We start from the raw sequence: 54,083 nt of genomic DNA on the forward strand, positions 1-54,083 counted from the left end.
ATGAGAAACCCCCTCTCTGTTGTAGTTTAGACTAGGGGTGGGCATCTTAAACCGAAATACTGAAACCGTACCATACCATACCGATTTCATACCGTTTCATTTGGTATGGGGAGATATTCGGTACCGTACCGTACCGTACCAATAAAGTATGGTATGGTAGTGGTATCAAGATTTTGGTACCGGTCAATACTGTACCGTACCAAATAGTACTAATATAATTTTGATTGCCTTTGTGTGTATGTTTATAGAGCCTTTTTCTTTGATTCATTTGACAATTAAAAGCTTTTTCTTTGATTTATTTGGCAAAAGTCATCTTTCTTCAAACAACTCAATTAGTAATTTTTGATTTATAGGTGAAAAGGTTTTCATGATGAGAATATAATAAATAAAATAATTGTAAAATATTCAACCAAGACCCTTTGAGTGAAAGAAAAGAAAGAAACAGTATGTACTTTTATCTCTTAATAAAATTAGTGTCTATCACCGCTTGATTTTAGGATTATCCTTGGACTCTTTACTTTTTGTTTGTAGAAAAGTCACTTAGAATCTTGATTACGATGGAGGCTTTTTTTTCTATTGGTTAAATGGCAGGCCTAAGCCGACAACAAAATAAACTAACAAGGAATGACCTTGGGCTGAGCCTGCCTAAAATATCAGTACCTAAAATATCTTTGAATTTGTAACTTAGACATCACTTATTTTGGTGAATGAATATGTTGAATATTCAATTGGTTCATTTTTTAGTTGTGTCATTTTGGTACTGAAATGGTACCGATACCGTACCGATATCGATTTGGCACGGTATGGTACGGTACCAATTTTGGCAAACCATAATCCCATACCGTACCATACCGATTTAAATTTTCATTATTGGTAGCGGTACGAGCTCAATACCATACCATACCGTACTGTACCCACCCCTAGTTTAGACTATCACTTATAATATAAATAAAAAATAAGTATTTTTGTATTTTATTAAAGTTTAAAGTAAGTAATTTATGAGCTTATTATGTAGATAGTTAGGTTTTAGTCTTTACATATCTTGAGTAATACCCAATATGGTTTCCACTCGTTTAGTAATTCGAACCTTTGTGGCATCGAGTGTGTGTAATGTGTGTGACACACAATCATTGTTGTCAGGACCCGACTCCACTAACAAGAAATATAAATAACAAAAAGTAAACTAACTTACATGGATTCATTGATTCATTATTTCTTCATTTCAGATTTGATGGATAATTTCTTTTGTCATGTTGTATTATCTTTTTGTATAATGCACACTTTCTTTTCTTCTTGTTTTGAGCCAATTCAATACCACTTTTTATCCTTTTGGAACCGCCAATATTGTCCTTCTTTCTACCTTTAGTTTGTGAGATATTGGGGTCCAAAAGCAACAATTGAGAGGAATCAATATTAGTACTATATGGATCACCTGTTGTTGAGGAAGGAATTGTTGCATGCTGATTAGAATTTCTTGACAGTTTGGACAATTCATTTATAGTTTCCATGAAAGTTGTGTATGCCTCATTTGAAGATGCTGCAATGCAAGCCAACTTAGTTGCTTGATGACACATACGGCTAAGTCACAAAGCCTCTTATTCTTCTTTACCATTATTTGTCACCAAAATTTTAAAATCCACTATCCTAAATATGTTTGCTTCTTGTCTCCATCTTGGAAGAATAAAACGGTCAGGTAATGTATCTATATCAAGACGGACAAATAATTTCAATAAATGTCGACAAAGTATTCCAACAAACTTAAAATTTTGACATTCACACATACCTTTGTATGTTTGTAAATTTAACTTAACCACAAACTCTTCAGTCTCTCCAAGTTTTCTTTTCACTAGGTATGCATGTTATTCGTTGTCACATGGCATTTCTTCAATTTTATAGCGATTAACTTTACTACATCCATCCTTGACTTGTTGAAAAAAAATTTAGTATACAACTTAGATGCATGTTTCAAAATGACTTCTCCTTCATTCACAAAGCAATACTTGTGTTCTGATTCAAAATCATCATCACTTTCTCTATCCATGATCTTCTTCAATGCTTGTTCATATTTGACAATAAACTCTTTATGATGTGTTGTCGGTGTAACGAATCCATCAAAAAAATAATTAATGCCCTCACTCACTATGACTAGTAATGTTCATTCCTACAAAAAAAAAAAATATATGCCATGATTATAAACAGGAATCCAAGAAAAACGTATATCATATAAACTATTCAACCGGTCATCATTATCCAATTTACATTCTTACATCAATTCCTTCCACTTTTCTTTAAATTCCTCTATCTTGTATGCGACCAAATACATTTCTTCATCTAAATTTTGAGTTTGGACTCTTTGAATTCCTCTATCATGTGATAATGTTTCAGCAAACTTCTTCTTAATATGCCATAGACATAACCGATGACGAGTATTATTGAAAACAAAACAAATGCTTTTTTCTTGAATTTTTTTTTCGCATCATTCGCTGTTGTTGGTTAGCTCGAGCTTATTTAAGCTTCAAGCTACCATGGCAGAAACTTGAAGCTCTCTTGCTTCCTCTCTCTCTCCATCTCTCTCTCTCTCTTCATCCTTCTCTCTCATCGTTCATCTCTCTCTCTACCTCTCTCCTCCTCTCTCTCATCAAGTCAAACCCTAGAAATGGGGTATTCTTCCAATATCAAAGGTCAGTTTGCTTTTTCTATGCCTTTTCTCTGTTGGTTTCTGTAATTTTGTTGGATAACTGGGTTTTGTTTATTGGTAATGTGAGTTTCTGTTGTATTCTTCTAATATCAAAGGTCAGTTTGCTTTTTCTATGCCTTTTCTCTGTTGGTTTCTGGAATTTTGTTGGATAACTGGGTTTTGTTTGTTGGTAATGTGAGTTTTCGTTTAAATTTGATAATGGATTTCTTTTGTTTAGAACCACGTTGCCTTGCTTCTAGATACCAAGGGCTTTCAAGGTTGAGAGGTACAAAGACAAAGAAATCTCTGGGGTTGAAGCTAAGAGGAGAGACTCTAGAGGATCCAAAGATCCGAAAAGAAATCGTACAATGAGTTAGTGTTAGTTAGTCCTTCCCTTTTATCATTTAGAATTCAACTGTATTTGTGTCAGTTAATCCTGCCTCTTTATATTCAGAATTCAACTGCATTTGTGTTTCATTTATTAATTAGGGGTTAAACCAAAATTTCTCAACAACCAACCACAACAATGTTATGAGACAGAGATTATTGTCCTGTTAATTGATTTTAAGACTAATCATTCAATTAATCCTTTCGGTTTTCTTGAAATAAGGCATCAAGTTGTTGCTGTAAGGGTCACTCTTTATTTGATGTTGTGGCTTTCGTTTTTTTACTATTAAACTTCAGTTCAATTCCTATTGATTCTGTGATTGGCTTGTCTGTAGTTTTTACCAATCTGGGTCATCTTTTTTTGTTTTTTTGTTTTTTTTTTTCGCAGTTTGAGTATCTTGCATCTACTCTGTCATCTGTCTATGATTTCAAAATCATTACTTTGTACATCTTTGCATAATTCATACTGTAATGTAAATGGTCAATGAAACAACTCGGTTTTCTATTTTCACCATAACACGTGTTCTTCATTTGAATACAGATGGTTATGACACATGTCATTGATCTTTCTTATCTCGTTTGTTTCTCTTGAAATTCTAACCATGATCCAATGTTGTCAATGAAAAACAATTAAACCGAACAGAGGGAAACTTCTCTGTCTGGAGCTTATATGCTGATTAGAATATTAATCATGATCAAACAAAGGATAATATGATAGGCTTGTGAAAGTGAGAAGATAAAGTTATGTTAGATGAATGGTCTGGGTTTTTCCTGAATTTCATATGTGCTTAACTTCCTCCATCGTTTCTTCTACGTAGATTTCTTAAGGAGCTGGATCTTTTATTTAGTTCCTCAATTTTATAAACTTAGCAGTTTTTTTGTTTACTTATGTTTTCCTAGTAGTGATAATGGGTTTCTTTTGTTTGCTATTTTGTTTAGTTATGTTTTCCTAGTAGTATTAATGGGTTTATTTACATATTTGTCGTTTGATTTCAGTTGTTTAAATTGATTGTTGCTTTTTACATTGATTTAGTACATAGTAAAGAGAAGTCAAACAAGGACCTTGAAAATGAGCTTGATGATTAAGCTAATTGGCCAAAGCTTATTGAAGACCATTTTATTCATCTATTATTTGAAGAGGCAAAAAAAAGGCTTGCAAACCAATACTTTAGATAAGAATGAGTGGGTTGGGATAGAAAAGAAGTTGTTTGACAAGTTTGGGAAGAGATACAATTGTGACAAATTGAAGCCGAAATATAACTGATTGCACAAGATTCACCGGGAGCTTGGAAAGCTCATTTCTCATATCGGGGTGGGTTGGGACCCAAACATGAACACTGTTCAAGCATATGCAGAAGTTTGGGCATCATATGTCAAGGTATGCATCTTGTTGTATAACTTGTATTGTTTTGGTATCCTTCAATGTATGTGCATTTTCTAATGCCAAGACTGAAGTTTCATTGGCAAGGCTTAAACGTAAGAGTGAGAAGGAAGTGTCCTCTCCATTTAGAGAGTTGAGCACCATTGGGGATTGTATGGAAATATTGGAGGCCATGGAGGGAGTGAATGATGATGCTCATGTGAAAGCTTTCGATAAGTTTACTAATTTGGATTGGAGGAAGATGTTCTTGAAGATGTTGGATCCACAGGACCACAGAGAAGAATGTGGCTCAATAGCCTACTAAAATGAAAGAGAGTGAATGATTAATCGTAATTTATTTAGATTAAATGATTAATTGAGCTTGACACTTATATGTGATTAATTGTCCTGTTTTCAGCTTGTGGTTTGTAATTAATGAGAGATTGGATTGGAGCTGTGAAAACTTTTAAATAAGTTCAATGATTATGTGTGAAAACCTTGTGGATATGCTCTCTTTCTCTTGCTTACTAATAAATATTTGGAAGCACACAGTACCTCTTGATTTCTTGCCCATTTTCAAGTTCTTTCTCCTATGTGCCTTCTTTGTCTATCGTTGTATATTCTTCAATAAGTATGTCAATTGAACTTGTTGATCATATATGTATGGTACTAAAATATGGATGTTAAAATAGTATGTTTAAAATAATTTTAATAATGTTTATTAAAATATATTAATTATTAAAAAAAAGAAAAAAAAATTGTTTTCAAGAATTTAACCAAATAAGTTTTCAAATTTTAAAGATTTAAAAATAATTTTCAAGTTGCATACCAAATAACTTTTTGAATCTTTAAAAATGAATTAGAGAACTCCTTGTTTTTAAGAAAAATCACAGTTTTTGAATTCCCTACTTAGATAGGATATCAAACAGACCTTTACTTTGCTGAGATCATCATAAACAACACCCAGGCTGCCCTTCGTCCTATTTCTAAGACAGCTTCAACCTTGTGGGGTTTGTAGCTTATGCACCAAACAAAAAATTCTTTGTGGAATTTGTTACTACCACGTAAAATGGGTCTACCATGGTGTTTACTTCTGTACCAAATAGCTTAGCTCTGGCATTTACTTCCACGTCAAATGGATCAACAATGGCTCTTATATGTTCAATGAAATGGATCTACTATTGCATTTGTAGGTTTAGCTTATACTTTTGGATTATGATGTTTTGGTTGAAGCCCATGATATAATGACGACCAAAATAATCCATAGATAATTGACCATCAAAATAATGTGGATCATCCATACAAATGTGTTGCATATTTTCCATGCAGTTCTTGTGTTCTTGATTCTTGGGTACTTAGGGCTCGTTTGGTAACGTTTTCAGAGAATATTTCAAAAAATGAAAATAAGAAACTAATTTGCATTTTCAAGATATGAGAATACGTCTGGCAATTTAAGTAGAATACAGTTTCAGAAAACAAAAACAATGAAAGTGTGTTTGGTAACATAAACAAATAAAATAAAATAATGATGTTTTTTAAAGGCTAAAATTATCATAAATATAATTTAACAAATAAAAAAAAATTCGAATGTTTTTTTAAAGGATAAAATCATCTTATTATCTTATATTTATGTTATTTATGTTGCAAATCAATATAAGATAAAAACCTTCCGTCCTCCCTCCATGGCTGCATAGAAGGTCTAAAAAGAAACCATCCTCAACCCCAACTTGCATATATTCACTTTTTTCCCTGTGGAAAATACCCATCTCTCTCTACCCCCTTGATTTTGCACTTTGCTGGTTCTACGACATCAATCGACAATGTGGTAGACTAACATGAACTTAAGGGTCAATGGTAGCAGTCAATGGTTGTAGTCAACGGTGGCATTTGTGTGACACTCCCACCTTATTTTTATTGTCCAATTAAATTAATTAATTATGAAATTATAATTTTGCCCTAGGGGATATGGTTATTTTGGTCACTTTTTAATTCAGTAATATTTTTGAAAATTGAATGCCGCCATGACATAAGTCGCGTCGATATGAGTTAGTAGACACGTAGTGGGTTAAAATTGAAGTTGTAATGAAGAAGTTAGGATCAACGGAAGTGCAATGGCACAACCGTAAATATTTCGAAGATGAAATTTTAAAAACCCAGATTTTTTCTTCTCTCTCTCTGTCTCCCGACGTCTCTCTCCTCCTTCACGACCAAAACAGCTTCCGTCCTTTGACCGGCAACAACCACCACGTCCGGCCACTATTGGCCACGAGGCCGGTACCAAAACGGCCACCTCGACTTACTCTTCCCTACCTACTCCACCTCCGAAGAAACCAGCAGCCACCGTAGCCAGAAATCGTGAAAAATAGGCCAAATTTTACGTAAACTTTATGGCGTTCGTTCCGACGATTCCGGCTACCAAATTTGTCGATCCAAGTATGCTTTCTCATCCTTTCAAAGTCATCTACCTGTTGGTTGGGTTGGTTAGGATTGATTTTGAAGTTTTGAAACTCGTTTTATAAATCAAAGATTTGGCCAATTTTCAACTTGAGTTTCAATCAAGTTCCGGTCACCTTTTGGCCATGGTCCAAGAACAAAAATTGCTCCACTAGTTGTCCTGATCACGTAGGTACATGAATTGTTGGGTGTTTCGGAAGTTTCCGGTCGCAGGAATTTTCTCAAGACACCCACGTGTTGCCGTTAGGGCTGGGCACGGTTCGGTTTGGACCGGTTTTTGCCTCAAATTAGAACCGATCCGATACTATTCATCCGGTTTGGTTCGGTTTGGTTTTAATAAAAAAATTTCAAAAACTGTCCGGTTCGATTTGAACCGGTTTCGGTCCGGTTCCGGTTCCGGTTCGGTTTTGAACCGGATTATAAAAATTACTTTTTAAAATTATTTTTTAATACAATTCTCAACTAAGATATTATTTTTTTACTTAAAAATTAACAAATTATTCAATTTCATATAAAAAATAAATATTAAAGTTAGAAAAGAGAGATATTTTGACATTGAACTTGGATAAATATTAAGTTTTTTTTAGTGAAATTAAAAATATAGCATTAAATATAAATATATATTGAAATTATATATATTGTTAGTTTCACCGGTTCGGTTCGGCCCGGTTCGGTTTTTGAAGACATGGAACCGGATCCGGAACCGGTCCAAACCGGTCCGGTTCGGTTTTTGACCGGTTTTTGACTTTTTGGTCAACTCGGTTTTTTTCCGGTTTGGTTCGGTACGGTTCGGTTTGGATTTCCGGTTCGCCGGTTTGAGTGCCCACCCCTAGTTGCCGTCGTGTGTGGTGGTGCATGGGCCATGTTTGGGTGGCCCATTTGGTCATAAAATGATCCCCATGCTCGGATTTGTTTCGTTACTATTTGACTGTCGATCGGATTTACGCATATTAGGCGCTATCTAGGTTTGATATGTTCAAACCATTGGATCTACTCCATTTCAAAATATGTTAATCTAGATACCTCTAGGATCGTGCAGAAATTCGCGGATCGTGAATCGGAGTCCCAGATGCTTTGATTCAATAATTCAAGGATTAGGTTCAACGGTAACCTTCCGATCGTGCGATCGCAAGCAATCCAACCATTTGATTCGGACCAAACTTTCAGGATGTGTATATTAAATCTTGTTGAACCCATATGAACTTTTAGATCGGGAATCGGAGGTCGTGGGGCCCGTGGGCCTGGTTGACCAGATTTGGAAAGTTTGACCACTCAGTAGATCGAGTGTCTCCCGAGGCTATTCCACCATTCAAAACACATAGTTGGACCTTAGGAACCTCCCGTCGTCATACACACACTTGAATCCTGGGAAATTAGGAAATTATTTTAAAGTTCTCGTTCAAAGCCCTTTATTTTAATCTAGTCCCTATGTCTTTAAATAGATACTTCGACCTAGCGTACACAGTAGGCGGGACCTTTTCAAGGTCAAGCAGTGTGGGACTATATGTGAGTGGACTTTGTTTCAAACTATAATCATTATTTTCAAGGATGGAAAAATATGCATAATGATTTCTTGGATTATTGAATTATTATTTATTTACTAATGTTGAATACAATATTATTATGAAAGTATTGGAATTATATTCGAATAATTGGGGTTGTGAATATTTTGAATACATATGTACTATTTTTTAGAATGATTATTTATACGTGGATATGTGTTGAGTACATGGGGTTGTTGGGAAGAGTTTATGAAATGTGGATTGGGTTGTGGTTAAGTCAGTTTTGAGTGCTATAAGCACTACCCTATGAACCTCTCTGAGTTTGGAATTTGTAGATTGGTTACTTGGAATTATGGAATACCTGGATATGTCAGAACCCGGGCACCCTTTGACGAGGTGTTTGTAGACCCTTAGTGGGGTTTGTTTGCACACGTAGGACTTGTCACATGTGTATAGTATTGAATATTCTGTTGTATGTGCTGGTAAGCCCAGTTCCCCGGTTGGACAGCTCGTTCCCTAGCCACATGGTCAATTGAGGATCCTTCCATGTGGTCTAGTCAAACAATCCTCCGGTTGGATTTATCAATGGGGACACTTCCTCGCTCGCCGTGCTGACGGGCACGAGTTTTGAGAGAGTAGTTTGGGAAAGGTTTTGGAATGGGATTGGTGATAGTATACTATTACGCGATTACACATTTCATTATGGTTTTGACTAAACTATGTATACGTATATATAGTTACATCGGTTTGAATGCTACATGGTGGGGTTATTATATGTTGATTTCAAAGATAACAAATTTTGTTTTTGTCCACTCACACATTTTCTGTTTTGTGCCCCCCATGCAGTAGATAGTCTTAAATCGAGCGGCCATATCAAGTCATGAATTCCGAGCCCGAGCTTATGTAGGATATACTTTTGTTCCTTTCTCTTCTGTTGAACTTTACTTTCATTTGTAAATTGAAACTCTTTAGACTACTATGATGTAGCCCATACTAGGGTTGATTGTAAGGTGCGAAGGCCTATTATGTAAATTGCATGTTATTATCTTGTGCATGCTGCCAGAGAGATTTATAAATGTATTTGACAGGTTTAAAATTTTTGGGAATGTCCATTTTTTAGGGGAGACTCTGTCGAAATTTCGGCAAAAAGTCTTGTTTCTTTTTTTATAAGTGGGCCCGGCATCGGTATGATGTCGAAAATACTACAGAATTAGTCCCGGATTTCCAGGAATTCGGGGCAGGTCCGGTCAATTTGGCGGTGGTAGTCGATGATGATGGGTCAAAGGAGATGGGTTTCAAGAGTGATGTTCCTCAATTCCAGAGAGAGAGAGAGAGAGAGAGAGAGAGAGAGAGGGGGGGGGGGGGGACAAATGATTTCCCTTGTTTTATGAAAACATTGTTGTTTTCAAGTTTTGCTCATGAACTTGGATTTGTTTTTAGAAAAAAGATTCTGGATTTCTCAAAAATGCTCCACTGAACGTGTGTTCCAGAAAAACAAGAAAGGGAAAATGAAAACTGGCCTAAAAACGATACCGAACTTGCGTTTAGTTTCTCGATTTCTCTTTTTTTAATTTGTAGCTAAATTTGCAAATCCCAAACTGTTCCTTAATTTTTCAGAAAGAAACATTTTTCCATCGCATTGGTGTAGTTGGGTCATCGAGAACAGTAAGGAGTGAGTGACAACGTGGAGTGAACCTAGCAAACACCAAGAAACCCTTACCTCCTAGTTCATTTCGGAAACCCTCACTTTGACTCCAGATATTGTCACTCACTCCTCCCTCTTCTTGTGAGTTAAATAAATTTATATGCCACTCTAACATTATATATATGATGGTGAAGAATTTGTCCGTAATTCTGAAAAAATGGGTGTTTATAGTGTAAGTAATATATATAAAAGCTCAAGATAAGAGTAAAGTAAAGTATAAGTTGGTTTGTAAGGTTGTGCAAAGTGGAGATTGTAGGTTTGGCACAATTGCATTTTACTTTTTTTACTTCGTTTTTAATTTATTTTAATAAAGCAACACTTGAGGTTGCGGCCAATATTTCGAGAGTAGGGAGTAGCCATGTATGGGACCAAGTGTGGCATAAGTGAATTTTTGATATTCTTGCTTGTGATTTAAACCTTACTATTCAACTTTAATAAAGCATCTCTCTTTCATTGGCGAAAAAAAAAATTTATTTTAATAAAGGTGTTAACCCTTAAACACCAAGAAACCCTTTCCTTAAGATTTTCTTGGGTTAAACTTAAATTTTCTTAAATTAAAGTAGGACATGTGTCATTCGAATAAATAGGGGACGTGGAGGGTATAGACAAATTGGGTAACACAAGTACTTAGTAAGATTGTGAAGTATTCATTACTTATTGACTTAGAACACCGCCTGCCGTATGAAATACGGCAATATATATTTCATCACATTCATGTTGCATGCAAATCACAAACGTTCTCCCTGTCTTATTTTCCTCGATGAAAAATCCCCCCCTTGATTATTTCAACCAAGGATTGGTCCAGTAAAAGCTAATAAAAGTAAAAGATTGCCACACACATCCAAAAAACAAAAAATTTCATTTTCTCATTGTATATATGGTATATATCTAACAACATCGATTATTACTTTTGATTTGACTTTTGTACGTACACGCAAATCATTCATTTGTGTCAAATGTATTTACTTTTATAAAAAAAATTATTAGGGTTGCCAACCACTGCCACCTCTTACATCCCTCTACCATCCAAATCAGGGTCATTTCGCCTCTCTCTCTCTCTCTCTCTCTCTCTCTCTCTCTCTCTAAATTAAAATTTAGTAAATTTAGGTTTTACCCATAAAAAAACTTTCACTTTTAGAAAAAGCCAAAGCTTTTTCAAAAAAGACAGAATAACCTCTCAACTTTCAAACCAAAGACATGCAAATGTAAAGGATTTCTTAGGAAATCAAAAAATAAATAAGGGCAATTTTGTCCATTTTGGCTTCTTTTAAAAATTTTCTCTCTCCTTTGGGCTTTTCCAAAGTCTCCCTTAAAATTTTCAACCAAACTCGCACAAATAAATACAGAATTTGATTTAAGAATTGGGTATAAATGAAAATTATGCAAATACACAATTAGCTCACTCAAATTAAAATTGTCAACATCTTAATTCTTACTTACCATCTTTCAATATAGTCAAAGCAAAATCGATTTGTCTTACAATTGGAACAGTGAACAAGTACAAACTTGTTAGACTTGTCCTACAAAATGCAAACTTTTCATTTTCGTTCATTTCACAAAAAAACATAGTCAACAATCCATAAGAATTTAGAACAACACCAACATAGAGAGAGAGAGAGAGAGAGAGAGAGAGAGAGAGAGAGAGAGAGAGAGAGATCACCTCTTTCAATTCACAATTGTTCATGGGGAAGGCAAAAGGAGGATAAGTTAATTTTTTTCCTTCTAAAATGAGGAGTCGATAAATAGAATAAATTAAATTTTTTTAAAAGTATATAAAACCTGAAGGCACAAAAAAGTTTTTCGTGTCCTATGGAAAGTGACAGGACCCGACCCAATTTTCGCTTTGAAATTCGAGCCAAGTCCTGTGCGTGTCCGACACCTGGTGAATGTCGGGCACAAAAGAACTTTTTACCCTTTTTGTTTCAAAATTCTTTTAAAATGTCCCTTAGACTTCTGCCGAAAATTCGGCAGAGTTTCCCCTGAATTTTGACCAAACCCAAAGTTTTCCACCTGTTAAACAATCAATTAAATTCACACCAACTGCCAGAATATCTCAAATAACAGATCTCAACTCCAGTTTTTCAGTTTCAACTAGATATCAGAGCATTTTCTAAAGTTTACAGAGTTCCAAGGGCTTTTCTACAAAACTCTACCTGATTTGATGGCGCGGAAGCTAGGAATGGCCCGGTGGTGGATCCTGCGCACTTCTACGGCCTGGGGGCGAAAAACATGTTGAAAATGTGAGTGGACAAAAAGAATGTTCTCAAACTAGTTTATAAACATAATAACCCCCGTAGTCAAAATAATTATGTATGTAAATCTAAAGTTCATCGGCAATCAAATATATAAAGCATGTAAATCAACAGGTATATGTATATGTATATATATATATATAGATAATAAACGGCACGAATGTTAAGAAGACTGATATAAAATTTTCTGAAAACAATAATTTCATAAAACACTGAAATTCCTTTAAAAGTACCACCTAGAAGTACCCCTGTAAGTCCGTCAATTCCCCTGGCAGGTCTCGGGCGCTACGCAGTCTACCCGAGCCGCAAACTGGCGAAATCAGGGGACTATGATCAGCCTGATCTGTCGGCAGGTCTCGATGACACCAAGTCGACTTGAGCCGCTCTGGCAAGATACAGGGGACCGTAGTCAGCCTGATCCGCAATCCTGGCAGGTCTCGGGGACACAGAGTCAGCCGAGCCGCAATCCTGGCAGGTCTCGGGACACCAAGTCTGTCGAGCCGCAAATCCTGGCACTCATGGTCCGAGCGTCCCCGAAACTCGTGAGGCAAAGTCAAGTGCATTGACGTAACTGAAATCAGACTGGATGTCCGTAGACATCGGTCCGACTGTGGGTAATCACCAAAGATAAATGGGTACACGGTGGTTTTAAAATAAACTATTTTAAAAAAAATCTAATAACTCACTGCATCTCGGTAAATCTGAAGCTTTGCTGCTATCTCCTCTGGTAAAGTTCTCAAACTCTGCTTTTTATTTTACTAGAGCTTCAGAAATTAAGCATCACGTAGATCAAAGTACTAAACCGTACAAATCATGCTTAAAGGAAACAGTTCATAAAACTTATCCAAATAAACTCATTTATAAAAGCTTATTTATATAAAATCATTTAAGTAAACTTGTTTATATAAATCATTTATATAACTCATTTATATAAAATCATTCATGAAAGAAAGTTCACTCACTGATGGTCCGAGCTAACTGGACCCTTTGAAGGTCCCTCCTGCGGGTCGCTTGGACCTCTGGTGCCTGATTAACCATGAATAGTAAATCAATAAACTGCTGAATAAAAAGAATTTAAATTAAACACCCTGTCCCCGGCTCCTAGAAGTACGTGCAATCGTTTCAAGTTACTCCTATGTCTACATTAGCTTTTTAGGCTCTTAGATCAGTTTTGGAAGACCCGATGCTTAACTAAGCGATAAACCACCAGACCGGTCGATCCAGGACCCCGTGGGTCCACGGTCTCCGATGGCCAATCTGGGCTTCTCTAAAGGTTCCTCATAAAGAAGGAACCATGTTCCGCGAATTCGGTCCGAAACGGACGGTCGGATTGACCAGAATCGCGTTATCGCTTAAAATCCAAACCCAGCCCCAGGGTTCGCGATTTCGAAGTATCCGAGACTCCGATTCACAATCCGTCGAATCCTACACAATCCTGGAATCATGTAGACCGACATATCCAAAATTCAGTGCGATCCGACGATTAGACAACATTGCACCCAAGGATCGTGCGATATGGAAAATCCGTTCGGGGCTCAAACGGACTCCGAATCGAGATCCGCGAAATCCTACGCGCTCGTGACTACACGAGGATCTCAAAACTGTCCAGAGTTACTCCACACCCTCGCCCACGCGCCGCCACACGCGCGGGCAGATTGGGTGTCCAAAGCGATTATGGGTTGCCGGAAAAAAACTCGGAACCAAGACTCCAAACTCCTATCCTAAGTAAAAAACCCCATTTGGAGTCACTTTTGTTCTTGGACACACCCCAAAAAGTGGCCGAAAATGGCCGATCACGGCGGCCAAAGTTTGACCAATTTTCAAGTTGAAAATTGAGTGATCTAGAGGTGAAATCGATCAAAACCCAGCCAACCATCAGTTAGAGCACGAAAAATAGCTGAGAATCCATACCTTACTCGAACGATTTGGTTGAGAAACGAAGAAGAACGAAGGAGATGAAGTTCGGGTGAAAACCGCCGATTCTTGTCCAGTTTCCGGCGAGCTCCGGCTGGTGCAGGTGCGGCGACGGGTCGGGGCGTGACGGCGGCGAGAAGACGAAGTTGGTGGTACTAACATCGGAGATCGGCGTGCCCTGTGGTGGCGACGGGAGGCGCTGGAAGGGAGGAGGGCGCACGGCTTGCGCGCGACGGGAGGAGAGAGAGAGAGAGAGAGGAGAGAGAAATGAGGAGAGAGAAGGGAGAAAGAGATAAAAAATCTGACTTTTGTCCAAATTACCATTTTGCCCTTCGCGGTATTTTGACCGTATTTTTTTCGTTACAACTCCGATTCGAGTCTACTCCGTGTCTACGAACTCGTTTCGCCTTGCTCTACGCAACGGCATAAGCGGAATTACCAAATTCTTTCCCGATCAAAAAGTCAACTTTTTCTCTATTAAAAAAATGCGAGGGCAAAATTGTCTTTTTGCTAGAAGATATTAATCCTACTTTTTAGATATTATATTTCTTTTTAGACATTTTATTTTGAGTTATTACAATCTACCCCCCTTATAAAAATTTCGTCCTCGAAATTTACATCCCTGTCCTTCAAAGAGGGGGGGGGGGGGGGGGAAAGGACTGCTTCTGTATCTGCAATTCGGGTTGCTACACTGCATATATCACTGAAATCTAAACACTTCCCATTCAAAAATTTGAACTGCTAGTTTCCCACATCTTCTATAACTTCATTGGGTCCGTTATAGTTAAAATTTGGCTCCCTTGCTTCCTTAAATCTCACTACACCTTCCTTAGGCGAGAAATGTTGAAGAATACCCAACTGAAAATCCTTATTCTAGTATCTGCATAACTTCTTGCCAATCCTGGGTCGCTTGAGTCTTTCTTTGCCTAATCTAATTAAGTTCTTTATTTCCTTCAACACTTTCAGATTTAAATAAACCTTGCTTAATATTCCATCTTCATACTTGGGTGGTCCATACTATGTCTCGTATAGAGCATCAATTGGAAACATCTTAATTATAGATACCAATAGCAAACTTTAGATTTGTAATCCGAGGAAGTTCGACAACTGTTACTTAAGGCACACTCTCAAACCGGTATCTTTTCACCCAAATCAGTCTGAAACTGTAGTATACCATGTCTCAATAACCCTTCTACAATTTGCGTCATTTTCTTAAGCTGGTCATCTGTCTAGTGTGAATTGTGGTATTAAACTGTAATCAATTTCCAAAAGCTTCCTTTAGCTGAGTCCAACTGGAACATATCCTGGATTTCTTGATCTAAACCATAGGGACTGGTATTCCAAACGTCGCAAAATCTTATCTGTGAAAATCCTTGCCAGTTTGTTCGGACCAAACTTGACTCTCACCGGTAGAAATTAAACAAACTTGCTGAATCGACCCTCTAATTTCCTATACTCCATTCTGCTTTCTCTGTGTTTAGGGAGGTTGAATATAAACTCCATCATAAGTTACTCCTACTTCCCTTCAGAAATTGGAAATAGTTGCAAGATTCCTGACAATCTCTGTTGCTCAGCTAACATTTGCTGCAAACTCTGCTGTTTCTTTCATCATAAGAAGTCACTAGTAAAATCTCCATTTGACACTTCAATCTTCATATCATATAGTTCATCCTTTACTCGTAGGATTTAAATCAAGATCCTGTAATTGATATGCAAATATTCGAGTTCTTAGCACTGATCTTCCCTGAAGAGTGGCTAACGGTGTTTCCTGATTATCTATATCTAGCCTATTTTGAGTTTCCTCAGTCCTACCATCACTGATAAATATTTCCTTCGGAAATAAACTACTGCTCCTGAATATTTCATATTGAGTATATCTGTAACGGCATTAGTTTTGCCTGGGTGACATTTGGTGGTATAGTCCTGATCTTTTATCAACTCTGACCATTCTCTTTACCTCAACTTTAGTTCTTCCTATATGAATAAATATCGTAACCTTTGTGATCTGTAAAGATCTGGCATATCTCCTCACTACCGCCAATTTCTAAGACAAACACTATCGCGGCGGTTCATTATATGAATAGGATACTTCAATCCAGGCTTCTTCAGTTGCCTAGACGCATAATCGTTCACTCTACCATACAGTATCAGTGCAAACCCCAATTCTTATTGCAAACAGCACTGTAGCATGCCAAGTTCCCCACTAATCTCCTGAAGTACTAAAAGAAAACAGTGGTTGGTTTGTCCTTACGTTTAACATAACCCTCTTCACACTTATCTGATCACGCCAAATTAACTTCTTCCTTTACCAAAGAGATAAGCGATGTCGCCATGGTGGATAACCCTTCTACAGAGCGACAATAATAACCAGTTTACTTGGAAAACCCTGTACCTTAGTAGTACTGATCGGCCGTAGCCAAATTTACTACTGCTTCACTCCTTGAGGATCAATAAAATACTCTCAACCGAATCATGTGTTCCAAGGAACTCACTTTGTCCCTTCAACATGCACACTTACTGAGCTTGGCATAAAGTTATTGCCTTCTTAGAGTCCACCACCCAATGTTTAAATACTTCGCATGTGCTTTCTGTCTCTTAGAATACACCAAAAGATTATCTAGCTACACAATCATGAGGCGATTTCAAAACCGCCCAAACCTTCTGTTCAAGGGGGCCCAAAATACAACTGGCACATCTTTTAATTCTTCATATTATGACCAGGAACTCAAAGTACCCATACCTTATTCAACACGCTGTTTTTAAGTACATACTCCTTTCTAATTCATTACTGGAGCTATCCAAGCCTCAAATCATTTGTTAGAAATTCCCTTGGCACTCCTTAGCTTATTAAACAATTCCTTACCGTGAGACCATGAACATCTATCTTCGCACTATAATCTTATCCAGCTACCCTGAGTCCATGCATAACTTCATGATGATACCTCCTTCCTTAAATAACACTAGAACACTTCAATGAGGAAAACACTAAGTTGAATGACCCTCTTCGCTATCAATTCTGGCAATTTAGTCTTTAGCTTCTTCAACTTACTGGTGTCCTTTTGTACTTTACCCGAGAAATAGGCTCCATTCCTGGGGCGAGCTCAAGGATAAAGGTAGCTTTGAGATACAGTATCCGGCCAAATTAATCCAACCCTGGGATGACCTCCAGTCCACCATGCCGAAGGGGAATTCAATCTGTAACTGCAGTAAATAATACTCATGCTTCCTACTGAGTCATGTTATACTGTCTATCTACGGGCCTAAAACTGTCACTACCTCCCCTCGGCTGACTGCTTCCTCCACTAGCCATACTGATTTGGGCCCACCACTAAACAGAGCCTCCATAGACTGTGGTGCTTCCTGTGATTTACCTTGCTTACTTGTTTCGCTAAAGTAATGATCTTTTTATGCTGAGCGAACAGCGGCAACCCTTTTTGAAAATAATATCTTCCAGCAGTACTCCATTAGCAGTGCACGGAATGGTACCTACCACACCTGGCCCATTAGGGCAACGTCTCCAGTTAAAGTCTGACAACAACTGTCTTCCAATACTTCTGGCTATACCAGCCCCAGAACAATTTTCCAATATTACTATCTTGGCTGGTACCTTTACTGGAACTAAATCCAGGTCGGTAGCCTCCATATCTGCGGCCATTCGGTGATCGGAATCTGTAATCACCACTTTAATTACCTCTCTTAAATTCTTCCTGATTAGTATTACCTATATCCAAATACTGTGCACAGAGTGCACCCCATGGTCTGCCCATTATCTGGCCGGGGCAGATATCACCACGGCACCAAAGTTAACCAACTACTAACTGATCACAATATCTTGGATAAAGGCTTTTAACCTTATCACAACCAGGTACTACCTCTTACTTTCCGATCTCTGTAGTAGAAAACAGTACGTGAAATCTTTCTCTCGTGTACGAATCCAATCATTATTCCCTATCCATCTGCAAAATTCCTTCATCCACACATTCGGTAGACTTGTGAGTAATGCTGACTATCAAATGTGGCTCTAAAATGCTTATCCTGTACGAGTCAAAAGATTCTGTTATCGTTTCTTAACTAAATCCCACAAATACTCTACTCTTCTGTGAAGCAACCAGGACCTCCATGACCTGCTCTATTCCTTCAATTCTATCCTCTTTTACTACTAGGCACCACTATTATCCCAATTTATAGCTCTTAATCCTTTTTACTTGATCCTCCCATCTGACGGGTGGATCTTTGGCTGGCTAAAGTCTGAGTGAACAACTCCATGGTCTACTGAACATTTGGATCTCCCCGCCTACTCGGTACAGTAGGTACGACTCTTGACGAGCCTCTAACGAAGGATTACACTACTGGTTTCGATACCAGTGCAATTCATGTCCGACTTGAGAATTCCATCCCCTTACGTCGGAATATCAGTCTACTTTCCCTACGGACACCACCACCATTTGGGCCCAACTTGAAAAGAAAACTAGGATGCACAGAGTGCAAAGTCTACAGGAAGTAAAACCTATGCTCTAATACCAAATTGACAGGACCCGACCCAATTTTCGCTTTGAAATTCGAGCCAAGTCCTGTGCGTGTCCGACACCTGGTGAATGTCGGGCACAAAAGACCTTTTTACCCTTTTCGTTTCAAAATTCTTTTAAAATGTCCCTTAGACTTCTGCCGAAAATTCGGCAGAGTTTCCCCTGAATTTTGACCAAACCCAAAGTTTTCCACCTGTTAAACAATCAATTAAATCCACACCAACTGCCAGAATATCTCAAATAACAGATCTCAACTCCAGTTTTTCAGTTTCAACTAGATATCAGAGCATTTTCTAAAGTTTACAGAGTTCCAAGGGCTTTTCTACAAAACTCTACCTGATTTGATGGCGCGGAAGCTAGGAATGGCCCGGTGGTGGATCCTGCGCACTTCTACAGCCTGGGGGCGAAAAACATGTTGAAAATGTGAGTGGACAAAAAGAATGTTCTCAAACTAGTTTATAAACATAATAACCCCTGTAGTCAAAATAATTATGTATGTAAATCTAAAGTTCATCGGCAATCAAATATATAAAGCATGTAAATCAACAGGTATATGTATATGTATATATATATATATAGATAATAAACGGCACGAATGTTAAGAAGACTGATATAAAATTTTCTGAAAACAATAATTTCATAAAACACTGAAATTCCTTTAAAAGTACCACCTAGAAGTACCCCTGTAAGTCCGTCAATTCCCCTGGCAGGTCTCGGGCGCTACGCAGTCTACCCGAGCCGCAAACTGACGAAATCAGGAGACTATGATCAGCCTGATCCGCCGGCAGGTCTCGATGACACCAAGTCGACTCGAGCCGCTCTGGCAAGATACAGGGGACCGTAGTCAGCCTATCCTGGCAGGTTTCGGGGACACAGAGTCAGCCGAGCCGCAATCCTGGCAGGTCTCGGGACACCAAGTCTGCCGAGCCGCAAATCCTGGCACTCACGGTCCGAGTGTCCCCGAAACTCGTGAGGCAAAGTCAAGTGCACTGACGTAACTGAAATCAGACTGGATGTCCGTAGACATCGGTCCGACTGTGGGTAATCACCAAAGATAAATGGGTACACGGTGGTTTTAAAATAAACTATTTTAAAAAAAAATCTAATAACTTACTGCATCTCGGTAAATCTGAAGCTTTGCTGCTATCTCCTCTGGTAAAGTTCTCAAACTCTGCTTTTTATATTACTAGAGCTTCAGAAATTAAGCATCACGTAGATCAAAGTACTAAACCGTACAAATCATGCTTAAAGGAAACAGTTCATAAAACTTATCCAAATAAACTCATTTATAAAAGCTTATTTATATAAAATCATTTAAGTAAACTTGTTTATATAAATCATTTATATAACTCATTTATATAAAATCATTCATGAAAGAAAGTCCACTCACTGATGGTCCGAGCTAATTGGACCCTTTGAAGGTCCCTCCTGCGGGTCACTTGGACCTCTGGTGCCTGATTAACCATGAATAGTAAATCAATAAACTGCTGAATAAAAAGAATTTAAATTAAACACCCTGCCTCCGGCTCCTAGAAGTACGTGCACTCGTTTCAAGTTACTCCTATGTCTACATTAGCTTTTTAGGCTCTTAGATCAGTTTTGGAAGACCCGATGCTTAACTAAGCGATAAACCACCAGACCGGCCGATCCGGGACCCCGTGGGTCCACGGTCTCCGATGGCCAATCTGGGCTTCTCTAAAGGTTCCTCATAAAGAAGGAACCATGTTCCGCGAATTCGGTCCGAAACAGACGGTCGGATTGGCCAGAATCGCGTTATCGCTTAAAATCCAAACCCAGCCCCAGGGTTCGCGATTTCGGAGTATCCGGGACTCCGATTCACAATCCGTCGAATCCTACACAATCCTGGAATCATGTAGACCGACATATCCAAAATTCAGTGCGATCCGACGATTAGACAACATTGCACCCAAGGATCGTGCGATATGGAAAATCCGTTCGGGGCTCAAACGGACTCCGAATCGAGATCCGCAAAACCCTACGCGCTCGTGATTACACGAGGATCTCAAAACTGCCTAGAGTTACTCCACACCCTCGCCCACGCGCCGCCACACGCGCGGGCAGATTGGGTGTCCAAAGCGATTATGGGTTGCCGGAAAAAAACTCGGAACCAAGACTCCAAACTCCTATCCTAAGTAAAACACCCAATTTGGAGTCACTTTTGTTCTGGGACACACCCCAAAAAGTGGCCGAAAATGGCCGATCACGGCGGCCGAAGTTCGACCAATTTTCAAGTTGAAAATCGAGTGATCTAGAGGTGAAATCGATCAAAACCCAGCCAACCATCAGTTAGAGCACGAAAAATAGCTGAGAATCCATACCTTACTCGAACGATTTGGTTGAGAAACGAAGGAGAACGAAGGAGATGAAGTTCGGGTGAAAACCGCCGATTCTTGTCCAGTTTCCGGCGAGCTCCGGCCGGTGCAGGTGAGGCGACGGGTCGGGGCGTGACGGCGGCGAGAAGACGAAGCTGGTGGTACTAACATCGGAGATCGGCGTGCCCTGTGGTGGCGACGGGAGGCGCTGGAAAGGAGGAGGGCGCACGGCTTGCGCGCGACGGGAGGAGAGAGAGAGAGAGAGAGAGAGGAGAGAGAAATGAGGAGAGAGAAGGGAGAAAGAGATAAAAAATCTGACTTTTGTCCAAATTACCATTTTGCCCTTCGAGGTATTTTGACCGTATTTTCTTCGTTACAACTCCGATTCGAGTCTACTCCGTGTCTACGGACTCGTTTCGCCTTGCTCTACGCAACGGCATAAGCGGAATTTGCCAAATTCTTTCCCGATCAAAAAGTCAACTTTTTCTCTATTAAAAAAATGCGAGGGCAAAATTGTCTTTTTGCTAGAAGATATTAATCCTACTTTTTAGATATTATATTTCTTTTTAGACATTTTATTTTGGGTTATTACAGAAAGCACAATTAATCATGCTTTTAAACTATAATAATTACTCTCATTGACTGACAATGAGGTGACAAAATGGAAGTTGATATTAGCATTGGATACAAAGGTTGTGCCCAAATTTCAATAGGCACAAATAAATTTGTTCTTAGACATATATTTATTGTGCTTTTTGTGTAAAAGGCATCTTTAAGTATTTTTTGTACTAAATGAAATTGAAAAGGCATAACCCTTCTTTCGTGCTCTTTGAAATGTGCCTTTAGAGCAGTTTTGTAGTACTGAGATAAGCATAAAGTAAAGTATAAGTTGGTTTGTAAGTTTGTGGAGATTGTAGGTTTAGCTCAATTGCATTTTACTTTTTTTTTCATTTTTTTTTAAATTTATTTTAATAAGGCAGCGCATGAGGTTGTGGTCAATATTTTAAGCACTGAAGGACCTAGAAATTTTGTAACGAAAGAACAATTTTTAACAGCACAAGACTTCATCGATGAATAAATTTTTATAAAGATTTAGAATTTTCTCAGCAACAAAACAAAGACTTAGTGTGGTGGGGACGTAAGAAAAAAAGGATATGAATATGATGTTTTATAAATACTTTTTTATATTTAGCTAACATGTTTTGTAAAGACTTGGATGGAGTTCTCTCCAAAAATACAAAAAAAGAAACCTTGCAATTGGAATTTGGGTCGCAAGCTTTCTGCATGGGCCTCGAGGCTTCTTCAATTCAGTTCAACTGGAGTGAACTCAGACTTTTGTATTAAATTATTAATAATAGTATATAATGCTGATTATGACCACGTGCAAGTCTGAGGGCACTTTGGCCGCAGGTTCCGTGGAATTAGGCTTCATCAATTTTTATTTATTTATTTTTTTTTTTGCCTTGGTCCAAAACGATATCGTTGTGGCCAAAAACTTTATAAAAAAAAATTATATGTTATAAAATAACCTGGAATATATGCGGATATTGAGCTGCATGAAAAATAGATAAGACAACTTTTAACGAGGTTCGGCTATGCCTACGTCCTCGGAGAGCAGCAGCAGTAACCTTTCACTATAAAATAATATGGCTACAACTTTAGTGTTTACAACATATGTGGCTCACTGAATTTTCTCTCTTTTCTTTCTTTCTCTTCCTTTCTCTTCTTTTTTCTCTTCTTCTTCTTTCCGTTTCTCTTCTTATTTATAGGCTGAAATAATCACTATTCATCACTATTCATCACTGTTCACCCGTGACAGACAAACTCTATCAAAGCCGCCAAATGAACAGTAATGAATAGTATCAAAGCCGCCAAATGAACAGTAATGAACAGTAATGTGGGCTCCATATCAAGACTTTTATAACACTTCCCCTTGGAGACCACATGACCCTAGATTGGTTGCCTCATTAAAACCTTGCTTGGAAAAACCCAGTGGGAAAATCTAAGCGAAGGAAAAAGAGTACAACGTGCATATGTCCTATGTTAGAGGACTCTTGAATGCTCCCCCTGATTTTGCATGCTCCAACTTGATTGCTTGCAGAGTTGTCGTAATCCGATGCCATGTACTAACTTTTGGAATGTATATTTCGGCAATGATTTAGTGAAGAGATCTGCCAGGTTATCACTTGAGCGGATTTGTCTGACTTTGATTTCTTGACTCTTCTGGAGCTCATGTGTATAGAAAAACTTTGGTGATATGTGTTTAGTCCTGTCACCCTTGATATATCCTCCTGTAATCTGAGCAATACAAGCTGCATTGTCCTCATTCAGAATTGTTGGAGTGTCTGTTGTTGAGGGTAGGGCACATGTGCTTCGGATGTGATGGATTACCGATCTTAACCAAACGCATTCACGACTGGCTTCATGGAGGGCAAGTATTTCTGAGTGATTGGAAGATGTGGCCACTAATGTTTGTTTTGTTGAACGCCATGAGATCGCAGTTCCTCCACATGTAAATACATACCCAGTCTGTGATCGTCCTTGATGTGGATCAGAGAGATATCCTGCATCAGCATAACCAATAATACTCTGGGCGTTGGTCGATTCACTGGAATAGAATAACCCCATGTCTGTTGTCCCACGAAGGTATCGTAGAACATGTTTGATGCCGGTCCAGTGTCGCCTTGTTGGAGCAGAACTGTACCTTGCTAACAGATTTACTGAGAATGATATGTCTGGTCTGGTACATTGTGCTAGGTACAATAAAGCACCTATTGCACTAAGATATGGTACTTCTGGACCAAGGACCATTTCATCATTCCCTTTTGGACGATATGGGTCTTTCTTAGTGTCAAGCGATCGAACGACCATTGGAGTGCTAAGTGGATGGGCTTTATCCATGCCAAACCGTTTCAATACTTTCTCAGTATAAGTTGATTGATGCACCAAAATTCCATTAGCACTGTGCTCAATCTGCAAGCCAAGACAATATTTTGTCTTTCCAAGATCCTTCATCTCAAACTCACGTTTGAGATAATCAACAGTCTTTTGAAGCTCTGCAGAAGTTCCAATTAGATTCATGTCGTCGACATATACTGCCACTATCGCAAATCCAGACTTTGATTTCTTAATAAACACACATGGGCAAACAGGATCATTTGTGTATCCTTCCTTCAATAAATACTTACTGAGACGATTGTACCACATTCGTCCAGATTGTTTTAGCCCATATAATGATCTTCTCAATTTAACTGAGAACATGCCCCGTGGTGTGTTTCTGGCTGCTTCAGGCAACCTGAATCCTTCTGGAACTTTCATGTATATATCTGTATCCAATTCTCCATACAAATATGCGGTAATAACATCCATGAGTCTCATTTCAAGTTTTTCTGAAACCGCCAAACTTATTAGGTAACGGAATGTAATTGTGTCCATTACTGGAGAGTACGTTTCCACATAATCAATTCCAGGCCTTTGTGAAAAACCTTGCGCAACGAGTCGCGCTTTATACCTTGAGATCTCATTTTTCTCATTGCGCTTTCTTGTAAATACCCACTTGTAACCTACAGGGTTTACATTGGGTGGAGTTGGACTAATATGTCCAAAAACACTCCTTTTTTCCAAAGAATTTAATTATGCCTGGATTGCATCCTTCCACTTGGGCCAATCTTGCCTCTGTGTACATTCATTAATAGAGGGTGGTTCAATATCATCATCTTTTATGATTTCAGCAGCCACTGAGAATGCAAATATATCATCGATGATCATCTCATTTCTACTCCATAATTCATTAGTAGACGTATAATTTATGGAGATTTCTTGACTTTCAGGTACGGTTGCCACTCCAGGGGCACTTGTTTCACCAATGACTTTTTCCTTGTCAAGAAGTACCTGTCCCTCTTTGGGGGCATTTGAATTATGAATTGTGGGCTCTCTATTTATTTCATGTGGATTCATTTTGTCCATCAACTTCCTCTTTCGAGGAACTGAATCCTTTGAGCCTAGTGGTCTGCCACGTTTTAGGCGTGCAGCAGATGAACCATTTGCTGGCACATTGCTTTGTCCATTATGGACATCAATCCGTGCGGGTGCATTTGCAGCTGGGATATGAGATTTCGTCACCTGTGCTGCATCATTAAATGCATCTGGCATCTGATTTGCAATACTTTGGAGGTGAACGATCCTTCTCACTCCGTTTTCGCATTGAGCAGTATGAGGATCGAGATGAGACAATGTGGATACATTCCAGGATAATTCATATCGTTTTTCAGGAATGAGTTTGCCTTGTTCTTTAGACACAGATTTTTCTCCACCTAAAGGTGGGAAGATTGTCTCATCAAAATCACAATCCGCAAATCGTGCGGTAAAAAATCACCCGTCAGGGGTTCCAAGTATCTGATGATAGATGGTGAATCAACACCAACATAAATTCCCAATCTGCGTTGAGGGCCCATCTTAGTACGTTGCGATGGTGCAATAGGCACATATACCGCACACCCAAAGATTCTTAAATGTGAAATGTTTGGTTGATTTCCCAATACGAGTTGTATTGGAGAACCTTGATTATTGGCGATTGGCCTCAATCGCACAAGCGATGCTGCATGTAAAATGGCATATCCCCAAGCAGAAACTGGCAACTTTGTTTTCATTAGCAAAGTGCGTGCTATCAATTGAAGGCGTTTAATTAAAGCTTCTGCCAAGCCATTTTGAGTATGCACATGGGGAACAGGATGTTCAATATCAATGCCTAATGACATGCAGTAGTCATCAAAAGTCTGAGATGTAAATTCACCAGCATTATCGAGTCTGATTGACTTAATGGGATAATCTGGGAATTGGGCTCGTAATTTAATTATCTGAGCCAAAAGCCTAGCAAATGCCATATTCCGAGTAGATAAAAGACAAACATGTGACTATCGGGTAGATGCGTCCACCAAGACCATAAAGTACCGAAATGGTCCACATGGGGGATGAATGGGTCCACAAATGTCCCCTTGAATTCTCTGCAAAAATGATGGAGACTCAACATCAACCTTTGGTTGTGATGGTCTGATCACCAACTTCCCTTGTGAACAAGCTTGGCAAAAGATGTCGCTTGATAACATAATGTGTTTAGTCAACAAGGGATGTCCTTTAGAGTTGGTGATGATCCTGCGCATCATGGTGGATCCAGGATGACCCAATCTGTCATGCCAAAGCTTAAAAGCATTTGAGTCAGTAGACTCTTGGTCCATGACACTATGTGCCTCAATTGTCCGTATGGTTGTGTAATACAACCCTGATGAGAGCTCACAAAGCTTTTCCAGTATACGCTTTTGGGTATCACTAGAGGTAATACAAAGATATTCCATGTTTTCCTCTTTCTTTGTTTCAACATGGTAGCCATTCAAACGTATATCTTTGAAACTCAACAGATTCCTTCTGGAGTTAGATGAATACAAAGCATCTGGAATGGACAATATTGTTTCATTAGGTAACATAATTTGGGCTATTCCTGAACCTTCGATCAGATATGCAGGACCTGATATGGTTGTTACCTTTGCTTTTGTAAGTATTAATTTTGAGAAATACTTCCGATCTTGAAAGATCGTATGAGTAGTTGCGCTGTCTGCGAGACAAATATCTCTGCCATAGCCTTTGTTTTGAGGGCATCCATAATTTACATCCATGCCACCAAATAAGTAAAATGAGCTGGAATATATAAAGAAGACAACATTACCACTTTTATTTAAACAACACTTCAGCTAATACAAATAGTACATTAAGGAATTTAATCTAATTCGGACTTAATAAAGAAGACAGCATTACCACTTTTATTGGATTGAAATTTAAACAACACTTCAGCTAATACAAATAGTACATTAAGGAATTTAATCTAATTCGGACTCATAACCTTCATTCCCTTTTTCAGTAACAAAATCAGAAACATCTAGATGCGTCTTGTTTAGCTTACGTGATATTTCTGATGAGCCATCTGTGGCTGGCGGAGCATGATCAATGTAATTTATCTCCACTTTCCTGTTCTTAAGTGAAGCTTGATAGAGATCCGCCAAATGCCTGGGTGTACGACATGCGCGCATCCAATGTCCCCTTGCACCACATCTGTGACAAGGGCTTTCAACATTTCTAGGCACATGGCTCATCTGTGCCTTTCCCTTATTACGGGATGCATTTTTGCCATTCATGGATGGACCGCTCCTTGGACCTAAGCCCTCTGAACGAGCACCATGATTTTTTCTACTTCCTTGCCAGTGGCCACGCTTGCCCCCTCGCCCACGTTTGTGGATACTGCCACGAGATGAAGTGGCATTCACTTCCTGAGATGCAGCATTTATTTCAGGATGTGGTGCTGAGCCCGTTGGGCGAGATTGGTGATTCTTTAATAAGAGCTCATTATTCTGCTCAGCTAACAAGAGGCAAGAGACAAGTTCCGAGTACTTCTTGAAACTGCTATGTCTGTATTGCTGTTGAAGGAGGACATTTGAAGCATGAAAAGTGCTCAGAGTTTTTTCGAGCATATCCTCCTCAGATATATTTTCCCCACATAGCCTCATTAATGAGGTAATTCTGTGCATAGCAGAGTTATACTCGGACACTGACTTGAAATCTTGAAATCTCAAGTGGGTCCATTCGTATCTAGCTCTTGGGAGAGTCATCGTCTTCTGGTGATCGTATCTTTCACCTATAGCTTTCCACAGAACCAACGGTTCATCAACCACCACATATTCGCTCTTCAGCGCTTGATGGATGTGGCGGCGAAGAAAAATCATGGCCTTCGCATTCTCTTCAGGCGAAGCATCATTCTCATCTACAATTGTTTGTCCGAGGCCATTGGCTCGTATATGAATTTTGGCATCCAGGACCCATGATAAATAGTTGTCCCCGGAAAGGTCCAAGGCAGCAAACTCTAGTTTTGCCAAATTTGCCATCCAAAACTTTAGGCTCGAGATCTGGAATATTAAGCCACTTATTAATAGGAATTTCAGGTCCTCATTATTCAGGTATATTAATTGAATATTAAGCTACTTATTAATAGGAATTTCAGGTCCTCATTATTCAGGTATATTAATTGAATATTAAGCCACTTATTAATAGGAATTTCAGGTCCTCATTATTCAGGTATATTAATTGATGATAAAAGTAAAGTGTTATGAATTTGCTGGTATGGACGATAAACCCGCACCATACCTTAAATAAAATTAAATGTGGGGTTAAAACCACCACCGAATAAAATAAGAAAAGTTAGTATTAGTAACGGTCTCCCACTAATAATATGTTTAGTATTACCAAGGGTCCATTTTTGTTAATTGTTAGTAAATGTGCGGTAAAGTAAATGTGCTTGTATGGGCACTAATTCTGCTCCATTCATTTAAATAAAAGTAAAGGCGTGGACGATAAACCCACACCACCCTTTAAATAAATATTGCCGTATGGGTAATAAGCTTACACCATACCATAAATAAAATTAAATGTGGGGTTAAAACCACCACCGAATAAAATAAGAAAAAGTTAGTATTAGTAACGGTCTCCCACTGATAATATGTTTAGTATTACCAAGGGTCCATTTTTGTTAATGGTTAGTAATAGAGAAGCAGATAGATATAGTATTGAGTTGAAAAATTTCAGAAATAAAAGGAGAGACTATCGTGCTGATAACGTGTTATAAAATAACCTGGAATATATGCGGATATTGAGCTGCACGAAAAATAGATAAGACACAGCTTTTAACGAGGTTCGGCTATGCCTACGTTCTCGGAGAGCAGCAGCAGTAACCTTTCACTATAAAATAATATGGCTACAACTTTAGTGTTTACAACATATGTGGCTCACTGAATTTTCTCTCTTTTCTTTCTTTCTCTTCCTTTCTCTTCTTTTTTCTCTTCTTCTTCTTTCCGTTTCTCTTCTTATTTATAGGCTGAAATAATCACTATTCATCACTATTCATCACTGTTCACCCGTGACAGACAAACTCTATCAAAGCCGCCAAATGAACAGTAATGAACAGTATCAAAGCCGCCAAATGAACAGTAATGAACAGTAATGTGGGCTCCATATCAAGACTTTTATAACATTATATGTTTTGTGCTGCGCGCAGCAGCCCAGGAACACAGCAAACAAAAAAGAGTTTCGTTGAGGCATTTCCTTGAGTAGTTTGTGCAGGGGCGGTCCTACTCTAAGGCCAAGGTAGACAGCTACCTATTCTATTTTTTGCCAAACTAAAAATACTTAGCACTCAATATAATCAAATTTCTTCTGCCTACTCAAACCCAGTCCACCAGGAGCGGTCCTACCCTAAGAGCAGGGTAGGTAGCTGCCTACTCCATTTTTTGCCAAACCAAAAATTACCCAATACTCAATACAATCAAATTTCTTCTGCCTACTCAAACCCAACTCACTCAAATTTTTCCCTTTAACAAAAACAATAGCCCAGCACACTTAACTTTCTCCTTTAACGAACAATAAAAAGCAATATAAGCATGTGAAAGATGTGAAAGTTGTACGGAGATTTTTTTCAACGTTAACTAACATTGTGAATTTTGTTAGTACTCATGCTAAGCACCATAATGAGTTAAATTTAATTCGAAAAGCTAAACACAAAAAGTTGTTGGATTTTGGGGAACTTGAGACAGATAGAGAACTTAATCAAGGTCGTAGTTTGAAACGAGCTAGAGCCACTCGTTGGGGATCTCACCTTGCCTCTATTACAAGTTTGATGAGTTTATTATTTAAAGAGACTAAAATACTTTTCCAGGAAATCAGTGATATATGGACCTAACCAACAATTTCGTGGCAGTGCACATAGTAACTATATTGCTATGATGTCTTTTGAGTTTGTGTTTTCATTGTTTTTTATGGATAAAATTATGGGATTGACCAACTTTCTTTGTCAAGTGTTTCAGACAAAAACTCAAGATATTGTAAGTGCTTTAAACTTTGTTGAAAACACGAAATCACAATTCCAAGATATGAGGGCACATGACTGGGATGATTTATTCATGAGTGTGGTATCATTTTGTGAACAAAATGGTACTAATGTTCCTGATATGTGTTCTCGTTATATGATGGGCACACGTCTTTTTTGTCAACAAAAATATTTTATTACAGTTGAACATTACAATCGCATTGATGTATTTAATGATGTGATAGATTGCATGTTGATAGAGTTAAATGACAGATTTCCAAAGCAAACAATTGAACTTCTTATGCTTAGCTTAGCATTGGATCCTCGTAATTCCTTCAAATCATTCAATATTAGGCATCTATGTAAACTTGCTGAGAAATTCTATCCTATTGATTTCAGTCCAAGTGACTTGAAAGCTTTAGAAATTGAGTTGAGGTATTTTCAAAATGATATGCATCGCCTTCCCTGTTTTAAGGACCTCACCACTCTTCCTCAGTTATGTTAACAATTGATGGAAACAACTGTGGCAGAAAACTACCATTTGCTTTACAAGTTGATTTAGTTGGTGTTAACTCTTCTTGTTTCTACAGCAACAACAAAACGAGCTTTTTCATGTATGAGAATTATTAAGAATTGACTTCGGAGCGCCATAGTTGATGAAATCCTTGCTGATTGCATGATTCTCCACATTGAAAGAGAGTTTGCTAATAATATCGATAATAAAAAGATAATTGAGGAATTTAAGTTCTAAGCCTCTTAGGGTAAAGTTTTAGATTTAAATAGTTTAGTTTTGTGTTGCATTGCATTTACTTTTTTTTTTTTTTTTTGGGTTAAACTTTTATTTATATATAGATATGCATATTTGAAGGTAAGGCTCATTATGTCCCCCCGACTAGGTGTATTTTTTTTTTTTTTTTATGAATAAAATTCACTCATACCGTCGAGTTTTTAAGGTAAGTTTTGCCTACTTGACTTTTGAATCCTGAATCCTCCACCGAGTTTGTGGGCACTTTCATAGCAGAGCAGGGGTGCATATTCTGCCACCTCTAAAGCGTTTTCCTATGAGGGGAGGTGTAGGGTTGGAAAAAAAATATTATTTTAATAAAGGTGTTAACCCTTAAACTGCAGGTCATTTAGCATGGTGACACACATGGTTGTCGGCGACGGGCAGTGGTAGATCTGGCATATCCTAATTACTTAAGATTTTCTTGAGTTAAACTTAAATTTTTCTTAAATTAAAGTAAGACATGTGTCATTCGAATAAATAGGGGACGTGGAGGGTATAGGCAAATTGGGTAATACAAGTATTTAATAAGATTGTAAAGTATTCATTATTTATTGACTTAGAGGACTGCCTGCCGTATGAAATACAGCAATATATATTTCACCAAATTAATGTTGCATGCAAATCACAAACGTTCTCCCTGTCTTATTTTCCTCGATGAAAAGTTCCCCCCTTGATTATTTCTACCAAAGATGGTTCTACCTAATAAAAGTCAAAGATTGCCACACAAAAGAAAATTCAATTTCTAGAGATCTTTCTCTCATTTGCAGTCTAGGCACGTGCAAGTGCAACGCCCTTGTGGAAATCTACTTTTCTTTTTTGGGTCATGAAGTCAATTTCCTGGATTCTAAGAATGTCTTGGCGTTCATGTCATGAGAAGAAACAAAGCGAAGGAAAGTGGCAAAGTCTGTGTCCTTGTAACGTAGAGGGTTAGCTTGGTCAATGAGTTTTGGCGATGGTCGAACCATGCTGTTGAATGGCAGGCTGTGCAATGAGGCCACAGAGATGCGAGACTTGCAGGAGTTGACAAGAACCCTGTGGAGCACGCTCTTGTATCTCCCATTGCTGAATATCTGTCCAATAGTTTTACCACACGTAAAAGTCAAAATTTCATATTCTATATATGATTAATGTTGTTTGTAAACCGTTGAATCTAAAAAGTTTGGTCTTTTTTCTCATCCATTTCTTGGAGACATTGTAACTTGCAAATTAACCGGATTCGAAATTTCAATATAGGATGGGCTAAATTTACCTAGCATACAAACCTACTGAAAAAAATAGAAAACTCAACGGTATAAATGAATCATTTATAACAAAAAAGTATACCTAGCTATGAGTGAAACATTCACTTCAACTGAACAAAAAACTTTATTACCTACGAGTTTTAAGGACATGATTTCGTTATTAAAAATTATATTTTGGTTGAAAATATAATACAATATCAGCACAAGATCACGTCTTCATGTTATTCTTGTTTATTCCTTTTAAAGTAACACATTATTGTAAAATGAGAAAAGTTGCACGTTCAACATTTTATTGGTTAAATGTTTGAGATAACTATGTCACTATCATATGACTCATTGTTCACATAAGTGGATCTCATCACCTTTCTGAGAGATGTGGTTGAGTGTGTGGATACCAGCTTTGTAAATGAGATCTATATGAATTAGAATGTTATCATTCTATGTGTGGAATAAAATAAATTAAAAATAATAATTCTTTACTCTTCCAAAAATATCAGTGTCTCGCTAGCTTCTAAGTTTTATATAATGATTTGATGATGATTAGTATGACTTAATCTTATTGGGATCTATGCAAGGATATGATGGTTAATTTGGTAATTTACCAACCTCAAGATGATCACCAACATTGACAACGAATGAATTTGGAAGTGGTTCCACAGTTACCCATCTGCCCTCATGTTGTATTTGAAGGCCCTCGACTTCATCTTGAAGGAGAAGAGTGAGGAGGCCATAATCGGAATGGGGTGGCATGCCTAGTGTTAAATCTGGCTCAGGGCATGCAGGGTAGCAATTTGCCACAATGAGTTGGCTTCCATCTTCAAATTCCTCTATGCTTCTGCTTTTTCTTTCAGCACTTTCTGTTGTTTCCTCCAATCCTAGGCTTTCCAAGATGGCCTCCATTAGCATTAGATACAAAAAATTAGTGCTCTTCGAGTAGCTCACGACTGCCTCCCTATATATATGCATGGTGGCACAATACATAAATTGTGAATTAGAAGTGGATTAATATATTAATGTGATCGCATTCAAATATTAAGCACTGCAGAGAGAGAGAGAGAGAGAGAGAGAGAGAGAGAGAGAGAGAGAGTGAGTCACCTTAAGTCCTCAGGAGAGGAAGGCCAACAAGGCACAGTGTCTTCTAAAGGTTGGCAGCTGAGTTTCAGAAAGTCTCTCCAGCAGAACACTTTGTCATTGCTCTGGTTATAGCTTGTTCCATACCTAGCCGGGGAAGCCATGTCCTTTGACATGTACTTTGCTCTCTCGTCGAAAGGGAGCTCGAAAAATCTTCTACTTACATTCACCATTCGAAGAATAACGTCATCTTTGATACCATGGTTTACCAACTGCACACCAATCAAAACTTAACTGATCAGGATTTTATTTTCGATCTCCTTACTTTTGTTATAACTAATTATGCATGGATCCATATAGAGTTTAGGGCTTGTTTTAACAAAATTCAATGTCATGAACAAATACACACAACAACATGAAATAGATGATGTATAACAAGAACAAGGAGAATGCATGTATGAAGTTAAATGAAGATCAACCTGAAAAAATCCGAATTCTCGGCAAGCTTTTTCGAGGGAATGTATTGCTTGGCATCTATCTGAGCCTTGAAACTGAGTGAAATCAATAACTGGCAGCTTGAGGTTAAGGTTGCCAGCATTAACCCTTGTGTCTCCCAAGTTGGGTCGTTCGTTGATGGGCAATATGTACTTGCTTGGAACTCTGGTCAACCCTCTTTCACACAAGTGTCTCACTCCTTTCTGAAGGTATTGGGTTTCTATTGCTTCATTTTCTATGGTGGAGCTTTCAAGGATTGAACCCATTTCAAGTTACATATATTATAGTACTGACTAAGATCAAAGAGAGAGTTTGTTTATATATAAATACAAAGCATAGAAAACTAAATGGCAAGAACCCCAAGGAAATTATTGGGTGGCTTTGGACCGTCTAGTTTGGGAGAGAGAGAGAGAAGAAAAGGGGTGGGTGGGGAGCAAAGGGAGGGCTGGAAGGCAATGATTTGAAGAATAATTTCAGAGTTGGAGTTCTACTTATAGAGAGAGGAAGAATTGGACTAAATAAAAGTAGTAAATTGGTGAAAAAAATAGAGGTCCCCCATATAGTATAAATTCCATTTCCTTAGTGCAAAGCGACCTTTGACCAAGTTTGGTCTGACCTTATACTGGAGCAAAAAGAAGCCGAGTCTAATCTTGAGGCGGTGGTGCATGACTGGTGGTGGGTGGTGAGGTGCTTCTACAATCTGCATGGCCCGCAGAGAAGGAAAAGTCAAGATTTCATTTTCTAAGTTTTTCTGGCTGGGTCTAGCCTCTAGAAATAAATCGTTTTATCGACTTTGTCTTCCCATTATTCATTTCCCAACACTTGAAGTAAATCTTTACGGTAGAAAAGTATGAGTCTAGATATATGATGATCAAAAGTAATGTTAGGGTTCGGTAAGAAGGTGACGACTTACCTGAAATTGATGATATCAACCGATGTCACCTCCATGTAAAAGATGTATAAATTATTTGTTTATTCTTATGCTATATGGATACTACTGTTAACATAATTAATCTCATCGATAACTTGACACTAATGGAGTTTTAGTTGGATTAGTTCAGGTTTTTAGTGTGCTTCCAAGTGCTCTGGGTTCAAGCTCTCATGGTAATTGTGTGTGTAAATTTTCCTCTTCACTATTCCTAAATTTCGAAAGAAACAAAAAAAATCCAACTCATTTATTAACCGTGACATCTTACTTAGCATGAGCAACATACATTTTGAACTAGAAAGTAGACTAATTGAGTAAGAAACCAAATTAAGTCATCCCTCATACACTCTCCTTAAATAAAATAAAAATTCACTTAATCTTGATGTTCTTGGAAATATTGGCTAGAAGGAAAACAAAATCCTTTAACTTTGAAAAAGAAAAAAAAAACTAGACTTATTCATTATTCGTGTTAGAAAATTATGTAAATCATTTATCTATTTTTTATATACTGTCTCATCTTTATGAGTTATTCTTGCATGTCACACGCCTTTATCAGCAATGCAATTAATAAATATGATAGCAGTTTTTCTACTTTCAGGAAAGATATTTCATACTCTGTGTCAATTATAAGCAGTTGATCATTTGTCGCCTGTTGCTGTTGCTGGTCATTTCTCATGCCATTTTTAGGTAACAACATATGTTTGTCCAGGGCCTCCCAATAATATAAACCATTTCCATTATTGCATGCATGTGTCCATGCTTCAGTCTTCATGTGTTAGTCTTCCTCCATTATGTTGTTGACTTCAACTCTAATTGCATATAGCCATCATCAGTACTTTTGGATTTTGAAGACCGACACATTTTCTTCAGTTTTTTTTCTTTACGTGGCCGTTTCTCTTTGAAAACAACTAGAAGTAAAGTCATTCAAACCTTCTACTAAAGTTCTTTCAAATCAAACTGCTACTACTGCAGCTTGTCCTCTATATGGTATAGTTATTCTAATTACCAGTAGTAATAATTTTATTACCTTAAAGCCTTGTAGTCGATGTGAGAGAATAGAGTATTTTACCAATGACATATCTTTAATAATTTAATATATTGCCATGGAGTACGTATTAGGGTCTGTTTGGATGGAAGGATTTCAAATTTAAGGATTTAAAGGTCATTGTAAGATTATATTAGTGTAATTTATGTAAGTCAAGATTTGAATATGAATCAAAAAAGAAAAAAAAAATGGATTTCAAATGATTCCTTTCAGCCATTTCAAACATGCCAAATATATTACATCCAGTTATTTTAAATACATTGAATATCATGTTTTCTATTTTCTTTTTAGTAAATTTAGCTTTGTTATCAAATTCAAATCCTTTCTTTCAAACCTCCATCCAATGGAACCTCCTACTTTTTAGTAAATTTAGCTTTGTTATCAAATTCAAATCCTTTTTTCTACGGGAACGTTATATATTTTCTATTACCTCTTCCTATTTTTCTTCATATTTACAATAGCGTTCGCACAATAATAAATTCCGAACATGCATATATATAGTCCGAACCAGGGGCGGCCCTGGGGTGGTGCAAGTGGCGCCACCGCACAGGGCCCTCGATTCTTAAGGGCCCCCGAAAAAAAAATTCTTTGTATTATATATATATTAATATTATATGAATCGTATATATAGTATAGCGTATGGATATTTGCACAACAGCATGTTTAGAGGAGTTGGATGGAGCGCATCTCTCTTTGGCAAAAGGGCCCGAGTTCGATGCTCCTTGAGGTCGTTCTAGCCTTTTACAAACAGGCAACGTGAAGCTTAACTTAACCACACCAAAGGAGGAATATATATTATATATCTCCCAAACATTCTTAAAAATAAAATAAAAAGGTTTTCTCCTTCAAGAAAAGTACTTTCTTCATTCAAAACACCATGAAAAAAGCTTCATGACTTCTTCTTTCTCTTAAACTCTGATTTTCTGGTAAGTAATCATCTTGTATTTAGTGGATCAAGCTATTGGTTCTTTACGAAGAAGGTTTCAACAATATCAAGAGTATGAGAATATTTTTGGTTGTTTACTTCAGAGAAGTTAAATTCATTGGATGATTGCAATTTGAAGAATAGTTGCAGTCATCTGGAAAGCATTTTGAAAAATGACAAGTTTTCTGACGTCGATGGGGAGGATTTATTTGTTGAGTTAAAAGTTTTACGGGAGCTTTTACCAAAAGAAAATACCACAGCTATTGCAATATTAAATTTCTTGAAAAGATTAAATTGTTTTCCAAATGCATTCATTGCATATAGAATCCTATTGACTATTCCTGTTACTGTTGCATCTGCGGAAAGAAGTTTTTCAAAATTAAAATTGTTAAAATCATACTTGCGATCAACTATGTCGCAAGAAAGATTAAATGGACTAGCTTTGATTTCAATTGAAAGTGAACTTCTTGAAAAACTTGATTATGAACATTTGATTGATGATTTCTCTTCTAAAAATTCAAGAAGATCAATTTTCAAACATTAGTATTGTACTAGCTGTGCTTTTTCTTCTTCTGGGGTAAAAGCTCTCGTAATAATATGTTTTTGTTGTTACTTTTGTGTTTAATGCAATATAATCTAATTTGTTAATGACATTTGTGTGCAACTACTCTTTAATTTGTGATTGCCAATTTTTTTTTTTTTCTATTAAACACAGATTGCTTATTGGAGGCAGCAAGAGACTTTATAGGGGCACAAGGAGCTTATTTTTGTACAAAACATTTAACTTTATCAAATGGAAACATTGAAATTTTTATGAATTTGATTTCTGATTGTCATTACATATTTATTGATGGTGAATTTTAGTTATTTATTTATGACATTAAGTTATGGCAAATTTTTATAGTATTTTCGTATTAGATTATGCGAGACCCCAATTTAAGTTTCGCACAGGGCCCTCAAAATCTCAGAAACGGCCCTGATCCGAACGTCATACATCTTTTAATATGCAGATGTGATGCTTTAACCAGTTTTCTTGCATCCAACTACTTGTTTACATAACTCACAACTTACATTAAGCTGAAACAACACAGTGGAACACCAATTACAAAGGCAGCTGCCATTGAACGCCCACAACAAAGACAGGTGTTTTATTTTTACGAAAAAAAAAAGACAGGTGTTTAATGGAAGACCAAAACAAGGCAGCTGCCAATGAATTGGTTGGAGAAAGTAATATAAGTGGTGGGAAAGTGGTGCAACATGTGTTTATACTTCCTACGCACTGACATACAATGATATCAAAGTTCTTGAGTTCATTTAGTAGGACAACAAATGGAAAAAAACCACGTATCCGGATATTAAAAAAACTATGCACGTCCCATATATATATATATATATATATATACAGTTCTGATCTCTTGAACTACAGGGGTCCAAGAAATTTGTGGTCACTCATCGTTGGATGTAAATTCAACGGTTCACTCACTCTTGCACTCCTTTTAAAAAACTTTTTTGAACCATTGGATTAATATCCAACGGTGGGTGACCACAATCTCTTGGACTCCTGTGGTCCAAAAGACTTTATATATATATATATATATATATATATATAAAGTTTCAGTTAAGGACAGACTCTTAAATACCGATATTTTTTTGAATGGGCGATATTTTAGCCCATATCCACTTAATTATCGTCAATATATCGATATTTTCGTCGATATTATCGCGATAATTTCGGAGGCGATAATTTCCTACTCATTCGTGCTTTATTTGGGCAATATATCGCGATATTATCGATAATATCGCGATTGAAACTGAAAAATACATTAAATGTGTTGAGAAATGGTGCTTTTGCCAACAATGGGATTCGAACCTCTCTCAATTGCATCCATCTACTGGGCCTTATCCACCAAGCTGCGAATCAATTTGTTGACAATGTTACGACGTGTAATATTTATATGGTCTTAAACGTTTTACAAACTAATATTATCTAGGATAAATTTCCATTTAGAAAAAAAAAAAAATTCCTAATATTATTTTATTATGTTTAATTTAGGCATATGTTTAATGTTACGACGTGTAATATTTATATGGCCTTAAAAATTTATGCAAGCTAATATTATCTAGGATAAATTTCTATTTATTAAAAAAAAAAATCCCTAATGATAAATTTAGGCATATGTTTAATTTTATTTATTATTTTATTATGGAGGGTTTTTTTTTTTTTTTTTGTGGTTATATATTACGGAGTTGTATTATTATTCACTATTGAGTTTTAATATTGTTCATTATATGTGATACTAAGTTTTAACTTTAATAGGAATTCTTTCTATGTGGTAGTAAGTTACTCATATATATATATATATATATATATATTTTGTCAAGCTCATATATCTTATCATATGCAATATATTGTAGTAAATTAATATAACTAAAAAATTGTGGTGTGTTTAATTTTCTTTCACTAATTACTACATATTTTCTAAAGACACGGTGTTTGTCAGGTCGCTACATAATCAACTTAAATCACTCTAACCCACCATGCCATGCATTTTATTCCAGTTTTTTGTGATAAAATAATAGACAATTGACTAAATAAACATCCTCTAAAGTTTCAATAAAAATTTCCAAGTTTTTCTCACAATTTCCTTGATTTTTATTCAATTTTTATCGATATCGATATTTTGTCGATATTTCCATCGATATATCCGTGTTTTTGGACCACCGATATTTCCGAAACTCTCGATATTTTAGACCTTGGTTAAGGAATTCCTCAAATAAGTTTGAGGGACACTTTTATAGGGCTCACTGCATATTGTATTTTATTAATCTAAACTAGCTATTTTGTAAATACTCATTCAAAGATCATTTCTACAAAAAAATCAATTGAATCCAATATCATTTGACCACTCAATTGAATTATTGAAATTTTAGTACTTTCTTGAAACACCGTATTTATTGATTTTGTTGGACACAATTGGATATCGAAACGATTTTCGATTTGTCTAATTTTTTGCAAAGATGGTCTATGAATGTAGACTTAAAAAATAAATGGTTTGGATCGTTAAAAAAAAAAAAAATTATAGGGATCCTCAAATAAGCTTGTTTGAGGGATACCCTTGTAGAGCCCACCACACATTGTATTTCAATTATCTGAACCTTCTAGTTTTTAGATATTCCCTCAAGATCATCTCTACAAACAATTGCTTCAATCTGAAACCATTTGACCACTCAATTATTTGGTTGTTATTATTATGGTCTTTTCTTGAAGCATCATGTTCGTCTATTTTGTTGGTACCAACTAGACGCCTTAATGATTTTCAACTCATCTAATTTTTTGCAAGGATAATCTATGAATGAAGACTTGAAAAATAAATGGTTTTGATCATTGAAAAAAAAAAATCGTAGAAGACCTCTATAGGTGTCCCTCAAATAAAATTATTTGAAAAATCCTTTAATAAAAAGGGGCTATATATATATACACAGCGATGATTAATGATAATGTTTAACTTAGGTAGAACAACATATGCACATCTTGTTTGAGTTAGGTATCATTTACTTCCATCTTGGAAATTTGACTTTCTACATCTTGTTGGGTGTTAAGTGACAGGAATTCAGACAATTTTTCTATTAACATCTTGTTGGAAGTTGTTAGAACATAGTCTTACAAGCTTCAGAAGTTTTCTAGATTGACCTAAAAAGCATAGAAGAGCTCCAGAGAATTCCACTTGCTTGAATTCCACTCCAAGTCAAGCGAGATTCACAGACTATTTTTGGAAAAGATTTAGGGAAGGGTTCAATTCAACAATCTAATAAAAACTCTGTAATGGATCAAACGATTATTAAGGACCCCCTCATTATAACCTCTCATTATAACCTTTCATTCTAGCCTCCCTTGTCATTCTATCCCTCGTCTGCCTTGTGGACCAAACATGCTTAAAGGGTCTTATAATGATTTTGGGCTTTTTCCAATTGGGCCCATTTTGCTAGCTAGGCCCGTTCACTTAAAAGGGGTAAACTGGTCAATTTCTCCTTCTTTTGCTGAGATAGCAGGACCCTAGTACTTTGGAAAATAGTGGTGTATTTCAGTATGCAAAATGAGGCGTGACACACAAATTATATATGAGGCCTTCGTTATATATCTTATGCAAATATAAAATCACTAATCCAAACTTTGTTTGTCTAATTTCAAAATAAGCTTTAAAAATTAAACTGAAAGTGACAATCATGGGCCTCTTTTCCTTTCTTGGATTACATGTGCCTGCCTTGGGCTTCTATATTACAAGTAGAGGTAAGTTGGATCAAAGTTTGCTCTGGGCCTTGTCTTGCTTGCCACATTGTGAAAACAAGTCTATGAAAGGAGAGGTCATTGATTTTCCAAAACAATTTGGAATAAGTTTATCAAGAGTTTGTACCTTAGCAGATGTGGGTTAGGTCAGTCAGCTGGAGAAGTGAGCCCATTGCTTTTGCACCGCAGTTTAAGTTCCTCTCTCTGTAAATTAGATTAATTTAGAATAATTTAAACTATTGCTTGTATCTGTAAAAAAAAAAAAAAAAAAAAAAAAAAACCTACCTTAGACTAATCATGATACAGTTATGAAAATAAACATTTTCAAAGTCCATAGTAATTTTTCAGGGACTGTTCAACATGAGATACATAATTCATGCAAAAACCAACAATCATGTAGTAGATTGTACGTTTTCTCTATATAATTTGTTGGATAAATATGATTTGGACACATTTTTAGATTTATTTATGATTATTTGTTTCACGATTTATTTATGATAATTTGTTGGATAAACAAAACAAGGACTGTCATGGAGTAATCAATCATCTAATCGAAGTACCTAGTCAAACAAAAAATATCCTATCGTGTTTTGTTAAAAAATTATAAATAAATAATATTAAAAAAAGGAGAAATTGAAACTTGTATTTTCTATATTAAAGTTTTCATCACAGGATAATTTATTTGTATGAAAACAAAATGCAGTGTGATTGTCAACTGATCCATGAACATGGCGTGTGTAATAGGTTGTAATGACTGAGAGACAATATCCAACTCAATAGGTGCTGTCGAACCTGCTTAATACTTTCCTTTTTTGTCATTTCTTACATATATTCCTGCTCCGATGTTTGGTTGGACAGAGGACGAGGCATGAAATAATTAACTGAAGAGATAAATAATGATCATGGAGCTATCATGACAGCTTGAAAAAGTCCCAATTCCATGGTTCTTTTTTCCTCAAGTTTAGAAGATGACATATATTTTGATATGGTACATGATTGGATGAGCCCAACTTATTAGTTTTACCCTTTTAGTGAATATATTTTGATAAATTAATCGGTGAAATGCGTTGATCAAAAAGAGTGTTACTATAAGTTATAAGTTATTTGTAGCTCAATTAGTTAAAAGTATTCGTCTATGTTTTTATGGGCTTAGAGTATCTCTGAGATAGATATTAAAATCCAAATATCAAATTTAAATTTGATGGCTTATGTGGCATTTTGATAATTGTAAATTTATATATCTACTCCAACCGATATGTTAGAATATATTAATAAGAATAAAAGATAGTGGGACCATCAAGAATAAAATAATCTGATGAGACTAATGAAAGCTATAACCATTGAAAGCTTGTGGGACCAGAATGAAAATAACGCATGAGCATTTGGACGTCAATTATAACGCCTTCTCTCCAACCTTCGTTTCCATGTCAGTTTTGAGAGTTTGGAATGCTCTTAATATGTTAAAAGCATGTTTACAGTAATATTGTCAGGAACGAGGGGAAATCATGAATCGGGGAAAGTAGTAGGAATTAGTTGGAATTAGATTAACTACTTTCATCAGTTAATCTTTTATTCTTAATTTTAAGAGCATGAGAAGTCATTAATTAAAATAATTTAAAATGCGTGAATTAGAATAATTCTTATATATTCATTTATGATAAGTAAATATGTTATTAGTTATTTTCTTCCCCTATTGTCACTTTTATAATCTTATTACAAGTTTTTAAATATTTGTTGTGCTAAGATGTATGAGTAAGAATATATTCTGTAAGGATTTTTATTTTTATTTTTATACAAATGATATTGAATGAGTGAAAGAATTGAACCTATAAACTCAAATACATGGATAATATTCTTAATCACTTTAAAAAATTAAAAGTGGATGTTGAATATGTCTTGACATTTTTCTTTTATATAAACTTTGACTAGAGCAACATCTTTAAAAAAAAAAAATGTGAAACTGGCCAAAGCTAGTGCAGCAAGTTGCGTGACAGATACAAGGACACATCGGCAGTGGAGTGGTTGACTGGAACAGTAAGTCTGGTGGCATGAAAACAAAAAAGACTTAGCCATGGACACTTAATTTGGTGTGTTGCCAAATGTCTCTATCATGCTTAATTAGAAGGCATTATCAATAAGCAAACGTCCAACTCAGAATGTTGAATTGAGTTATTGTTGTTGATGTGAACATTGAACCTAAAAATCAATCGGGAATGTGAAATACTCTTAACACGCCCTTTCTCACGTGTATAACTTTCGAAAGCATTAACTGTAGTCTTAGGTTTATTTATACTTCTATGCAACTTTCTAGGAGTGCAATTCCAAATTCCAGGAAATTCTTTTTCTTAATTTTCCATCCACTCAGAATAACATGATGAAGTATAAAGTCTACGATGCTTCAATATTCCCAAGAAGCAAGATTCCTTTAGCCTTTCATTCACAGACAAAATTACCTTAAAAAAATATATAAATAAATAAAAAAGAACAACACTTCCAAGTACAAAATGGTTGGTGTTGGTCTTGGGGAGCCCTTTTCTTTCACTTTTCCACGATTTTCTTTTCTAAGTTGTCATTTCTGTTTGATTTGCTTTTTCCTCTGGTCTTGTGTACCTTTTCCTAGTTTTGTTTTCTGGGATTTTGATTCCTTTCGGCATCAAAGAAAGCAATACGTAATCTGCAAACAATTGGATGGATACTCTCTGTTTAGGGGAACAAAAAAAAAAACTAAGTAAAGCAAGGTTCTTAGTTGTGGCTTTAACAACACGTTTTTTGGACGGTAGACTCATCTTTCTCTTGTTAAAGCTTATTCTCAAGTTCTCAAGCTACTTTAGGACTTAGGATTGTGGCACCATCACACTCTAGTACACTTTATTTTCTACGGTTGCAATTTTTATTGACGACAAGGCAAGTACGATATATATTTGTGATGAGTTTGATACTTCTTGTTATTAGTGTATTAGCCCGTTGTAAAAATAATTGTAAATATCATATTATTTATTGTAAAATATATATATATATATATGATGGTACTTTCTTTCTTTTCTTCTTTTGTTTGTTTCTTATTATTTTAACAAGGAATCCAATGACCCTTCTTCGGAGCCATTTGCTAAATCCAGGAAAATGGAATCCTTCCGCACAAAGCATGTGCCTTCATTTTGGGATTTTCAGGAAAGAACAGTATGACATTTTCAAGTGGGGCCGCCCTAAAACACAAATTAGTTGTATTGATGGAACGAGACGGTTGGACAAAATAAATGAAAAGGGATGAATTTGAATGATGCATTCATGAACCATACAAATCACATTTCCTTACTGATTTGTTTCAAATTATTTGTATTCTTTAAACCGTAAATTATACAAAAAGAACAAGTTGCATTTCGTAATGCATACACAACTGCGATTGAAAGTCAAATAATATAAAGTCAAGTGGAGAAATTGATTTTATTGTTGAGATTATAGAATCCCACGCTGAAAATTTTAAAAAAAAATTAGTTCTCCCACATGTTTGTAAATTAAAATTTTTTAAGTCTCTTAACTTTAACCAAGTATATCATGGCTGAAATATTTTTTTTCCATGTATAACATGCTTGAGTATCCAACAAGAAATACATCATTTACAACAATGAGTAAGTACACCTCTCGAAATACAATTTGAATAAAGAGTGCACATTCTACTATAATTTTGTTAAATTCAGAAAGACGAGTCAGCGGCCCACTACTAACAATACTGATATTATCTCTAACTGAACCACCTACAAAGTTCAGAAGGTGTGGAGTTTTATCATAAAAGACCTTGGTGATATTAGTAGTGGAACCATTCATTATATATTGTATTTTATTTGGTCAAGTTTCTGATGTGGGACCTATATTCTTCCACAAATTCGACATAATTTTAATTTTAAAATTAAAGAATTCAAAACTTTGTCAAAAAAAAATATACAATTTTAGTTCTCCCCACATGTTTGTAAATTAAATTTTTTTTAGTCTCTAACATTAACCAAGTATATCATGGCTGAAATATTTTTTTCCCATGTATAACATGCTTGAGTATCTAACAAGAAATACATCATTTACAACAATGAGTAAGTACACCTCTCGAGAAAAAGAAAACGGATATCTTATTGTCAAACTGCAAATTAAGAGTACACATTCAACCATAATTCGACATAATTTTAATTTTTAAAATTAAAGAATTATAATAATATATAAAATATATTTAAATATATAGACGATTATCAATCGTTAATGTAAGCGTACATTTTACTAAATCGGGAAAATGGTTAACGACTATTCCAAGCATTCTTCCATCATATAAAATAGTAGGCGTAAGGGAAGATTTATCAAAAGAATACTTTTTTTTTGTTTGGGTAATTGACCCGAATATTAATTAATACTGATGGATGGCTGTTATATGTACTTGCTCAACTCCCGATGGTGATCCCTTCCTAGTTTTTGTACCGGACAGTGACCCTGCTTAATCTTACGTACTGGTGTGATTGGACAGTCACAGAGTATTTCTTACACTTCGAAGAGCTAGACAATTCTTAAAGCAGAACTTCCCTTTCTAGCCAACCCACCCTTCTTACACGAATCTCTGGTACACATTATCCTCTCTCTCTCTCTCTCTCTCTCTTCCATAAACGATGGAATATGTACAATATAATAGGAAGGGCCAATAAACCACAATTAAGTATCAAACTGATCACAATTAAGTTTATATATTTTCTCGTGTCATGATGTCCGAAATTTCTTATCGTACGAATACTATTGTTTTTTCAATCCTTTTTCAGTTTTTCTGCCTGTTCTTTATACTCATATGCTTCAACGAGCAGCAGTGAATATACAAAATAAACTTTAAATGTAAGGAATATAGCTGCAATAATAGTGTTCGTACGGTAAGAAAATCCAAATATCCGAATAAGAGAAGAACTATATACACACACATATATATCGTCATCGTCATCTATGTAGATGAAACCTAAATGAAAACCAATACTACAAGATGAAAGCCTAGTTGATTCTTTCTTTGTCTCTCTCTCTCCCTCACAAAAATTAAAGCAAGCCCTTTAATTATTCTGTCAAAATTATGAGACCGAAGAGTAGCTTATAATCTAAGCTCTCTCTTCTTGTGATTATTATTCCTTCTCCCTCAATTATGCATGCTTAATTTTATATAATATGGCCCGCCTGCCCCACCTTTTATGACAACTTTAGGACACGTAAAACTCAAGCCACCCCCTAATTTTCCCATTAAAATATAAGCATAAGATCGAACAAGCTGGTGTGTACATGGCCCTTGTTGTTAATGTTGGCTGAGATTGATGTGGCCTGCCCTTTTGCATTTTATTTTAAATTATTCATTATTTTCCCAGATACTATTGGCACATGGGAATATTTCCTAATCGATCTATATGCCTTATATCAACCAATAATTTATTTTAATTATCTAATTAATCCCAATTTAGCTTTTAATGAGCCGTCAGCAGCCAATTTTGTCTTTTGGAGCAATTTTTGCATTGGTAAGTTTTCATGTATAAGAGATATTTTTCTTTTCGAATTTGAAAAAGGTCATTTATTTGAAAACTTCCCTCTCTTTTTTGATTAAAAAAAAAATCATTACATTTACCAAATTCTTGACCACATCTTTTTTTTTTTTTTTTGGTTAGAGTTCGATACAAATATATATATTTTTTTGGGTCACTTTCTGAAAATTTTGGGCACTGCTGCTAACAATGATGAGGCAATAAATATCGGTTTTTATTATTTAGATGAAGGACATGAGGTCAGTAGGACTGAGCTTTCAGTTACATTTTGAGCTTCGATGGTTAAAGTACAACATAAGCATCAGTAATCAGTTGATGGTGTAAAATAGATAAATAAGCTATTTATAGTATTCAGGCCACAGAAAGTTTACCGCAAATTTGAAAAAGTAGAAATCGGGAAAATATTGTTTGGCTTTGAAGCTTAGTTCCATTTTCAAGTCATGTAAATTTAAGGTTAAATTGTAGCAGTAGTCTATACATCAATTTTATTTATTTATTTATATACATAGAGGAAAATGATGATTGTATTTATAAATTAGGCACAAATATTATAAGCCACAAGGGCTGATAAAAATATGCACAAATGGTTAATACAAAGATAGAAGCATAGTAACCACGCATGGTTAATCCATATACATAGAAACACATAGGCAACATCAAGTGCACAAGATGTATCCAGTACTGGCCTCACAAGGCCAAAGAAATTTCAACATAAAGGCTGCAAGCTTGAACAAGCCAGACATGAACCGCAATGCATAAAACTACCAATACAACTACAACTGTATAGGGATCCATCCTAATAACAATAAGGCAAACATGGGAAAAACTTTCCTAGTGACTTGAGCCAGCTAAAAAGCTGATGATCTGGAGAGCATCACTCTTGAAAATAACTTTTCTATAACTTCTCTCAACCACCATAATTTCTCCGAATCTAGTCCAATGACGTTAAGGACAAAAACTAGCCGCTAACTGGCATGACTCTCCTAGAGAGACTAAGAACACCCAAAAAACTCAACTAAGTTTATGGAATCATAAGATAAAAAACACAGAAAACTCATAGAGTTTTTGGACTTGATTGAATAAACTAACTCAAAATAAAAAATTTAAAGTAACGTCATCAAAAAGAAAACCAACCGCCCCTAATCTTCCTAGGGACATGACATAGAGAGCACCACTTAGGGCCAGTTTGGCATTGCTGTGCTGTGAAAATAATCACTGTCAAATTTGCTGTGAGAGAAATCAGCTGTGAGATAAAGTAATTTGGCGTTTGGTAAAATTTTTGTTAAAAGTGTTGTTGGTATTGATTTTACTCATAATCAGAAAATGATTGCCAATTAATCATTAAACTCAGCTCCTCTTCGAAACTGATTCCTGCATAATCAGAAAATGAAAGCACCTCATTAGCTGCTTTCCTTTATAGCTTTCTCTCACAGCAATTTTTAACAATAAATGATTTTCTCACAGTTTACCAAACGGGTTGGGCTTCCCAAATTTTTTAAAAAATCACTTATCACCTCAAATAAGCAATGTCAAACGGGCACTTAGTCACTCTAGGGCCTTAACGCACCAATGAGCAGTAAATCTACCATGACCATGCCGCACCTCAAAGAGCAGCCTCATAAGATGAGGCAAAACCAGAGCGAGCCCAAATCTAAGACAATAGATCTGTCAAAAAGATGAGTAAATCGACATAAGTCCACAAAAGTTGAAGAACACTGAAAATTCAAAGGGATCCGAGGGGAAATTACCCTAGAGTAAAATTAATGTTTTATAAGCATTTTATTGAAGTAGGGTGTAGTGATGGGAAGAGAGGGAGAGGGACCCTAGAGTAAAATTAATGTTTTATAAGCATTTTATTGAAGTAGGGTGTAATGGGAAGAGAGGGAGAGGGAAATTACCCTAGAGTAAAATTAATGATGTGATTTGTGAGTTGACAAAATAGACAAAAGACAAACACATTGAATTATACTAGTATTGTTTATGACATCCCATATTGCATCATTCTTGGGACTGTAAAAGGGTACAAATCTCTCCGTCAGTCTCTCTCTCTCTCTCTCTCTCTCTCTCTGAGACGCACAAAGAAAAAAAGAAACTTAAGAAGAAAAAAAAAACAGAGGCCAATTAATCAAGTTTATCGATCCCAAAGCCGTGTCAATCACTCAACTCAAACGTGCAAAATGTCAAACGTCGGGTAGATCAACCAACTTCTTAACCAACAAACAACCATTTAATTACGCAACAAATAAACCCATCAAAAGCTGCCTTAATTATATGATTAATCTAAGTCATCTTCCTTCCTTCAACCCAACTCAAACAAGCAATCATCACACCGACCCCGCATCTACCATCTTCCCCCACACGCAGATCATGCTTTTGAATATAAAAAAAAATTACCAAGAAGAAACAGCAGGAAGATGAAGAACATGAACCCGAAATGATCAAAATTAAATTAATGAAAAACACTTGATTGAAGAAAGAACATGTACAAACAAAACAAACCAATTGGTTGTGGAGGAATGTAATTCACTCTCATGAACATTGATGAAGGGCATACAAATATATATAATTCAGATCCAATTCTCTGAATATATAACCTGGAAATTCTCTCTTCTTTCCCAACCGACCGGCATGAATTTATCCGCCACCGTGTAATACAAATTATATCAACGTAATTTTCACGTTTTGGACCATACAAATCCCATATATATAAAACCCAGAAACCAAAAACTATGAAAAAATAAGAAGAAGAAAAACGGTGTAATAATTAATACTCCGTTCCGTTCCCGTTCAATTGAATTGGCACCGGTGGAAGCTTTGTTTATGTACAGGGGCAACTCCTCTTGGCACGAGAATTAATCAAAAAGCTCGATCTGAAAAAGTCCTCGACCTCATCCTGGTTCGCCGTCTCGAAGAATTGCAGCTTTCTCTTGCATGAGGAAGCCGCCCGTCTGGCCGGCTTTCGCGGTGCAGGCGGGCATGTAACAACCGTGGGAATTTTGTGCTCTTTGGATGTTGGCGTGCGGCAGCCGTGAACGACCTCATCGAGAGCATCATGGTCGTGGAGAGATAATGGTTGTTGGGCTTTTGGGGTTGAGATTTTGATGGTGAGGAATCTCGGATTTGGGAGGTCTTGGCAGAAGTCTAGACCAGTGGCCATGGTTGAAGATGAAGATGGAGATGGTGAGGAAGAAAAATGGATATATATTTTAGAGAGGTGTTTTGGTGTGATGTGGGTTTTTTTTGTGGGGCTATTATATATTTATGGTTTTGGGATGGGGAGGGTAAATGGGGCTCATCACAACGTGTTAAAGAGTGGGAAGGCGTGCGTTTGAAGGTAATACAGCAGAGAGACAAACAAAGAAAGCTCATTGCTGCTTCTTTTATTCTATCTTCTCAGCTACTAGCGCTACAGTTCCCTTTAGGAAAATGACCCCTACCCCCTCCCCTCTCTTCGTGACACGTATAGTCCAGTTGAAAGATTACATGCGTTTCAGAGATAATTACAGGCGGACAAATTTGGACCCGTATAATATCCTTTTGTTTCTATTTTTGAGTGGCTGAGCTGGGAGGAGTGATTATGGGATGTCCTTTTGGGTATTAAAATTCGAATTAATAACCAACAAGTATATGCAGGCAGCTTAGAGATGCAGGTGATGAGCTTAGGGTTACCACCATTTCTGTGATGTCAATGTCGATCTTTAATTTCCTTTTTGGGTAGATATTTGGGATTGAAGTTAACATTATTGTAGTTTCCTATCTATAATTATGAAAGTTTTGGTAATGTGTTAATATCGTAATGAATACTATGAGTTACATACTTGGACCATACATGTTACTAATTTGTGCATTAATGTCACATTTACTTATCGGAAAGGGATAAGAGAAGAAATAAAGATATTCTAATTCATATTTACTACAAATATATGAGTCCAATTACTTATTACTTACTTTCTCTGCTCCTAAATTTTCCGATTTCTTACTTTTTCATTCCAAATAAGTAAATGTACCAAATAACCGAGGTAAAAGATATGAAGACTGCTAGCAACCTTCTCTCTAACCTTCTCCCTTTTCCTTATGACATGTGTCACTCTCTTTACACTTAAAACAATGTCATTAATGTATCTTACAAACTATCTTTTGTTTTTCAAATTTACCCTTATTAAATGTATTAAATTTTATGTTTCCTTTAATTTATACAAAAAAAAAAATTAATAACTTTCTTATCACCTTATTTAATAAAAAGAAAACATGAAAGAAAATATCTGTTTTTAAAAAAATATATATATATATATATGAGTAATAAAGCCCATAATTTTGTTGCACATAACAATTTTGAAAGAAAAACGTCACTTCAAGACCACAACCAAGTAAACAGCAAAAAATTGATATTTTTTCTTATTTAATTTTTTAATAAGGTGGTAAGGAAGTTATGAAGAAAAAAAAAATTAAGTTGAAAGAAACATGAAAGTCAATACATATAATAAGGGTAAATTTGGAAAACAAAAGATAGTTTGTATGATGCATTAATGACATAGTTTTAAATGTAAGGAGAATGACACAGCAAAGGACCCACTAATGTAGTGATTTGGAGTATTTACTCCCCCAGGCAAGGTCCAGGGTTCGATTCCTAGCATCCGTGTTGTGTGTGTGAGTTTAATATGCTATCGCCCTTTTCAATAGGAAAGGTCCTCATAAAAAAAAAAAAAAAAAAGGAGAATGACACAAGTCATGTAAAAAAAAGAGAAGATCCAAAGAGAAAATTAGAGAAAAAATTGCTAACATCCCCCAAAAAATACATCGACCGAAGAAAAACAAAGGGTACGTATTACGTAATAATTAGAAATTTAATTTAGTTGTACGACAAGCTGGTGAGGTTTTATGGCCAAGGCCTTGCATGAATCAGATGTCATTCTCCTTGCTTTTTTGTGTCTTTTTTATTTTTATTTTTCGCTTTTGTTTTGGATCGACATATTTAACGTAAATCTTACGTTAATGGCAAAAGGTCGTAATTCTAAAGCTTAAATTATAATCAACTCGCTCTGGAGGAGAGTGCATCCCACACTCAGCCAAAAGTGGGTTTGGCACGATATTCATGTTCATTTTTTGCTTTTTGGCTAACCGCACGATGTTCATGTTCCATGGTGAGCTTTTTAATAATCCGCAATTAATTTTTTTTTTCTTTTTAACTAAATAGTACCTTTTTTTTTTCTTGCAGTTTTTCTATTTCATTTTTTAGAAGAAATAATATTTTATTAAAGATAATTAAGTTGATTCTAAAATATAACATTCGGCAGTTTCCTGTATAAAGCGAAATGTACTAACCAAAGTGTAACTGCATTTGCAGTGTGAAAAATATGGCTGAAACCATCCCTGAAGACCTTGCAACCGATGTATGACTAACATACTATATTATCTTTTTATTCCAAAAAGAACTTAGATATGAAAAATATATATATATAAAAAAAAAAGAATGATATTAAATTAAGTGGTTTACCAATATAATTTAGGAGTTAAAAAAAATTCATAATTAACTAAGGTGAATTTGTAAAATTGATGAGTATGGGTTTTTATCAAAGATGGACCTACACACTGTCTAGCCCAAGTGAGTTTGTTTTTAAAATTTTTAAAATTTAATTTATTTAATTTTTTTTATAGTTAGTATATAGGTGTGAAAATTTAGCCCAATTCATTTTGAAATCCTAAGTATATATGTTTATACTTAAGATAAATTTTTAAGAGATATTTAGTGATATACCCATTTCTAGCACTAATATTATAAATAAACCCTACACAATTGAATTCCTATAAACAAACCCAAAAAAAACCCAAAAAATGATAGCTGGCCTTATTGAATTTAATATTGATTATTAAATTACTTTGATGCCCTATTGAGTGTTTTGGGTATTTTTATGAGATTTTGGGGTTGGGCTTGTTTTAAGAAATTGATGGCAGTTTTGTAATTTATAAGAAGTTAAAAGCTTTTTTGTTATGTTGTAAATGGGCTTTGGGTGTGTTTCTAAAGTCCATTTTATATAGGATATTTTTATAATTTAGGCCCCCATATTGGGTATAATAGTGAATCTCCCAATTTTTAAATGTAACGAGTATTTATAAAATTTGAAATACAACTTGAAATACATCAAACACGTACAAATAAATATATCTCATTTCACTAAGTTTTTATTATATATATATATATATATATATCAGAGAACTTCCATTGAGGGATCCCTCAAATAAGTTTATTTGAGGGACACCTCTTGTAGGCCCCACTACGGATTGTATTTCACTAATCCAAACCGTCTATTTTGTAGATACTCATTCAAAGATCATCTCTACAAAAAATCACTTGAATCCGATATCATGTGACCACTCAATTGAGTTATTGAAATTTTAGTACTTTTCTTAAAGCACCGTGTTCATTGATTTTGTAAGACACAATTGGATGTCGAAACGGTTTCCGATCTGTCTAATTTTTTGTAAGGATGATCTATGAATGAATACCTAAAAAATAGATGGTTTGGATTATTGAGAAAAGAATTGTAGGGTACTCTAAAGGGCGTCCCTCAAATAAAATTATTTGAGGGATCCCTCAATAGAAGGGAACTGTATATATATATATAAAATTTCTTGACCATATAAATCAAAGTGAAAGTACTATGAAATACCTATCTAAATTTGGGGGTGCATTTATTCCAATTTACAGACAACATCTTTATTAGATATCATACAATGCCTACGTATAAAAACTAGAAATAAAAATAAAAAAACCATGGCGCTTTTGGCCACCAAATTGTCAACTCTTTCAAATATTTTATTTTTGATGGTGGATGGAACCTACCAATATAAGTAGCTTTTAATGATAATAAAATAAATTTTTTGTTGCAAAGGATCCACTAATGTAGTGGTTTGAAGTATTTACTCCCTCAGGTAAGGTCTTAGGTTCGAGTCCTAACATCTGTGTTGTGTGTATGAGTTTAATATGCTATCGCCCATTTCAATAGAAAAGATCCTAAAAAAAATAAAATAATAATAATAATAATAATTTTGTTTCGGGTTTTTCGGCACCATGCAATGGACTTAAAATTTTGGCCTCATCTTTGTAGAGTGCCTTGTTGGCATGTTGTTCTTTTGTTTTGGCAGACATGTTGGCATGTTGCTCACGCACTTCCACCATGTGCGCGTAGACATGAAGATATATATACACCTAATAAAAACACAGCAAATCTTCTCTCTTTCTCTCTCTCTCTCTCAAACGCTCAAAACGGTGCATTTTATATAGATATAAATAATATAGCAGCATAGGATACCATGTAAGAGCCTTCAATACGCTTATCTACCAATACCAAAAGATCTTTCGTACAATAAAAAATCCATCTACCAAAGATCTCTCTCTCTCTCTCTCTCTCTCTCTCTCTCTCTCTCTCTCTCTCTCTCTCTCTCTCTCTCTCTCTCTCTCTCATACCATAAAAATAAAAAATAGAAAATAGAAAATAGAAAAATATCGAAATGTTAAATAATAAAATGAAATAAAAGTATGGATTAGTTTACCAAATACCAACCTTTTATGAAATTGCATCTTTCCACGTGAACTGTCCCCTCCCTCTTGATTGGTTTTCACCGTCAATCATTAGCCTATAAACCAAATTTATTTTTTTAATCACATATTTTAACATGCAAAATAATATTCCTTTTCACCACGCACCAGATATTTCCAAAATTTTAATTCAATAAAATAATTTGGTTCATGT

General features: G+C 36.1%; 2 protein-coding genes, 2 long non-coding RNA genes and 1 pseudogene across 5 annotated transcripts; 2 read left to right on the forward strand and 3 right to left on the reverse strand.

Moving 5' to 3' along the window:
- On the forward strand, nt 2,657-4,929 carry LOC109947361 (annotated as a pseudogene).
- On the reverse strand, nt 12,118-14,279 carry LOC109947556. The gene is made up of 3 exons (XR_002270323.1): nt 14,249-14,279; nt 13,300-13,363; nt 12,118-12,299 (listed from the first exon to the last, which is right to left on the reverse strand). It is a non-coding gene; the product is annotated as an uncharacterized LOC109947556 (long non-coding RNA).
- Nucleotides 18,909-20,183, reverse strand: LOC109947557. Of its 2 annotated transcripts, none has more exons than XR_002270324.1 (2): nt 20,168-20,183; nt 18,909-19,174 (listed from the first exon to the last, which is right to left on the reverse strand). It is a non-coding gene; the product is annotated as an uncharacterized LOC109947557 (long non-coding RNA). The 2 variants fall into 2 exon arrangements; XR_002270325.1 differs by lacking the exon at nt 20,168-20,183 and adding an exon at nt 19,892-20,083.
- LOC18785684 (protein DMR6-LIKE OXYGENASE 2) lies at nt 31,035-34,114 on the reverse strand. Its single transcript, XM_007218082.2, has 4 exons — nt 33,591-34,114; nt 33,136-33,383; nt 32,647-32,992; nt 31,035-31,869 (listed from the first exon to the last, which is right to left on the reverse strand). The coding sequence occupies exons 1-4, from the start codon at nt 33,870-33,872 to the stop codon at nt 31,621-31,623; spliced, it is 1,125 nt and encodes a 374-aa protein (XP_007218144.1). The 5' UTR covers nt 33,873-34,114; the 3' UTR covers nt 31,035-31,620.
- LOC109947362 lies at nt 36,219-37,030 on the forward strand. Its single transcript, XM_020557307.1, has 3 exons — nt 36,219-36,240; nt 36,529-36,582; nt 36,854-37,030. Exons 1-3 carry the CDS (start codon nt 36,219-36,221, stop codon nt 36,958-36,960), a joined length of 183 nt encoding a protein of 60 aa, XP_020412896.1. The 3' UTR covers nt 36,961-37,030.

The sequence above is a fragment of the Prunus persica genome, chromosome G2 (assembly GCF_000346465.2).
Source record: "Prunus persica cultivar Lovell chromosome G2, Prunus_persica_NCBIv2, whole genome shotgun sequence".
NCBI classification, from domain to species: domain Eukaryota; kingdom Viridiplantae; phylum Streptophyta; class Magnoliopsida; order Rosales; family Rosaceae; genus Prunus; species Prunus persica.

Bases quoted from the DNA above. Each gene is read 5' to 3' on its own strand.
- LOC18785684 (XM_007218082.2), bottom strand. From the start codon at position 33,872: ATGGGTTCAATCCTTGAAAGCTCCACCATAGAAAATGAAGCAATAGAA. The intron at 32,993-33,135 runs GTGACTCACTCT...GCATATATATAG, and splicing joins TCCTCTCCTGAGGACTTAAG to GGAGGCAGTCGTGAGCTACT. The intron at 31,870-32,646 runs GTTGGTAAATTA...ACTATTGGACAG, and splicing joins ATGTTGGTGATCATCTTGAG to ATATTCAGCAATGGGAGATA.
- LOC109947362 (XM_020557307.1), top strand. From the start codon at position 36,219: ATGGATATTTGCACAACAGCAT. The intron at 36,241-36,528 runs GTTTAGAGGAGT...TCTTGTATTTAG, and splicing joins GGATATTTGCACAACAGCAT to TGGATCAAGCTATTGGTTCT. The intron at 36,583-36,853 runs AGAATATTTTTG...ATTCCTGTTACT, and splicing joins TCAACAATATCAAGAGTATG to GTTGCATCTGCGGAAAGAAG.